Here is a 66,537-nt window from a genome sequence, read left to right as displayed (position 1 = left end):
AAAAAAAAAACGCAGTCAAATAGACAGGAGATACCATGCGTACAATAACAAAAACTGTCTCGAAGAATACAGACTGGAACCATAGCAAAAGAAAAAAAAACACGAATATACGAACAACAATCCACTTCATAGAAAAGTCAAGACGAGGTAAAACGAACCCCACTTAAAAACTTGGGGGGGGGGGGTTTACTAAGTCGTGAGTGTTTTGAATATGGTTGTTTGTCTTTTCGTTATAATTTGAACAATGGCATTATAAAGGAGGGACGAAAGATACCAGAGGGACAGTCAAACTCATTATATGTTGGTTTTTACTTGAGAATCTTGCAGATCGTTTTTTTAAAAAAAACTATTGCATGAGGTCATGGACTTAAACTGTATGTACACTAAAATATCTTTGAACTTTGTAATACAGACAACAGATTGGCAATTCTCCTAGAAAGAGTAAGTGGTTCCGGAGACCTGTTTTCATTGCTTATATAAACTGATAAAATATATAAGGCATATGATTTAGTACGTCAAACGCGCTTAAATCTAAACAATAGGAAAAACAAATGTATAACGAAAGTAAAGACATTACAAACCAAACTTTCTATAAGTTTGAATGTTCCCTTTGGTATCCTTCGCCTCTCTTTTTCTAAATAATTGTACCAAATCTTGCTATGGGTAATCATGTGATCCCCTCAGTTTTGAACATCGATAAACAACTGTTACCTATTTTAAATTCATGCCTGGGGAGATAGAAACTTAAGTGAGTCAAATGAATTTAACTATATGGAAGGTCTACCTCATTATCTTTTCCTTGATATTGACAAAGATTAAAGATCTCAAACTAGAACTCATGACAAATAAGAGGCAATTTCAGTAGTCTGTCTACTATAATCTCATAAACCCATTTAGAATAAAAACTGCACTGTCTCGCTCCTTTTGCATAGCTTATGATTCTTTTGTTTTTATTACCCTGAATTGCAGAGGTAAATTAGTGTTGCCTCTAAATAATATTTTTATAAACCGAAAATTTAAAATAAATGATCGCATCGATCATATTAAATGTGAACAAAGGTGTGCTGACTGCTGGAATTGTGAATAAACCGGGGACGAAACATCAAAACAACAATGAAAAGCCGGGGACGAAACATCAAAACAGCAATGAAAAGGAAACAGGCTTATAATTTAGTACGCTTGACGGGCGCTGTCTACATTAGTCACATCTGTAGCGATCGATTCAAAACATTTAAATAACCGAAGAATTAAAAACCTAAAACATCGAATACCAAAAACTGCAAAAGATGTGTCAATTTTGGATGAGGTTATCTATGCCTGGCAGAAATAATAGTGGGTTTAATGATTGTAACATAAAACGAACAAAAGATTTACAAACAAATTACAGAATCAATGATTGATGTCAGTTGTTTAAAAATAATTTTGCTAAAAACCATTTGAAAGGTCTAGCAATTTAAAGTTATTTGTAACATGTGCTAATTCAGGAAATGAGGTTAGGACGGCGCGATCATAAACATTATTACATGTTTCTTGTCATCAAACTATATATTTGATTTTTTACCGATACAATAGAGGGTTGGCACAAACCAAGGAAGTTCCCTGATACCACCCTGGTTGTTAATCTATTGGGAATTTACAGAATAAGAATAATAAAAAAAAATACGTCTGGAGCGAAACCGGGTGCATGGACATGGCAAGTATTTCCAGGAATGATTGCATCAGTGAAAATGTCACCATATGAAAAAAGTAAACAAATGTAGAGATCAGACGATTTCACTGTTAACTAAACATCTAAGACTGAAACGTTTATCTTTTGAGTTTAGACACAGGTTTCCTCCGAACCGGTTAACGTGAGGTGACCGTAACTTTTGTATAGTGTTGATTTCAGTATGTCTGTAATTTGGTGAAACACTTACTCTTCAAATGATAACGATGACAAAATCAATAGTTGGTATACGTCGGTGATCATACTGATTTAAAAGTATTACTAATAGACCTTTTCAACAATTGTCTACATCTACAGTTGAGAACGACTACGACAGGTGAGATATGAGGGGTCGTCTCAAAAATAAAATTGAAAAAAATATTATTGATCGCATATGATTATTTTGATTGCTAATGAGACCACTATCCAACATGACGTGTATATAAGCAATTGTTGTGTACCGTACCTTATTTTGTTTATTAGGTATTTGTTTATCAAAACTAAATTTATTTGTGAATTGACTATGAAGAAAAGGAAGGACTTCAATGTTTCATTTCTTTTAGACGTCGTGTTGAAAAATGAAAAAAAAAAACAAAAAAAAAACATACCTGTATTTTTGTAGTAGATGTTTAATTAATCAATGTTTTATATCTGTTGACTAGGGCAGTACATGTTTCTACAATGTCTGTTAATTTTGGCTTCCAATGTCTCAATGGTACTCATAACAAAATAGATATCAAGACTTTTAAAGGCCCTTGTTGTCTCTTCTGATTCAGATTCAGATTCAAATCGTAAGCCTTTTTTTTTTCGTTCTCTTGCTATTTTTATGACTTCTGCAGTAGGGAAAAAACTTACACAATGCAACATATAAAACAGACATTCAGTTGCCGCATAGTCTGCATTTTGGTTAAAGACCCCAATCTCCACCCCCCCCCCCCCCCCCCCCCCCCCAAAAAGGAAACAAAGTTACTATCTTTGATCGAATAAAAAGGAAATAAATATGAGAGCGAAACATGATGTCAAAATATCAAATTGTTAACTAAATATTCTATTGTGACAAAAACTTACCAATTGCAATGACCAACTTGTTTAGGAATTGTTTCAGGCGCATAAAACATGCGGCGGGGTTTCACTAGTATAATTGGGATCTTAAATCTCCCCTATGTATGGTCAGAGATGAAATTTAAAAACCTTTATGCATGGAAAAAATAGAAAAGAGTAGAAAACCAAAGCTATGTCCTGAAAAGGGGAAGGGTAAGCAGTTCTCGCTTCTTGCAAGACACACGAAGGTCATTTTTCAGGAACAGGGGAAGGAAAGGAAAAGAATCTACGACAGGGGAAAATGTATGTTCACGTCTTTCGGGACACGGACAACATATAACGGTCAATCAGTTCGTTGCTGTCAAAAAGACACTGCAATGACAACAAGCTCTGTTGGGATATAAATACCATACGCATCACTGAAGAGAAATTTATTGTAAAAATGCGCATGTGGCGCAGAAAAAAATGGTGCCGTTAATGTTTCCAGTTCATTAAGGAAACATCTCAATTTTAATATGGTATCTTAAAGCTGAGTAGTCTTTCGTAACTAAATTATCGATGTGGCCTTTTCCTTTGACCTTTAAACAAATAGGCTTTTACCCTCCCAAAATTGAATGTGTTCAACAAGTGACGTGAAGATCGGTTGAGAAACACAACTCTAGCGGACGGACGGTAGTCCTGTTACAATGTTCCTTCAGCAAATTTCATAAATAGCATTACAAAAGCGAATTAATCGCAATTGACATGTGGAAATATCTGCGTTGACAGACTCGCTTATCTAAATACTCACACAATCATGAAATTTAAGAAGAAAAAAAGGCAGATTATGTGAATTGATTGCAGTAATTATTTACTTGAAGGTTTAATAAATTCAACGTAAAATGTCGTATAACTACATGTAATAAGAATGCTATACAAAAGAGAGAGATATAGTTCATATTTATTTGAAATATGTTCTTTCGTCAAAATAGTGTAAAACGATAAATCGAAGGTGTAAAAATAATACTTTTCATGAATGATTTTTAGTTTTGAGACGACCCCTTCATTTTACCTGTAAACTGTAGGTGTCATTAGTCGGTGTCGAGAGTTATTGAAAAGGTCTAATAACAATCGTACATTTTGTTAAAGTCATATATAACGAGTTTCTTGAAATTATAATTTCAAGTAAGTTATTGAACCAAATCACTTACTATTTAAGCATATATATACTAAACTATGTCCTATATGCACGATGTTTTACAATTATTACGAATCCATAACATGAAATCCGACAAAAAAAAAGTTATTCAGTAAAACATATCCCTGCTAATTAACTTTTTTTTTTTTTGTCGAAGTTTACTGAACGTAACAAACAATCAACCCAAAATCAAAAATAAGTGAATGATTGACATGCAATATATAGCGATGTTACTTTTTTATATTTTCCATGCGTTTCTATTTGTTAATTAAACTTTGTCATAACAGTTATTAAATGATTTGGTGTATAAAAAATTTCTTTCAGAATCATATGACAACATCCAACTTCCACATTAGTTTACTTTTTCTGTCAGCATGGTTTTTCCCTCGCACTTGCGCTGTGCGGTTGCCGAACTATTAACGAGAGGTCTCGTGGTTAAGGTTACTGCATACGAAAAGCTATTGGCTTATTAAAATACGATAAAACAAAATTCAAAAGCAGTACATTTCAGAAGATTTAGATGACAAAAAGAATTTTCTTTTAAAAGTTCATGTACACACATTTTATAGCAAAACTTAGCCATTCAAATATGTAAAACATATTCAACTTTATTAATTTTAAGTACCATATGACTATAATAATATCTGTTAAATAATATAACTTGAAATATACACGAGAGTACATATTCTCTTGTTTTCATAATTTTTCGAGAGAATTGCAATAAAAGCTTGTCGCGCAGATTTAAAAAAAAATATCCTTGCTGCTTCCTGATAAAAACATTTGTAACATACAAAATCTAAAGCTCTTTCAATACACCAATTTTCATATCGTTTCAATAATCCATAGAATGATACAATATCCCGGATTCAATCAATTATCCACAACTTCGTTTCAATCACAGAGATTTGGTCATTGTTACGGGAACTTTCAATATAAATTAAAAACATTGTTTTTGTTTGACTATATATATTTGAAAGATATTTCTGTGTAGTTAAAAAATAGTAAGAGTAAAATATTTTTACAGAGAAAATAATCCGTTGATGGATTCTATAATTTTTTTCAACAATATTAAGAATAGATTCGTCTCGATTTTTGTACATACATGTGCGGACTTCTCGCTGTTGTGCATCCAAGTGCATTTCTTTTTTCATAAGAAACAAACCTGTCGATAAAGCACGTATAATGTGAACATGCACAACTGCAATGTTTTATTTGAGATATGTAACTGCTACACGATGGGGCAGAGGATATTTTACTGCTGAGGAATTGAATTGTGACAATAGTAAGGGTGAAACCGTCAAGTTCGTTATTTATTGTAGTTTAAAGTCGTCCAATTGTGAAAATAACAAGAAAAAGATCCAAATATGAAACATATCTCTAATACTTGTAGAATTCTTAATATCACCTTCACTTAGAAATATGAGATTCAAGCAATAGCTGAAATGTGGGTTATTTATTAATGTATCTGAATGTTTACTCCAAAAACTTGGCAATATGTTTTTTCCTATTGTCTTTGAGAAGGTTTTATATGAATTCAACTTCATATGAGTAAAAAATAACATAAACGGTACTAAAATTACTGCAGCAGATGCGCATGTCGACAACAAAAGTCTCGTCAGTACGGATCGAGTCCAAAATATTTGGAAGTCCAATACCTCATATAAATATATACTTGTTTTGGCTTTCAATCTTTTTTCATCTGAGCGTCACTGGATGGTCTTGTGTGGACGAGACGCACGTCTGGCGTATTGAATTTTAAGCCTAGTACTTTTTGTTAGCTATTATTCGTGTGTTTCTTTGTCCTATATGTTCTCCCATTTATTTGTATTATGGTCCTGTCATGTGATGTTGTCGTTTTGGTGTTGTGTTTGACGTTGCCATTAAAGCGGGAGGTTTGGCATGCCACAAAACCAGGTTCAACCCACCACTTTTTTCTTAAAATGTCCTGTACCAAGTCAGGAAAATGGCCATTGTTATATTATAGTTCGTTTCTGTGTGTGTTACATTTTAATGTTGTGTTTTTGTTGTGTCGTTGTTCTCCTCTTATATTTGATGCGTTTCCCTCAGTTTTAGTTTGCAACCCGGATTTGTTTTTATCTCTATCGATTTATGAGTTTTGAACAGCGGTATACTACTGTTGCCTTTATTCATACACAGATTGAAAAACTAACTAACAAGACCAAATGTAAAGCCAAACTTAAAAAATTAAACAATAGATATAGGAAGATGTGGTATGAGTGCCAATGAGACAACTCTCCATCCAAGTTACAATTTATAAAAGTAAACCATTATAGGTCAAGGTACAGCCTTCAACACGGAGCACTGGCTCACACCGAACAGCAAGCTATAAAGGGCCCCAAAAGTCGGCAAATGAGTGCACAACTTAATGTTTACATCATTACACTAAACTCAACAATATTTCGTCGATCAAAATGTCTGATAATATCGTTTTCAGTGTATTTGTTGTTGGAATCAGTGTTGCTCTTCAAAAGTAAAATTTTTCGTTCCCTCAAGGTTGCATTTCTGTAAATATTAACAATGCAATTTCCCATAGGAACTCCTTTTACGGCTAAAACTGTACCACTTTTACCATGAAGTTTGAAAAAAATCATATCCTAGAATGGAAAGTTCATATGCACTACAATTTTTTTCAAAGGTCAAAATATAGGGCTGTGCGGCATATTTTCAACGTTTATATGCCCCGAACTTCTAAGAGTTTAAACTAACACTAAATTTCTTAACTATCCCTACCTATGGGATTACCATAGATTTCTATATAGACAATATGCATATGTATATTTACTGGTAACATTCCCAAGTTATGTCTCTATGAGATGAAACCTAGAGATCATAACTGGGAACCAGTATGTAAACAAAATTAATTATCTATGAATATTCTATATCTCCCCAAAAGAGGCGTGGTTTGAGAAACAGCTGTATTTACAAAGTGCAACCTCAAACAAGAAAGATATATCTACGATTCCTATTTTCATAGAAAAAAATTTTTTATGAGAAGATGTAATCAATTAAAAGTCATATCATTGTAAGTGTCATTGGAGAAGATGCTGATTTCCAATTAATTTTCAAATGTTTTTTTTTATCAAACAATTGATATTATGTGATTTAAACAATTTATACCATGTGATTTATACATTTATGCCACGTGATTTATCAGTTGTTCAAAATTTGCACAATGTTTTGCGTTTCCCAATATTTTGGCCTCGAGCATCACCGAATAGACAGGCGAAAGATACAAAAGACATATGCAAACTCATATGTCGAAGAAAAAACCTGACAATGCCAGGGAAAAAAATCCGAAAAACGACAAAAAGACAAAGAAGAATACACAAAACACGATTGTCAAAATCCGCATCTGGTGCTATACAATAGTTACCGTGTCTATCATTACACATAAACTGACATTTTTAGCGGCTGTCTGCGGCATATTTGTCGCCAATGTAAAAACTCACCAAAGATAACAGGCGTATAACTGGGCACGCCAAACGCACCTTTCGTTTACATAAAACAGGTATTTAATAAAAGCAACAGAAGTATACCGCTGTTTAATAGTCATAACTCGATTAAGCAAAAACAAATCCGGGTTACAAACCAAAACCGAGGGAAACACATCACCTATAAGAGGAAAACAACGGAACAACAGAAACACTAAACTACAACAAAAGCAAACGCCAACATGCATAGAAACGGACTGTCTGATAACAACTGCCATATTCCTGACTTGGTACAGAACATTTTTAGACAAAATTGTTGGTTGAACCTGATTTTATGGCTAGCCAAGCCTCCCACTTACATGGCAATGTTAAAAATACCGCAAAAATGACAACACTACTTGAGAGGAATAGAGTACAAACAAACGCAAGAACACTCAGCACAGAAAAATACATAAATAAATAATATAATAGTACATTACAACATGTAAACCGCAGAATAACAATGGACACCTCCCATGAATTTGCGACAGCACACCAGGACACCAGAAACGAAATATAAGCTGCGCGTCACATGAATGGATCAACGTCACAAAAAGTGACGTATTTTTTGTGACGTTTATATAATCATAGGTAAATTTCAAAAAATAAAATAGATTTGTTTTATTTATAGACACGTACAAGAATATTAAATTGGCATTGAGTTTGTAATGGTGTTATTTTATGTATTTTTTAACCATGACAAGAATATTAAAATGGAATTGTGTTTGTAATGGTGTTATTATTTGTATTTTCTAACCATGTCGGTTTTTCTTCTTAAGCAACATTAAGATCATTAACATAGAAGATATGGAATAAGCTCTCGTAATCTTATGTTGTGTTCATTGTTGATTTTTACCAACGACCCAATATCTGCTACTTATCATTAATATACTTCTATATGAATATACGAAGATCCATTTGTTTTGGTTCGATTCGAACTCAAGCCCTCGAGAATGATGGTACAAACAGTGCCCATGTGTTGACACGAAACATCATTGATATAGTAAATTTATTATTAACAAAACATTAAAATAATTCAAAACACTGATATGTTTTCTACCCATAGGCATATATGTCCTTGGCCTGATTTGGTAGAACTATTCGGACTTTTATTTTTGTTGTTGATTTGAATGAAAAGTAAGTATAAAAAAATTAAACATTTAATGATCTATTTATGTGTCCTTGTTATTGTGGGGTATATCCAGGAGGATACTGAATCTGTACGGTTGGGGGACAATTGGGAGTTTGACAACACATTCCTGCTGCTGGTTGTTTCATTGTACATACACTAGGCAAGTTAAACTGTACACACCTACAATGAGAATAAAAAGCAGCTTTCAAATTTGAAGAAAATATAAACAATAGTCATAATGGAGATTACAAAAGACTATGCCAGTTACTTGTTTTAATAATGGTGTTACTTGATATATTTTAGTTGAATAAGTCTGAAGGTTGTAAGAAAGCGATGCCTTAAACTTTAACCTTTTGAAGCAGATCATAATGCTTGGTTCATAATTAAAAATCAGATACCTTTTGCAGAACCAATGTTCCAGATTAGGGAATAATAATCATACGAATACGAATACACTTTTCAAGTGTTTACTTGTCACGGAGAATTATGCGCATGAGTCCAACAGTTTTACACCCTATTTTCAAAATCAAAATCATCAAAAATAAAGGAACGAGTATTGAACAATGACTAGTTCCAACAAAATCCATATGCTATATGTAATGCTTTAAAAGGCCTATAATATCCTCTGGAACAAAACATTGGAATATGATCTGACAAGTATATTTTTTGTAATCTAAGAATTTTAGCATCCATTTTAGAGAAAACATCAGGTTAAATAAATGCTTCCACAACTATCACTGTATGGAAAAAAAATTGTTTATAGCAAACAAATGTTTTTTCTCAGCTCCAGTCATTAACTCAGAAATGTCGACTCCATGTGTAGAGCTGGTACTAATACGAGAAAGAGGCCTCCCATATATGATCTATAATTCGCACTTTAAATATTAAATTTGATGTCCAGTATGCAATTGTGTTTTCTGTTTATCTTTGACTTAGAACTTTCAAAGGCACCCATAGTCTCTTCGGCCCTTTTTATTTCATACCGACGACTATAACAACTACAATGAATAACAGTGATTGTCAGTCATGTAGTCCCACTTATTGTTACAATGAATAACAGTGATTGTCAGTCATGTTGTCCCGCTTATTGTTACAATGAATAACAGTGATTGTCAGTCATGTTGTCCCGCTTATTGTTACAATGAATAATAGTGATTGTCAGTCATGCTGTCCCGTTTATTGTTACAATGAATAACAGTGATTGTCAGTCATGCTGTCCCGTTTATTGTTACAATGAATAACAGTGATTGTCAGTCATGTTGTCCCATTTATTGTTACAATGAATAACAGTGATTGTCAGTCATGCTGTCCCGTTTATTGTTACAATGAATAACAGTGATTGTCAGTCATGTTGTCCCGTTTATTGTTACAATGAATAACAGTGATTGCCAGTCATGCTGTCCCGTTTATTGTTACAATGAATAACAGTGATTGCCAGTCATGCTGTCCCGTTTATTGTTACAATAAATAACAGTGATTGTCAGTCATGCTGTCCCGCTTATCATTACAATGAATAACAGTATTTGTCAGTCATGCTGTCCCGTTTATTGTTACAATGAATAACAGTGATTGTCAGTCATGCTGTCCCGTTTATTGTTACAATGAATAATAGTGATTGTCAGTCATGCTGTCCCGCTTATTGTTACATTGAATAACAGTAATTGTCAGTCATGCTGTCCCGTTTATTGTTACAAGTAATAACAGTGATTGTCAGTCATGTTGTCCCATTTATTGTTACAATGAATAACAGTGATTGTCAGTCATGCTGTCCCGTTTATTGTTACAATGAATAACAGTGATTGTCAGTCATGTTGTCCCGTTTTTTGTTACAATGAATAACAGTGATTGCCAGTCATGCTGTCCCGTTTATTGTTACAATGAATAACAGTGATTGTCAGTCACGCTGTCCCGTTTATTGTTACAATGAATAACAGTATTTGTAAGTCATGCTGTCCCGTTTATTGTTACAATGAATAACAGTGATTGTCAGTCATGCTGTCCCGTTTAGCCATTGGTAGATGAACATTCATATTTACAAAGAAGTGTTATCAAATATCAGCAAAAAATTCAGGTTTTGGCAATCAAACCAGAAAAGACAAGATATTACATCGAAATATATTGCCATACAACAGCGGAGATAAGGTATCAATGTGATGACAGAAAATAGACGCAATTAAGATGTCATTCCAAATCCATAACTATAAAACAGCTTCTGAAAGTGTGACTGCATCTGGAAAATTTGAGATAATGACACTATTCCTGTTTTATCAAAACTAATTGCTCTTTAAAAACAAGAGAACAGATGAAATATTTATTTATTACTTCTATGTAAATCAGATTTAGTCTTTCCATAAATTCTGGGCTGACGCCCCTCAGATATGAGAAGCCTACATCTACTATATAAACCAATAAATTACAACGACTTGCATTTATATAGTCCTTTTTGGTATTAGAACAAGTCGAATAACTTACAAAGATTGACAGTTGTACATTCCTGTTGATGCGTTGGTACATGTACACTTGTATTTACATCCATCTTTCCATGTCTGACCTTGCTGATAAACTTGATTATTATATACACAACCTAAAATAAATAACTGATAGATTGGTTATCCAGATTATCAAAACCAAACAAAACACTAACTAGATTTTCAATTGCAATTAAGAGCGGATGGCAACCTCGTCCCCTATTGCCAGGGTAACAGCAGCCATTTTGAAAATTCCAAATTCAAACAGCGCATCTGTACATGCCACTTAACATTTTTGAAAAGTTTCCTTAAGTTTGAAGCATTTTGTCATTTTTGAGATTTTTGCTGTTTCCATGGTAACTGTGACCATTTCCAAAATTCCAAAGGCGGATGCCATGTTACATATCCATAAAGTTTTATTGGGTTTGATCTAATATTTTTTAGGAAAATGCAGCATTAATGTGTTTTCCAATAGGGTCTATATGTTAAACTTTCCCCCTGTTTCCATGACAATGACGGCCATTTTGGATTTTCTAAGTACTGTCTGCACATCTAGACATACCAGGTAACATTTCCATAAAGTTTCATCCAGTTGGTCTTATAATAAAAGATTTAGAATTTTAACATTTGGTTGAGGCAAACTTAAATTAGAGAACAGAATTCAGCAATTTTTCCATTTGTAAAGGGGCATAACTCTAGAAAAGTATTAGTGACGTCACCCAATTTCAAACTTGATCTGTGTTTTGTGGTAATAAGCATTGTGTATAAGTTTCATAACATTTGGTTGAGGCAAACTAAAATTAGAGAACGGAAACCAATTTCGGGACATACAGACGTAGAGACGGACAAGGGTAAAACTTAATACCCCTCCGCTACGGCGGGGTCATAATAAGAAACGTAGAATAACAATATGTCACCCCAACTCTGTTCAAAGTGCCATAATTAAGTACAACTTGGTAAACGATATTAATAAAAACAAACTTGAGCCACATTATAAACAGCTTGGTAAACCATTTTATTCAGAAACAAACTAAAAAACAAATTTTTAACATCTTGATATTCTAACTAACTTATAATGTACCAAAGTGAGTTTCAAATGTCTGTACCATGTCTACTATAAGTGAGATGTCGCGGTCTAAAAGTACCTATAATGTTAGATTATTACCATACCTGTAGATCGACTAACATGACCAGCTCCAGTGTCTGTGTTTACGAGTACCTATAATGTTTGACTATTATCATACCTGTAGATTGACCAACATGACCAGCTCCAGTTCCTGTGTTTACGAGTACCTATAATGTTGGACTATTATCATACCTGTAGATTGACCAACATGACCAGCTCCAGTGTCTGTGTTTACGAGTAACTATAATGTTTGACTATTATCATACCTGTAGATTGACCAACATGACCAGCTCCAGTTCCTGTGTTTACGAGTACCTATAATGTTGGACTATTATCATACCTGTATATTGACCAACATGACCAGCTCCAGTTCCTGTTTACGAGTACCTATAATGTTTGACTATCATCATACCTGTAGATTGACCAACATGACCAGCTCCAGTGTCTGTGTTTACGAGTAACTATAATGTTTGACTATTATCATACCTGTAGATTGACCAACATGACCAGCTCCAGTTCCTGTGTTTACGAGTACCTATAATGTTGGACTATTATCATACCTGTATATTGACCAACATGACCAGCTCCAGTTCCTGTTTACGAGTACCTATAATGTTTGACTATCATCATACCTGTAGATTGACTAACATGACTAGCTTCAGTTCCTGTATTTACGAGTTACTATAATGTTTGACTATCATCATACCTGTAGATTGACCAACATGACCCGCTCCAGTTCCTGTTTACGAGTACCTATAATGTTTGACTATCATCATACCTGTAGATTGACCAACATGACCAGCCCCAGTTCCTGTTTACGAGTACCTATAATGTTTGACTATTATCATACCTGTAGATTGACCAACATGACCCGCTCCAGTTCCAGTTCCAGTTCCAGTTCCAGTGTTTACCATAGTACCACCACCTGTCATTCCACTGGTTGCTAAAATAATTACATCAAGTACTTCAATGGAATATAATAATTTACATCAAGTACTTCAATGGAATATAATAAATTACATCAAGTTCTTCAATGGAATATAATAAATTACATCAAGTTCTTCAATGGATTATAATAAATTACATCAAGTACTTCAATGGAATATAATAAATTACACCAAGTACTTCAATGTAATATAACAAATTACATCAAGTACTTCAATGTAATATAACAAATTACATCAAGTACTTCAATTGAATATAATAAATTACATCAAGTACTTCAATGGAATATAATAAATTACATCAAGTTCTTCAATGGATTATAATAAATTACATCAAGTACTTCAATGGAATATAATAAATTACACCAAGTACTTCAATGTAATATTATAAATTACATCAAGTACTTCAATGGAATAAAATAATTTACATCAAAGCTTCAATGGAATATAATAAATTACATCAAATCTTCAAAGGAATATAATGAATTACATCTAGTCTTCAATGGAATAGTGTATCAGTAACTTAAGTCTAGTTAGAATGGCCATGTTAAATCAACTGTCCCATGAAGGAATATCACCGCATACTTTTCAAGATGGTCACATTTTTCTTTCTCTACCCAAATGAAATCTTTTTTTCTGTCAATCTACGTTTTCCAACCTTCATTCCGATCGACTTACTGAGTTAAGTTTGTGTTGCTCAGTCTTTAGTTTTCTATGTAGTGTTAGGATCACTATTATTTGTCTTTCAGTCGTTTTTCGTGGTTTTTTTTTTTGCCATGGTGTTGTTAGTTCGTCATGAACTTATGAGTTTGAATATCAACTTGATATCTTCTACCTCACTTTTATCAGAACCCGTATTACTGAGGTATTGTTTTTTGTTCTCGATGATTATTAATGTAAAATACGGTGGTGTGGTATGATTGCCAATAAGACAACCATCCACCAGAGTTAAAGTGATGTAAGCACACGAAGGTACCCTTACGGCGTTCAACAATGAGCCAAAACATAGCATATAGTCAGCTATAAAAGATCCCGACATGTCTGCCATCTTATCGAGTGAACAACGAGAAGATAACAGGTATGGAAGGGAATATCCGCCATAATTATACATTTCTTAATTTGTAACATGCAATTTCTTAATTTACAAAATGTAATTTCTTAATTTGTAACATGTATTTTACCTTCCGTTACATGCATTTCTACATTTCTTGATTTGTGAAATGTAGCCTCTTAATGTGTAAACGCAATTTCTTAATTTGTTAACTTATTTTCTACGTTCGTTATATGAAATTCTACATTTCTTAATTTATGAAATGTAATTCTTTGTTTGAGTCACGTTTTGGGAAATTGTGTCAGTGTAATTGTTGCTGCTGCCAGCCAATGAGAAGTTCCGTTTCTTAAGAAAAACAACAAGTTACAAATCAAGAAGTTCTACAAATCAAGAACTTTTTACAAATCAAGAATGAAATAGTTCCACAATATTCCACACGAGGTCGCTGTGGATTCATATCAACTCGTACCTAAGCCAACATGCACTCAATATTTACCAACTCGTACTTCTACCAACTCGTACTTTTTATACACATTAAAATGTTATGTTCTTTTATAGAATATACAAAATACAATACGGTACAACTTTATTGATTGGTTATCTGATGCAATTTGTTTTTAAATCACAAATATCTAAAGTTAATCATTCGTCTTTAGAAGTAAGTGATTAATATATGAAATTGTTTGAACGATGATTTATTTCATATACATGTTGAATAGTTATAATCATACAATATTCTAATCATTGACCATTAGTCAGTGGCGGGTTGGGATGGGGAGTCCGGGGGTTGATACCCCCTATATGTTTGACAACTAATGCTTTTATATGGGGACATATGGTATGAAATCCCCTTTTTATAATGACGTGTATGTATTGGAACACCCTTTTAAAAATTGCTGGATCCGCGCCTGATTAGTGGATAATAGGCTCGGACCTACAAAATAAAATGCGGTTGTTTAAATGAAAAATAAACATAGAAGGGTTTATGAAAACACATATTTAGGAATAAATGCTGCACTTTTAACACAAAAGTCTGCTGAGTTTGACTTATTACCTTTGTAAAAACCAAGTCTGAGTGAAAATAAGGGCAAAATGTATGATCCTACATTTGTAATCATGGTTCGTATCTGTTATAGTATCTAAATAACTGTATGTTTAAAAACGTTTGGACTATGTTTAAGTCCTGTATTGGCTTTATCGCTTCAAAAAGATTAGAAAGGCCTTCATATTCTATGGTGCTTTTTTTACTGATTTTTGCGTTGAACCTGTGTTCAAGAAGATTTTTCTGATTAGTTCATATATGAATGCCTTTCGAATCTTTTTGAGGCGATAAAGTCAGCACAGAAATTAAACATAGTCCAAAAATATAGATGTAATTGTCTGGTAGGTTTAAATTATCTAAGTCAGTTAACATCGTTTCAACAAAAATACAGATATCATGTCCAAGCAAAATGTCATTGGAATCCGGAGACAGCAGTCTTTTCTTCAGCCCACAAACATTTAAGAAACAAAACTTTAAGCTATCTGCCAGAAGTCGGTGGAGCATTTGCGTTCGATGGACGAGGGGACGGCCCAAGTTGCTGTCTTTTGCTAGGTGGGGTATCACTAGAGTAAGACCCTTTTGGGGTCGTGGTATGATTTGTTGACGAAGAGCTGGTACGCTCTGTTCTAGATTCGTCTAATACAATGCCAGGAATATAGAGCTGATTGTCTAAGGCGAATGATTAACTTTAGATACTTCTGATTTGAAAACAAATCGCATCAGATTACCAATTAATAAAGTTGTACTTTATTGTATTTAATATAAAAATAAGGAGATTGCATTTACACATTAAGAAGTTACATGTCACAAATGAAGAAATGTAGAAATTCATGTAACGGATGAAAAAAATATATGTTACAAATTAAGAAATTACATTTTACAAATTAAGAAAGTGCATGTTACAAATTAAGAAATTGTATTTTACAAATTAAGAAATGTATAAATATGGCGGATATTTCCTTCCATAACCAGGCAGTACTGTAAATTCAGAAATTATTGAGTGCATTCATTATTGCGATTTTAGGAAAAGCAATATACAGATGTATGTAATTGATATCAAAATGCGAGTTCTTATTATTGCGATATTCAAGTAGTCGCATTATTTGCATTAATAAAAACCTCGCAATAATTTCTGAATTTACAGTAACTAGTGTATACTTCGTCTACATATTTGCCTATGACCAAAACATTGAATGCAACAAATATAAAGAGTTTGACAGCATAAAACGCCAAAAAAGTGTGGGTTAATACATACCACAATATGCACAACAATTGTCTTGCACCCATCCGGTGTATTTACTATCAGTACATACGGTCTTTCCATAGGAAGCACAGTTCACACCTTGTTTGTCTACACACGATCCTAATAATAAACACTAAATTATATAGATATTGTAACGTTGCATCCATTGGAAGGCACATAGAAATCACAAATGCCATTTATTATATAGACAGTTTCGTATCGTATGATAATAGTTTCACACATCATTTATTAAATAGTGATAGTTTCGTATAAATTGATAATCATACATATTGTTTATTATTATCAATTTGAACGCTATGAAATATTACTAAGTTTACAATAAATATAAATGAGACAGCCACACAACTCAAAGAAAACCAACAATAAAGATGAAACAGTTAAAAAAACACCGTCAGCTTTGCAACAAGTAATATCAACATTTCATATACGAACTTGTTTTAGGTTTCTTCATGAATATCATTTTTAATTTACAAAACGCATTCACACGAGGCAAAGGTTAAAAGCTCACCTACAATATGTTGACTGCTGTACCCCAATGTTTTTACATGTTTACTTATTTTGTCTGTTTGTTTCGCTCACACGTTGTTGTCAATATAATGGAATTCTATGGGACTGTCATACAAGTGAGAGGTTTCGCTAGCTATAAAACCAGGTTTAATCCACCATTTTCTACATAAGGAAATGCCTGTACCAAGTCAGGAATATGACAGTTGTTTTCCATTCGTTAGATGTGTTTGAGCTTTTGATTTTGCCATTTTATAAAGGACTTTCCGTTTTGAATTTTCCTTTGAGTTCGGTATTTTTGTATGATTTTACTTTTTACAACTTCTTTTAGAATGATCACAAACAATAACATTACTGTATTTCTGATAGTAAATAACTATTGAGAACAAATTTCTTGCTAAATTGTTGTAATTGTTGATTGGTAAACGTTTTATTTTTTAGAACTTTAGAGCATTCAAAACGAATTACTGTTAAGAGTTAGACATAGCCTCACTTTAGATTAATCGTACATATTTACCCATTCCTGTTCCCGTTCCTGTGAAGGAACCACCAGAACCTGTTCCCATTCCAGTACCTGTTCCCATTCCTGTACCTGTTCCCCCTGTACCTGTTCCTGTGAAGGTACCACCAGTACCTGTTCCCGTTCCGGTACCCGTTCCAGTACCCGTTCCTGTGCCTATTCAAATAAAATTGAGAATGGAAACGGGGAATGCGTCAAAGAGACAACAACCCGACCAAAGAGCAGAAAACAGCCCAAGGCCACCAATGGGTCTTCAACACAGCGAGAAAATCCCGCAAAAAAAAAGATCAAAAGAAAAATACACAAAATAGCGATAACATGATTTATAACATACTTTTTCAATTAAATTATCCGCTTATAAATTGTGAAAACACTGAAAAACCAACTCCCTCAGGGAAAGTTGACTATAGATGGATTTAATCATTATTTTATACCCCTTTTGATCATATAGCTCTTTACGTGTTTAGGGAATTATACATCCCTGGCTATGAATTTGTTTTGGGTATGACATTTCCTGATGAAAGTAAATTAAAAAAGTGCATCGGATACTTTCGTATAAAGTTTTATTTTCATTATTTTTCAAAATTTATTCAACATGACATTTTCTTCAAACATTAATGTTAAAAAGTTGGTATTAAGTGTAAGACAAGATTCAAGATTTCGCGAAAATATGTTACTTATATTTGTAAGCGAATACTAACAATGTAATGGCAACAACATCTAACACAATACTACGACACAGAGAGACGAAAACATAATGGAAACCAAGGCAAGGACACATTGAGACAGGAGCAAGGCTGAAAACAACAAAAGGACACATAGATGCAGGAGCAAGGTTGAAAAACAAACGCAAGGAGGCATACAGACTGGAGCAAGGTTTGACACGAGACGACGACACACAGACATGAGCAAAATGGAAAACAACATGAGTACACATACAGACAGGAGCAATATGGAAAACAACACGAATAACATACGGACAGGAGCAATATGGAAAAACAACACGAATAACATACGGACAGGAGCAATATGGAAAACAACACGAATAACATGCGGACAGGAGCAATATGGAAAACAACACGAATAACATACGGACAGGAGCAAGGTGGAAAACAACACGAATAACATACGGACAGGAGCAAGGTGGAAAACAACACGAATAACATACGGAAAGGAGCAATATGGAAAACAACACGAATAACAAACGGACAGGAGCAATATGGAAAACAACACGAATAACATACGGACAGGAGCATTATGGAAAACAACACGAATAACATACGGACAGGAGCAATATGGAAAATAACACGAATAGCATACGGACAGGAGCAAGGTGGAAAACAACACGAATAACATACGGACAGGAGCAAGGTGGAAAACAACACGAATAACATACGGACAGGAGCAAGGTGGAAAACAACACGAATAACATACGGACAGGAGCAATATGGAAAACAACACGAATAACATACGGACAGGAGCAAGGTGGAAAACAACACGAGGACACATACAGACAGGAGCAATATGGAAAACAACACGAATAACATACGGACTGGAGCAAGGTGGAAAACAACACGAATAACATACGGACAGGAGCAATATGGAAAACAACAAGAGGACGCACACACACATGAGCAAAGTCGAATACAACACGAGGACACATACAGACAACAGCAAGGTGGAAACAACATGAGGACACATACAGACGGGAGCAAGGTCAAACACGAGTAAAGGACACAACGATACTAAAACAAGGTGTTAAACAAGATAATAATACAAAAAGGCAGTGGCTGTACCCACAACACGAAGACACAAGAGCAGTGATAGTCAAGACGAGAACAGAGTTAAGAGTAGTTGAACACAACACAAAGATAAATAGATACAGGCCCAAATATTGAAACTAAAGATAATGATGATTGAAAGGACGACGAAACGATAAGTAAGCAAGCCTGATGACAGACTTGTATACTCTCACAAAAGGTGATACGAACTCATTAAAAAAGTAAATGGCGGCTGATAAAAGGAGATCTATAGATGTGCCATCAAAGTCAATGAGATTTAAACCCTAAACTGATATACACGTGTGATGCCAATTTTAGAGTTAATAGACTAGAAAAGACAGATACATGGGCAATAAAGTTCATAGCTTTGCTTCTAATATAATTTCTTTGGATAAAAATGAACTTATGAACTTATTCATTTTTAAGATGATTACTCAAAAATTTGCCAAAACCTACCACATTGCAATCTTGAGTCCTCTTTTGGATTTCATAATTTAATTTCATGAAGCTGACATACTTGGAATTTAGGCAAAGATTGAAAGATTTTTTTGAAAAGGACACATGATTTATAACAAACCTTTTTAAATTCTAAGTTTATAAATCTATAAGTTATCAAGAAACTAAGGTTTAAAATTAACTACCTCAGGCAAAGTTGACCTAAGATAGATTTGGCTATTATTTCTAGGTCCTTGTTGGTCATATAGCTCTTCAACTGTTTCAGTTCTTATACATCATTGGCTTTCAAATATTCGGCTTTGAGCGTTCCTCATGAAGGTTAATCCAGAAAAGCACTTCTGGCGCATGAAATTTACAAAGTGTTTTTTTTTTTTCTTTTTTACAGAAAGAAAATAATGATATTAACAAGGACCACGGCAAGATTTTTGGCATTAAACAACATATTAATATCTGTAGTTGTTAGCTTTTGTGAGTATTTCAGCCATCTCCCTTTTTATCTCAATGAATGTAACTAATGAAGGTACACAGAAACAAAAGTACATCAGAAAACAATGGAAAAAAAGCTTATCTAAATAATATCTAAACTACAAGCTACAAACACCAAGGTTGAGGCTAAACAAAAGAAATCAGTAAATATTTAGCTAAGTTAAGTAAAAATTAGTATATCAAATTCAGTGGAAAACCCCTAATTGGTACAGGGGGAAATACACGTATAGGACGAAAAGTGTCGTTATTAAGCAGGGACAGTCTATACTACTAAGTTAGTATAGACTGTCCCTGTATTAAGTGACCCTCAAGCTGATTTCGAATAAATATATCTATATATAGACATACCTGTAAATGTTCCTGTCCCTGATCCTCCAGTACCTAACAATAAATACAGAAAAAAATACTAGATATAAGGGATTGCATTACTTATTAAACTGATAAAAAAAAATCACGGTCGCTAGCTGTGAATTACCTGTAGCCTTAATCATCATAAATAAATTATAAAGACGACCTAACGAAGTTCCTATAATACAATCATATTGCAAAGAAAAACACATCGACAATAAACAAGATTATGACTTCGGACAGGAAGATAAACATAATGCTGAGTGTCCCCTCAATCCACATAATCTCAATTTGCAAGAAGGAGATAATGAAAGGGAAATTCGTCAATAAAGGGCAATTAAGAAAACATACACAAACTTCAATTTAACACTAAGGCAGATTAAAAGAATAATACTTTATAATTACCTGTCATGGTTCCACCTAAAATATAAATGTATTTTAGCATATCATTACTGTATCGTTATAACTATTCGATTTAATTATGTTGAAAGAAATCAACATTTATTTTTTGTTATATGGCACTGAGCAAATGATAAACTGTAAAGTGCAAGTGTCCATTATATAATGTTAGTGAAGAATTATGGTGTAATAATTTTTCAGTAATACATAAATTTCTCTCGCTAAAATCTAATACGTTGTTACATAGACGAGCAAATCGTACAAGTTGAGATATATAAACACCATAAGATGGTGACAAGGGAACGTCACCATCTAAAAATGGATAATTAACGATAGGAAATGAAAAATCATCTCTTTTATCACAAATTTTTGTATTAAGCTTCCCGTTAATGATATAGATATCAAGATCGAGGAAAGAACAGTGGTCATTGTTAGTATTAGCTTTATTTAAAGTAAGTTCAACAGGATAAATTTCTTTAGTATACATACTGAAGTCGTCATTATTGAGAGCCAATATATCATCCAAATATCTAAAAGTATTGTTAAATTTTTGTATCAGATGTTGTTTCGATGGGTCTTTGCTGATTTTAGTCATAAATTGTAACTCATAACAATACAAAAACAGGTCCGCAATAAGTGGTGCACAGTTAGTCCCCATTGGAATTCCGATAACTTGACGATATACGGAATCTCCAAAGCGAACAAAAATGTTATCAAGTAAAAATTCAAGGGCAGATATAGTATCAAAGCATGTCCAATTGACATAGCTCTTTTGTTTTTTGCTACTAAAAAATGACCTAAAAGAGTTTGAACATATGTATTCGCATTCCGACTCTTTAAATGCCCATTTAATTAGGTGTGTGAATTTTTTCTTAATAAGAATATGAGGCAAAGTGGTATATAGGGTAGAAAAATCAAAACTTTGAACAGATTCAAAATCACCAATATATGCATGCAATTTATCAAGTACTTCCAACGAGTTTTTGACACTCCAAAAGTAGTTAATTCCACTATTTTCAAAGGCCTTATTTGAATAATTTATTATCAGGTTTTTGATTGTACCAAGTGTACTAGTAAGTAGAATAGACAATTTAGTAGTGGAAAAATGACTTGAAGACGAAATAAATCGATATTTGTAAGGTGATTTGTGTAGCTTCGGAAGCCATCCTTGGCTTTCAACATATTTGGTTTTGAACGTTCCTGATAAAGATAAATCCAGAAAAACGCTTCGGACTCATAAAATTTCATTTTTATCACAGGATTCACATCCTTCAATATGATATACTTCATGAATATTACTGAAACAATTTAACTGCATTACTGTATCCAATGTCAAAATTCAAACATGTATTGCTATTGCTGAAAACATCTTTTTCAGGTACGCTCCACACCAAACGAACGCCAAATATAAGGTGGAAATTACATTTTCAAAACCAACAAGGTCAAAAAGAGAACAGCCCCATCATCTAAGATCAACATCATCGGAGAAGGCTGAACCTTATTCTAAATTCATTCATAACCTTTAACTGTTAGAATATAATATACTACTAATTAAGTGGCTCTGCTATTACCTGGATAGTGGGTTCCAGCGTTTGTGTATTTGCTACCAGTGTATACTACAAAAGTGATAAAAGTTAATTTAATATCATCGTCGCCATAAAAGGGGTATGTATATATACAGCAGATACAAATTTTTCATGAAATTTCTAAAATCAAATAACGGAACAAACAGCTTCATTCCAAAATATTCATGATTTTTTTACTCATGATCTTCCCATTTTAAATTTCAAAAAAAATCTAATGGATATAAATATTCTGTATTAAAACACCAAATTCTTGTTCTTTTTATTTGCGCCAAAGTTTGCTAAGAATTTGATTTATCAAAATTATCTAACATTAATAATCATATTTTAACATAATTACATTCCATGAATGTTTCATAAAAACTGTACGTTTGACTGGCCGAAATAATCGGAGGCATTCAGAATTTATATAATTTATTTCTCAATAAAATGCAACATTCAGACTGCACGTGCCTCCCATAATGACGTCACAACAATGCATAGGAAAACAAAGGAACAGGTTATTTTAAGGTTGAAGCATACATATGTGTTTAACTGTGGTGGCTAGTTGTTTATTTGACAATCATACCAAATCTCCTCATGTTTATATTATTAGAATTTAGTACTTCTTTTTATTTAAATTTATGGAGTTATAAAAGCGTTGATCGTGCGCACATTTTTAGTATGAATCACTTCCGCGCTTCATACAAAATACGCTTTGATAAACGCTTTTAAACCCCAATAAAAATTCACAAAGAAGCATTCAATTCTTAGATAATGCTTATCTTCGACATGCTTTCTTTGAAGATGAGCGGTTAAAGCTAAAGCATAATTTTCCTCGGCAAAGGCTAACGCGTGTAGCATATGCGTTTTTAATGTTTAATTAAGAATTCTATTCTAAAATAATTGAATTATACCAATCGTAGTCAACACAGCCCTTCTGTAGAATTTAAAAGATGTCGCGTTCTACATTTATCCCGCTGTTGCCTTTAAAGCTGTAAAGCACCTTTCATGAAAGCATAAAGCGAAGCAAAAAAATAACTTGCAAAACCAACCGTGTCCGTCTGGAGTATACACTGGAATAAATCCGGTGCCACCGTTACTTGTTCCTGTTAAATCTATTAAAGCGTACTAATTATTAATAAGTGTCATTTTTCAATGCAGTTTAAGAATGTTTATTTCATTTTTTTTTTATTTAAGCATATCTCAATGACATTTGTTCTTCATGTATTAACTTCCACATGTCCGTCTGTAATATATAACAAAACAAATTGTAATTGACTGCTACCATTACCTTAAATGATTTAAATGTAACCAGACCATATTATACAGCTGAGAGTGAGATTCATTAATGTTGCATACTATCATAACATGTAAATATTGGTCATTGCTCACATTGCGAGGCAATATTCTTAATTATCAGATATTTGTTACGGAAACATTGGATTTTGCGTCTTCAATAACCGCAGATTTGTCCTATTCACATTCCTGCCGGGAGGCAAATGACCAGTGATTGTGCCCTTTTAAGACGTTATTGTTGTTAGGAACAACAAGGCACAATAACCGGTTATTTGCCCCGGGCAGGAATATGACTAGAATGTTACAAATATGTGATAACGTTCCTCCTATAACAACAATGACAGACGAGAAACGTCGATAAACATGACAGCGGAATTTGTTAAAGAAAATAAAGGACCGACATACTAAAAGAAAATCTGACATTGACATAATAATATTCAAGGACTATAGTTTTGAACATTTGGAAGCTTCTTAATAATGATGTTATTTCAGTGGCGGACAAACATTGTATGATCTTGCCAGACAGAACGATAAAATGTGTTCTACTTTTTTAAGCATTTGTATAATATGTGATAAATAGATTTATAACATGTCCTTTTCTATATGGGCCCTGGTACATCCCTCGACCAATACGAACCCTGGGCTAGCGCCTTGGGCTGATATTGGAATCTCGGGATAATACCATGTCGATATGGAAAAGGCCGTGTTATAATCTATAAATAATGCAGTGTTCTGACTTAATCCACTATGTACAGATATCATGAAGAGTCTTTTTTACTTTCTTTTTGCTCAGTTTACCGATGCCATAACGAGACTACGTTATTTTCATTCTGATCGGTTAAGCGATCAAATTGTCTATGATGTTACGAACCCCATAAAATCATTGATGTTCTTAACGTGTATAATTCCACACTGTTACAAAGGAAATATGTAAGTGTATTTGAAGGTATGATTTTTTGGGTAAGAAAATACTTACATGCACATTTGTTGCATGTTTTAGCACAGTTGTCTTTTACCCAACCAGCGTATTTTGGATCATTACAGGTTTGTTGACCATAATCTGCACAGTTCCTCACGTGATCAACACACAGCACTGTAATTGGATAATAATGTGAATGAAGCATATGACGCACCACATTACAATTAGATAATATTGTGAAAGACGCATATTACGCACCACATTACAATTAAACAATTTCCTGATAAATATATACCACTGTACAAAAGTATTAGTTAATATAAAATGATTGAATTTCCAATAAAAGTAATTTACATAAATAAAGTCTCATATAATCTACATTTGACAAAGACATTTAGATATTTGAGGTCGACTAATATTCGGGACTGTGATATTAGGTCTTTAACTTTCCATTGTTTTATCTTGTTTTTCACTATAAATTCCGGCGTGTTTATTTGTTTCATAAATTAAAAGATCAGCATGCATTTGGTAAAAGTAAACGTACAAAAAGGATTTTCTTGTTTTGTTCCATTTGTTTTTATATTTAGGGGTTAGCTTGAGGTTCCTGATTTGTCGATATATTCAGTTGCAATTCATGGCTGGGTTTCATAGTTGACAAACCGGTGTTGACAATGTACATCTTTTCCGTTTTACAGTAAGATGCAAACAAATTGCCGTAAAGCTAGAGAGACCGCATTTTCAAAACGTTCGAAATATAAAACAATTTTATATTACAATTAGATGACTATTGTACAAAACAGGCATCCAAATAGTTTTTGCTGTATCTGTACAGTATACAAAGATCCCCCCAGTTATCCTACTTCTACTTTGACCAAACGGTAATTGTAAAACTACTGTTCACATCAAGAGTTCATTCTGTTGTTTTTTTTAGATCCTTATCTAAGAATGAAAAAACAAAGACAAGAAGTTTGAAACTACAAAAGTAATCTTATAAACACGCCATTGTAAAATTGAAGGATAAAAAAACGAAATATACTGGCATTGTCGGAAAACATAAAGTTTATTTGTACTCGCTTCATTTATATTTTCCTGCAATATACTTATATTGGGTTTTTTATAGACAAATATTATGTGTGTGACTTTATATTTGTTTTTCCTCTGAAATAACTTATAAAACCTTCCAGTTAAATAAACATATGATACGCTTTGCAAAGCCAAAGCTAACATTCGATAACCCTGTATTTTATATCAAGGTAAAATTGCAGATGCAAAGCGAACTTTTAATAAAACATCATACCAGCAGATTACTTTTAAGAATAAGCAATAAAGAAGCTCCATTGCATTGGTCAACAGAATTGTCCAGCTTTCTTTACCTTTTTATTATTTGAAAAATGTAATTTATAGCACATACTTCGCAAATCAGTAAAAAAGCAAACGTTAGAACTTGTTTGCAAGCTACATGTTGCGAAATTTCCCGCGTTTTGAACGGACTATATATTTTGAAGAACATAATGATTTGAACAAAAGAAATCTCAATAATAGAACTTTGAAATAAGATACAAAACAAATATCTTGAGAAAAACAAAAGAAAGGGAGGGGTCTTATTATTCTTTTAATTTCACAAAAAAGACAAATTTATAGTAGAATCAATTATAAAAGCATCTAAAATGTTTTCACTCATGAATCAAATTTTTTTTCAATATGTTAACAGATCAAAAGTTCTTGTATATTTCTAAGAACGTATTTACTATACAATGAAATAAGATACTTAACAAAATTCATGCAAATAAGTTGCATCGCTGCTTATATATCAAAATGTGCTAATTTCTATAAACATTTATACTGTTGAGTAAATACCCTAAAATGTAGATGGTGGCAATATTCTTAAAATACAATAGTTCTTTAGCAGATTTACATCAATCAGTTATTATTGCATAATAGAACGTATAAAAGAAAGGGAACAAAACTCATCAAAGATGAATATATGAAACATAAAAGACGACATTTGTCACTTTTTATAATACAAATTACCGAAATGTATTGGATGTGCCATAAATACTGGAAACAAGACATTTCAGTGGTTGATATCCTTTTATATACTGTTATATATATGAGACATGATATTTAACCTGAAAAATGATGCCATAAGCCATGTCGAACAACATGAAGCTTTACTTACTGTACCCAGAAGCAAAAGGGAATAATTGTGTGTACTTACCTGTGTACGATCCAGAAATAATGGTGCCTCCTGTTAATATGCACAATTATGTCAGCCAAAAGAATTACCTTATATTCAAATGATGATAAATTCTACTGATCCATTGCATCAAGTTTATACGGCTTTTTGCTAAACAAAATAGTTTTCATTAGTTTTTACTAAACTAAATCGTCATCAACGATACCAGGATTATAAATTAGAATGACAGAATGTAAATGTTTTGTTTTTTTTAATAAATGGAGATGTGGGGTACACGTTAATGAGACACCAACCCAGCGAATAAAATAACAAATAGGCATATGATAATCTAAAGGTTATAAACTAAATAATCGGAGATTTCCAAGGTGAACTTGAAATTATGTAAAAGTAAAATTCCTATCAATTTCAGATTTTTTTTCTTTTGTTTGCTTAACTTTTCTGATAACTTTCAATGATATTTATTTTTTCAACTTTCTTCAAATTGAATTAGATTTTGTTTATTCAAAGATCATCTCAATCATGTAATTATAGAAGGATATGACACCGGGCATATATAAACAGTAAATTTGTTCCTGTACCTGTTCCTGTACCAGTTCCGGTACCTGTTCCTGTCATTCCAGTACCTGTACCTGTTCCGGTACCTGTTCCTGTCATTCCAGGACCTAGCCCTCCTGTTCCTGTCATTCCAGGACCTAGCCCTCCTGTTCCCGTACCTGGCCCTCCTGTTCCCGTACCTGGCCCTCCTGTTCCCGTACCTGGCCCTCCTGTTCCGGTTCCTGTCATTCCTGTTCCGGTTCCTGTCATTCCTGTGCCTGTTCCGGTTCCTGTTCCTATCATAGGCCTTCCTGTATAAACTGTTCCTCCTGCTAAATTAGTCAGAAATATCTAGTAAGTTTTGTACGGTCAGTCCAGATTATGCGGTTTTTTTTTTCATAATTAATCTTACTTTTCCACTCATGGAATTTTAAATCAGAAAAGGTTTAAATGTTAAGAGCTTGTTTAACACTGGCATACCGTCATTTGCCTTTTCCTAGCAAGTCCTTGTTAGTATTAGTCTATTGTTACACCCTGTAAAGAACCAGTACTAATTCACTGGAAGTGTGATAACTCGCTTCTATAACAATTTCAGAGGTAAAAACAAATCAAAAGATACCAGTCATATGATTTGGTACGCCAGACGCATGTTTTGTCTACCTCGGAACATGTGATTAACTTTTCATTAAAGGGTTAAAGTTTCAGATTGTGAAGCTTCCAACAAATTGCCTTCAACGAATACACTTGTTGTCGAGCCTTCGACTTTTGTCGAAAAAGCGAGACATAGCGATCCTACATTCCGTCGTCCGTGTCGTCGTCGTCGTCGTCGTCGTTGTTGTTGTCGTCGGCGGCGTCCACAATTAAGGTAGATAGGGTGTCTTCCTCCATCTTGGATTTTGTAATACATGAAAACAATCGGTCTAGATCTTTAATAGAATGTGCAAATTTTTAGAGTAGTAGGTAATTCATGTGTAAGAATTTTCATTTCAATATAAAAAATGACATGTTTTATCATATTTATGGTTGTATTTTACAAAAAACAGAAAACTTTTGTTTGATTCAATTTTTTCCAACTTTGCCACATAAGGGGAGGCAACTCAAATGTAAGGGCAGATAATTCAGATAAGGGTACTTTTACAATAGAATGTGTTAGGAATTTACCTATTTTATTATGTAGCAAGAAAACGGGTCCGGTGACCCCATTTTTTCTTTTTCTTATCTGAAAGCATACTATTCAAGATATCTTCTCATATTTTATCTCAAAATTCTATGGTGTAGTTTTCGTTTTATGGCAGAAAATTGGGTTTTCCATGCATAATCTATACAAAATCTGTTAATTTTGAACAACTTGTAGCGTGAAAATAAGCCCCGTGACCCATTCTTTTTATCATTTTTTTTTAAAAAGCTTGATATAAACTACATTTTGGCAAATTATTAAAAAATTCTATGGATTATAATTTAGACACCCCATCTACCTTAATCACTCTGAGGTTAAGTTTTTGAAATTTTAATAACTTTCTTAAACTATCCTGGATTTCTTCCAAACTTGGACAGAAGCTTGTTTATGATCATAAGATAATATTCAAAAGTAAATTTTATAAAAAAAATTCCATTTTTCCGTATTTTACTTATAAATGGACTTAGTTTTTCTGCCAGGAAACATTACATTCACTCTGTGGTTAAAGTTTTTGAAATTTTAATAACTTTCTTAAACTATCCTGGATTTCTACCAAACTTGGAAAGAAGCTTGTTTATGATCATAAGATAGTATCCAGAAGTAAATTTTGTAAAAAAAAATATTCCATTTTTTCCGTATTTTACCTATAAATGGACTTAGTTTTTTTGCCAGTTAACATTACATTCACTCTGTGGTTAAAGTTTTTCAAATTTTAATAACTTTCTTAAACTATCCTGGATTTGTTCCAAACTTGGACAGAAGCTTGTTTATGATTAAAAGCTAGTATCTAGAAGAAAATTTTGTTAAAATTTTGTTCCATTTTTTCCGTATTTTACTTATAAATGGACTTAGTTTTTCTTCCAGTTAACATTACATACAGTCTGCAGTTTAAGTTTTTAAAACATTTATTAGATTCATAAACTATCCTGGATTTTTACCAAACTTGATTAACAGCAAAAGTAGGCGAGACACTGGGTTCAACAAAATATGATTTTCACCCACAAAATTTCAAAAACAATGATATTCAAAAGAATACAAAAAATATAAAGCTTTACACTAAAAATTACATATTATTTCCAGATAAATATGACTTGAAGAGTTTTTTTTCTATTTCTTTGAAAAATTTCATTAATTTTTCGAAAATTTGAATCGGGTTACTTAAATCCAGTTTTGTTGAAAACAAAATATCACTAAAATAAAAGGAGCAGAGAATATGGTTAACTAGACTAAGATGCTCAAATATCAAAATACCAATAGAAACTGGTCGATGGTACAATATTCCAAAAGAACAACTATTTTGTACCTTATGTAATGATAATTGTATTGGTATTCAGTTATTATCAATTGATATGTCATAATGACGATGTTACAAGATTAAGACACAAATTTATATACCAAATTACTATATTGTAAACCCTAGAGAAGATAAGATTAATTGTCTGCTGTCTTAATGTAATTTAAAAGTCTTGAATTATTTGGCAATTTTCACAAAAAAAAACTTATGAAATACCTGTGAACTTACCTCGTTCAACCCGCGTTTATAAATCACACTATTAGTTTACATAATAACAGAACTCCAATAAAATGTGAATTACTTGCATGTGTTATTGAAGTGTATATATGATGAGGTCAAATGTTTTTTTACATTACAAGAGAGGCGAAGGATACAAAAGGGACATTCAAACTCACAATTCTAAACAAATGATAACGCCATGGCTATAAAGCAAAAGACAAACAAACAACAGTACACAAAACACAACATAGAAAAATAAAGACTAAGCAAAACGAACCCCACCAAACACTGGAGGTGATTTCAGGTTCTCCGGAAGGGTAAGCAGATGCTGCTCCACATGTGACACCCGTCGTGTTGCTCATGTTAGTACAAACCCGGTGATAAGTCTAATTCGGTAGGTCACATTTGGGGAAAAGGAAATGACTGGAAATGACTGGTTGCGCTATTTTTTTTAGATCATGCATCTAAAAATAGCTGCTATACTTTGGTGTAAATTTAACACAGCAACGCAATGAACAGCTCATAAAGACAGTCACAGACTGTAATGGTCTTACGGACAAATGAAGACTATTACGATATCCTCATATTAAATTGTCGCCGGTGGACAATTAAAAGTTTATGATAACATATGGTACCTATCGTGATATCATCGCAGTCGTTTTCGCTTCTGAATTAGAAGGAACTTTACTGTTCTTTTTTTTCAATTATTTTTTAGATAGGCAGTTTTATTAAAAAAAATGCGGATGAATCTCTTAATTTCCCGTGTTTCACTTGAAAATAAGGAAAATGATGAATATAATGGAAATTAACGAGAAAAAAAAGAAGACGGCCGAAGGAGGCAATCCAAATCTTTATTCAAAGAACGGAAAACAAATACATAACCAGAAGAGGACAGACAATCAACGTTCCAGGAAATATTCAATATAAAATCAAAGATTGAGCAACACGAACTCCACTAAAACCAGTGTAAACTCATGTATACCCGGGGAGCATAAACATTAAATTGTTCTTACACAATATATTACCCAGTCAGAAAAATAGTTATCCTGTCAACAAAAAATACTTAATATCCTTTCGATGCATCTGATTTCAATCTGTTTCCTTTTTGAGTGGTTCCTTTTATCGTCATTCCCTTGTTCGTCTGTTTTATATCTGCTATATTAAATATTCAAATATCTTTATATTACTATTTCACATACTTACAACAAAGACATGTTCTTGCACAATTGTCCTTGACCCATCCTGAATATTTAGGATCTGTACATGTTCCACCTTGGGCATAAGCGGCACAGTTTGACTGTGTGTCAACACAAGTTACTGAAATATAATAGAATATAATAGAATCAACAGTTAAAACTAACCTTTAAGTTACTGTGATGAAAAAGAAAATGAATGTGTTTATTTTCAATTCATAACATGAAATCATCTTGAATGCATTAAATGGTAAAGAGGGAAAGTAATTTATAGATTAGCTTTTCTGTGGTCTGTTGTGTTTAATTGGGTATTATAACTGTTATTCCATTAGAATGATCTGTAACAAAAAATAGTATATCATTGTTGCGTTTTAAGCACGGGGGGGGGGGGGGGGGGGGGCTCTTCTTATATGAAGGTATATACATATGTGCCGCTGGAATGGGTCCCTTTTTTGATACGTCAAATATATCAATGGGGTGCAATTTTACCGAGGAAATATATCAATAGGTAGTAATTGACCAATTGTGATATATCAATGGGTCATAATTTTTCAATTTGTTGTGCAATGATCTTCACTGAATTTCCAAAACTCTTTGTCATCATAGGCGGATCCAGGGGGGGGGGGGGGGGGGGGGGGGGGGCTCAACATGGGATTTTCGGTACAGTTGTGCAGCTTGGATTTAAAAAACACCCCCATTGAATAATTGTGAAATCCCTACCTATTCATATCAGTGAGACATCTGTCCATCAGAGTCAAAATGACATGGATGTAAATAACTATATGTAACTTTGTGGCCTTTAATAATGGACAAGACCCATACCATAAAATCAGCTATAAATAGCCCCGTCATGACAAGATGTAAAACAAACAAGAAAAAAACCAAGGTATGATATATATATATTCATTTCAGGTCACTTCATGAAATTACATGATCGTATGCCATATTCTATTTTTGAACTACATTAATACACAGCTTAATTGATGATTTAGCAGTTTCCAAATCTGGTCCAATCAATTTATTGGCTTACATGTTTATTCAAAAGTATAAACTGCTTCACCAAAAAGGGAATACAAAAGCAACTTTCCGTACCGGTTCCAGTCATTGTTCCAGTTCCAGTCCCAGTTCCAGTTCCAGTTCCAGTTCCTCCGGTTCCAGTTCCCATTCCAGTACCTGTTCCTCCGGTTCCAGTTCCCATTCCAGTACCTGTTCCTCCGGTTCCAGTTCCCATTCCAGTACCTGTTCCTCCGGTTCCAGTTCCCATTCCAGTACCTGTTCCTCCGGTTCCAGTTCCCATTCCAGTACCTGTTCCTCCAGTTCCACTCTGTCCAACATACCTTCCGGTGTAATACGATCCGCCAGCTTAAATGTATAAATAGTAATTTTCTATAAATGCAATGTGATCAGTTTTCCTGTTATATTTAAACGATTCTTCAATAATACTTACAACATCCATTTAAGTAAGAATAAACAAAAACAACATCCATGGAAGTAGGAATAACAAAAACAACATCCATGGAAGTAGGAATAACAAAAACAACATCCATGGAAGTAGGAATAACAAAAACAACATCCATGGAAGTAGGAATAACAAAAACAACATCCATGGAAGTAAGAATAACAAAAACAACATACGTGTAAGTAAGGATAACAAAAAAAATCCATATAAGACATGTAAAAAGCGGGTACAGACAAGAATACTGTTTGTTTAATCTACATTGGCTAGAGGTATAGAGGGAGGGTTGAGATCTCACAAAACATGTTTAACCCCGCCGCATTTTTGCGCCTGTCCCAAGTCAAGAGCCTCTGGCCTTTTTTAGTCTTGTATGTTTTTTAATTTTAGTTCATTTATATGTTTTGGAGTTTAGTGTGACGTCCATTTTCATTGAACTAGTACACATTTTTGTTTAGGGGCCAGCTGAAGCCAGCCTCCAGGTGAGGGATTTTCTCGCTGTGTTGAAGACCCATTGGTGGCATTCGGATTTTTTTTTGCTCTTTGGTCGGGTTGTTGTCTCTTTGACACATTTCCCATTTCCATTCTGAATTCTATTTACAGAAAAGGGAGACAATTATTTCATCAGACTTAAGTAAATCATATGTTTTCGAAATGGAATAAGAAGATTTTGGCAGTAATTGTAAACTTCTATTTTATTTAATGCTCGAACTTGTTTAAATATTTGAATTTCACAATGTTAGTCGCTGAAAGTTATTCTAAAAGCATGTTTGGTGCGAATTGAAATCAGTATAATGTGTTTATATTTCAACAGGAAATAACAGTGTCAAATCTAAATAATTTTATTTGCCATTTATTTATTATAGCCGATACTAAAAAGTGTTTCATACACAAAAAGAAATTAAAAATATCAAATATGATTTATGTTTTTATGCATTAACCTCTAATGAACGGATGAAAATCTTTAGGAAAACAAAATATCGGCTAAAACACATGCATGATAAATGTTGTCACTTTGAATATTAAGCTAAAGTAAACGTAATAATCATTCACAATTTACAAAAACATTTATTCCTGAAAGCAAACAAAGACTATCATATATTTCTTTTCAAATTTTATAAAGATTTTCATATTTTCCAGGCCACAACTCTAAAACGGTAGGTTTATTGTGTTGAAAGTCTTACTTCATATTATAGTATGGTTTATTTTTATATTTCCAGATATCGAGATTTAAAAAAAACCCTCTAGATTTCATTCCTGATATGTTATTCATTGACGAGTTATCATTTTGAAGATGAATAACTCATCACCATTATTAGCTAGAATGTGACATGTTGGCTATAAATGAATATACAGATAATTGTGTATTGTTTTGTTGGGGTTTCTTTGTCTCATTATTGTGTGCTTTTTTAAATTTGATGAACTGAAGATTGCATTAAAATATTTCGGTATCATGTAATGGAAATCACTGCTTCTTGTATTTTTAGAATTGATATCGAGTCATTATTATACCTTTATAAAGATAAGGAGATGTGGTATAATTGCCTATGAGACAAAAATCCACCAAAGTTCAAATGAAATGGATGTACAACTATAGGCAACCATACGGCCTGCAACAAGGAGAAAAACCCATACAGTAGTCGGCTATAAAAGGCCCCGACATGAAAAATATAAAACCATTGAATCGAGAAAACTAACGGCCTAATTTATTAAAAAAAAACAAATATGACAGACAGGAACCAACGACAATCACTGAACCAAAGGCTCCTGACTTGGGACAAGCACATAAAGAATGTGGCGGGGTTAAACATGTTTGTGATTGCTGAACCCTCCCCTAACCTGGGACAGTGGTGTTTCAGCACAACATAAGAATAAACTATACAAATCAGTTGAAAAGAGCTTAACTCGTCAGATCGATACAAAGCAGAAAAATATCTAACAAAAACACAGACCCGACGTGGCAGGATATGTTTACATCCCTAACAACAAAAAAAGACACAAAGTACAGATCTGAGAGTACTCGCAGTTACTGACAGCTAGTTCAAAGCCAATAACAACTAATAATGAAAATCATGTATCTAAAACTAAAATATCAATCAGTACACATCCAACTTTAATATTTATTTAATTTTGTCCTTTGTTTTCTCATGCTTACACATTAAATAAAATCTAAAATAATCTGATTCAGAATCAAACATGACTTAAATACTTACAGATAAGATATGTTATTTTCAAACTTGAACCCATTTCCTATCATTTCAGATAGTAATCTATTTTTAACTTTTGTGATTCTTCATACTTACAACATAGACAGGTTCTTGCACAATTGTCCTTGACCCATCCTGAATATTTAGGATCTGTACATGTTCCACCTTGTGCATAAGCGGCACAGTTTGACTGTTTGTCAACACATGTTACTGAAAAAATGTCATGAAAGATAACAAAAATCTAATAATCATAAAAAAATCTTTGTCAGATAGTAAGACAACGACATGAATAATTTTATAATAGCAACAGTAGTCTCCCAATGTTCAAGGCATCTATCTGAGATATACCAACTAAGATAAACTTATCATAGGAATCATATTTAACTCTGAAATTCCTCGAGATTTGGAACGTCGACAGGTCAAGCGCCCCAACCAATGTAGATCGAGACTCTATATAAATAACACATACCTGGGTAGGTAATAGAGCATGTTGCAACCTCGCAAAAACATTGTCAAACGAATCAAAGCCAAGGTTGTCAACGTTTTCGAGGGGTACCAATCTGCTCTTTCACCCTTTAAGCTATGTGTTATTTAATTTATTATATTTATTGTCTTTTAAATTCTTAATTGAAAGTACTTAACTATGACGACATGTTCTTAACAACGTTTCAGTTATTAGAAAAACAACAAAAGTGAAGCAAGATATTTTGTCTTTATTTTGACAGTCCATGAAAAAGTTCTATGATTTTGTTAATCAAAGTATAGGGGAACTTTCACGTACTATTAATATATTCCACTGATATTGCTTAAAGAATTGAATACTTCAATTTAATTGAACTTTGGAAAGATGAATGCATCGGTTAATGGAGATGCTTACCTTTCGACACACCCGGTCTCGCTTCATTTGGAGTTCATGCGACACACCCGGTCTCGCTTCATTTGGAGTTCATGCGACGCACCCGGTCTCGCTTCATTTGGAGATCATGTGATTCTCTCAGTTTCTGTTTAATACCTTGATTTGTCTCTTTCTAATCCATTTAGTAACACGAAATTAACATCGATAAAATACTGACGCCTTAATTTATCACATTATGCAAGAACAGTCATGAATTTCTACTTTAATGGTGAGTTTGTTGTGTCTGATGTATTTCTCAAAAAACATTTGTAAAAGGACTATATGAAGAACAATTATGTTGACTTAATTTTAACGCTAACCACCACTTCCTCCAGAAACCATACCACCTCCTGACACCATACCACCTCCTGAAACTCCACCACCTCCTGACACCATACCACCTCCTGAAACTCCACCACCTCCTGAAACTCCACCACCTCCTGAGGTCATACCACCTATTGTAAAAAATATAGAGGAAAGTATTTTAAAGTATTGGTTGATTGAACTTATGTTTTCAGATATATGACATTCAATTTTAATTCATTTGAAGTTCTTCTTCTAACATATCAGGGTTTTTTTTTCGTAATCGTATAGAAGAGTGCATTAATGCTACAAAAAAGTAACTGTGTATTACGAAATTGACATGCAAGTATGTACCTCAAAGACAAAAAATATTAATTTGTTTTCTTTGTTCAGGAATATAATAGTAGAGATGGTAAGTAGGTCAAATAATTTTGTTTTGAAAAATATTTAACATAGACTATAAAGGGAAATGTCTGATTAACAAGTAATGTATGGACTTGAACTGTACTTTGTCGAAAAAGTTTATGAAATGTTTTAAAGTACAGAAGGTATTAAATTATAGGTTAGCTAGAGAGGCAGGAAACACACTATCTATGGATGTTGATTGGATAACAAAAGAGATAAAGGGAAATGACTGGGAATTTTACATCTTAACATACTATCTAATGGATGTTGTTTGGACGGCCAAGGAGATAAAGGGAACTGACTAGGAATTTTACAACTAATCCACTGTGAAGATTCCATCAGGAAACACATTATTTATGGACGTTGATTGGACGGCCAAGGAGACAAAGGGAACTGACAGAGAATTTGACTTTTTATCCACTGTGATGATTCTGACAGGAACACATTATCTATGGATGTTGATTGGACGGCCAAGGAGATAAAGGTTACTGACTGGGAATTTGACCTCTAATCCACTGTGAAGATTCTAACAGGAAACACATTATCTATGGATGTTGATTGGACGGTCAAGAAGACAAAGGGAACTGACAGGGAATTTGACTTTTATCCACTGTGATGATTCTGACAGGAACACATTATCTATGGATGTTGATTGGACGGCCAAGGAGATAAAGGATACTGACTGGGAATTTGACCTCTAATCCACTGTGAAGATTCTAACAGGAAACACATTATCTATGGATGTTGATTGGACGGCCAAGGAGCCTAAAGGGAACTGACTGGGAATTTGAACTCTAATCCACTGTGAAGATTCTTAACAACAATTATATTTTTCTGGAGTATTATGAATTTAACATTAACAACCATTCTGGTTCTCGTTTTCATTACCCGAGCATATATATACACGATCATATCCCCTGTCAAGGTAACCAATGAAATTGCTTGATTAGTCGGGATATTTCACTTCAGAACAATATAAAAGTATGTTATTAATGCCCACGTGATTGACTTCTCCGAACGACCTTTTTCTAGAAACAACGTTTTCTAGATTTCACATACAACATTTTCTAGATAAAACATACTATATTTTCTAGATATAACATACCACATTTTCCACAGAACAATGCACAGTTATCAGTTACCCACGAGGTGTATGTAGGGTCTGTACACACAGCATCACCATAGTCCTTACAAGTCTTTAATTTGTCCACACATCCTGTGTAATACATTTGTTCTTTTAGAAGTTTTGTGATAATTTGAAAACGAGATGAAAATGGATAAAAACAAATTAAAATGTTTCATTAATACGAAAATTCTACTAAGCATTCAAAATGTCACTCCAAGAACACCAACGGTTGCAATCTTTCTATACTTCGAAGTAACTTCTACATAAGGAAATACATGTACCGAGTCAGGAATATGACAATTGTTTCCCATTCGTTTGATGTGTTTGAGCTTTTGATTTTACGATTTGTTAATGGACCTTCCGTTTTGTATTTTCCTTGGAGTTCGGTATTTTTATTATTTTACATTTCAATTATGTTCTTTTTAACCCTCTCAACTGTGTAGAATAAAAGGAAAGTACGAAAGTACACAAATAAAAGAAAATTCTGAATTTGAAAGGCAAATTTTCCTAACATTAAAGTATAATTCCTTTATATCATATTTAGAAAGAAAAAAAAAACAAACAAACAAAAGAACACTGAAAATAAATCGTAGCACACGTTTTGTTCATGTTATATACGGATACATGTCTTATTCATTTGTTAGATCATATTAAAAATGAATCTGCTAAGGGACTCTATACTGGAATGATAATGTTAGATTTGCAAAAAGCCTTTGACACGGTCGATCATCATATATTGTGTAACAAACTACAAATAATGGGTGTCAAATGTACTAAATGGTTTGAATCATATTTATGTAATAGACAACAAAAAGTTAGTATTAATGGTACTGAATCTGATTTAAGATATATTACATGTGGGGTACCACAAGGGAGTATTTTAGGACCACTATTATTCTTATATTATGTTAATGACATGTCTATAAATATAAGCAAAGACTGCAAAATTTTATTATATGCTGACGATAGTACCATACTATATTCTCATAAGAACCCAGAAGCTATATCTGAAAAACTTGGTAAGGAACTTGAATCTTGCAGCAAATGGTTTATCGATAATAAATTATCATTTCATTTGGGGAAAACAGAAACTATTCTGTTTGGGTCAAAAACGTAAATTGTCGAAAATTCGTAACTTTGATGTTACTTGTAATAATCACACAATTTCATCTCAAAATTGTGTGAAATATTTAGGCCTGAATATTGATTATTCTCTTTCTGGAGAAAATTTTTTAAATAATATTATTCAAAAGATAAATTCAAGATTGAAGTTCCTATACAGACAGGCCAAATGTTTATCAGAACAATCTAGAAAGACTTTAGTTACAGCTCTAATTCAATGTCATTTTGACTATGCCTGTTCTGCATGGTATGCTGGTGTCAGTAAAAAGTATAAAGATAAGTTACAAGTATTACAAAACAAATGTGTTAGATTTATAAAAAATACTGGATATAGATCAAAAGTTGACCATAATGTATTGAATAGTATTGGTTATGTTAATATTGAAAAGCGTGTTAAACAATTGAGATTAAACCATGTTCATAATATCTATTACCATCATTGTCCTAATTATATGCATACAAATTTTACAAAGGTGAGACATCTTCATCATCATTTCACACGAAATAGTGAATAAAACTTCTGGGTTCCACCAGTAAAGAGTCAACAAAAAGATACATTTTATTTTAATGGCATACAAGATTGGAATATGTTGCCAAATAATGTTAAAAAAATAAAGAAAATAAAGGATTTCAAAATTAGTGTTAAAGAGTACTTGACCAAAAGTTATAGTGCGGCCTTATCAGACTTCTTTTTATATTATTAAACTCATTTTTTATCCAAATTATTCTTATATGAATTTTTTATGTCATATTAATTTGTGTGATATCTTTTTTGTATGTCGAAACTATAAGCCGTTTACATGAAGGGACCCCATTGGAAACAAGCTTTAAAGCTTTCATGGGTTATCCCTGATAAAATATTAGCAAATTTTTTCCATGCAGTTAAAGATTATCTACACTCATAAAATGCCATTATATTTTACAAAGTATGTGTTAGTTATGTCTTTATGTATCGTATATATTGAGTATTGTATTACTAGTAACTCATATGCTTGATATTTTATTGAATAAAATATTATTATTATGATACATTTTACATCATTCTGTTTAGTTAGGTTTCTATTGGCCTTTATCATAGTCTCATTTCTACTGGGATTTTTGTATAATATCATTCAATCTTTTATGGTAATATTCTTTACAAAGCACAAAAATGTCAGTATTCACCTCAAAAGCTAACAAAACCTTTAAACAGACTTATTAAGAAGGGATATAGTTACGATACTGTTGTCAGGTCATTAAAGATTGCATATTTTGGCTTTAATATTAATTCACTTATAGGGTCTTAGGGTCCGCATTTTTGCGCCTGTCCCAAGTCAGGAGCCTCTGGCCTTTGTTAGTCTTTTATCATTTTTAATTTTAGTTTCTTGTGTATAATTTGGAGTTTAGTATGACGTCCATTATCACTGAACTAGTATACATATTTGTTTAGGGGCCAGCTGAAGGACGCCTCCGGATGCGGGAGTTTCTCGCTGCATTGAAGACCCATTGGTGGCATTCGGCTGTTGTCTGCTCTATGGTCGGGTTGTTGTCTTTTTGACACGTTCCCCATTTCCATTCTCAATTTTATTTGCATTGGAATTAAACACATTTATTCTAAAACCAGTTGTTGGCATAACACGGGTTATGTTCTTCTCATATATTTTATGACGGTATAATACTAAACCCCTAACAGGAGGGATTGTGCCTGATATTCATATGATGAAGACATAATCTTTTAATCAGTATAATTGAGGTCTGGAGCTGGCATGTCAGTAACTGCTAGTATTCTGTTGTTATTTATGTATTATTGTCATTTTGTTTATTTTCTTTTGTTTCCTATTCTGACATCGGACTCGGACTTCTCTTATACTGAGTTTTACTGTACGTACTGTTGTGCGTTTGTTTTTTCTACATTGGCTAGAGGTATAGGGGGAGGGTTGAGATCTCAAAAAACATGTTTAACCCCGCCGCATCTTTGCGCCTGTAACAAGTCAGGAGCCTCTGGCCTTTTTTAGTCTTGTATCATTTTTAATTTTAGTTTCCCTTGTATAATTCGGAGTTTAGTATGACGTCCATTATCACTGAACTAGTATACATATTTGTTTAGGGGCCAGCTGAAGGACGCCTTCGGGTGCGGGAGTTTCTCCTCGCTGCATTGAAGACCCATTGGTGGCCTTCGGCTGTTGTCTGCTCTATGGTCGGGTTGTTGTCTCTTTGACACATTCCCCATTTCCATTCTCAATTTTAATGAGACATTTATCTATTGGGCTTACCTCCTGAACCACCGGACATGACTGGAGTTTGACTGCCAGTGCCAAATCCCAGATGGAAACCTGTAATGATTGAGTGAGTGAGTAAATAACATTGTGATCTGGTATGTCAAGTTCATGCATTGATTTTTTTTCTTATTTTCTGCACGTTTAAGTCATTTTGACCTGTGTTCAAACGTAAATGGTATTACTCTTAAAAAATAAAACAATTCAGAGGTTTTTTTATTTTGACACTTAATATTTGTTGTAATGACAGTAGACATACATTACAAATAGTGACGTTTATTGATAACAGAAATGTTACTCAAAAGGACGTTTGTTACCCATCGTTTAATATTTGATGTTGGTTTCTGTACATACGAATGAACTACAAGAAGGGAATTGTATATAAAAAGGACGCAAATGCTGGTTTTTGTACATAACAATGAACAATCAGAAGGGAACTGTATATAAAAAGGACGCTTGTTTCCCCATCTTTTAATATTTGATGCTGGTATTTGTACATACCAATGAACTAACAGAAGGGAACTGTATAGAAAAAGGACGCTTGTTTCCCATCTTTTAATACTTGATGCTGTATTTTTGTATTTACCATTGAAGTACCAGAAGAAAGTTATCCGTGATACTATTTGTGATTTATCTTAATCCATAAATCTTCGAATGAAGTTTTGTTTAAATGTAGCTTTCAGTAGTTGAAAACGGTAAATTACGAAAGAAAACAAGCTAGGAAGATAAATTTGTATAAATTCAAATTAATATATTATACTTACCGCCATCGCCACTGCCACTGCCACTGCCACTGCCACCGGTTGCTACAAAGCAATATCGTTTTAAATTACCAGAAATTTCGTAAATACTATTTTAACTATTAACAAAGTGACTTTTTAACTATTGAGATATTTACACTTTTTATTCATAGCATTAATTTTATGTCAATTTTTTTTACCTAGTAAACTTATAACCACATATATAAGCTGGATTACTCGTATAATTCAGATTGTAGAGCTAGGGCTTACCGTGGCTATAACTTGGATGGAGAGTTGTCTCATTTGCACTCATACCACATCTTCTTGTATCTATGTAATGTTAACTGTTTATCAGATGACCTTGTTGGATCTTTACGTTATTACTTTTTGCAAATTGATAATAAACAACTAGTTTGACCAAACCACAAGTTTAGGTACAATGTACCTATCTCAAACCAGGAACCACTATTTTTTAACTAAAACGTTCTTTGTGCTGTCCTCTCGATTTGACGACAATCTTTGATAAGTCACGTATTTTCTTGATTCGGGTTGATTTAGAGCTTGTCATAGTGTAGAGACAATTGTACACTGCTGAAGACTACAGTGTACAAACAGTTGTACACTGCTAAAGACTCTATTGTACAGACATGTGCATACTATTGAAGACTATATTGTGCAGGCATTTGTACACTGTTGGAAAACTATAGTGTACAGACATTTGTACACAGTTGAAGACTGTACATTTAGCTATAGATGTCTCTTAATTATTTCAATCAGTAATGTGTGTGTTGTTTGGTTGCTGTCTTATCAAGTAATAACTAACACCTCATTTTATTCAGACAGACCGAAGGACGAATAGGCAATCTCAAATATCAGAGAAGCACTTCATGATAGAAACATAATACTTGAAATGAACAACACGTAGGACGTAACTAGTAGAGCAGGACTGCGTAGCCTTCGAAACATCTAACTTCATCCTCGTGTTTTTGTTGGATTCGATTTACCCATTTTTAAATTTTTTTCTATGTAGTGTTATGTGGACTGCCTGTGAAGTGTTATGTGGACTGCCTGTGTAGTGTTATGTGGACTGTGTAGTGTTATGTGGACTGTCTGTGTAGTGTTATGTGGACTGTCTGTGTAGTGTTATGTGTACTGCCCGTGTAGTGTTATGTGGACTGCCTGTGTAATGTTATGTGGACTGCCTGTGTAGTGTTATGTGGACTGTCTGTGAAGTGTTATGTGGACTGCCTATGTAGTGTTATGTGGACTGCCTATGTAGTATTATGTGGACAGTGTAGTGTTATGTGGACTGCCTATGTAGTGTTATGTGGACTGCCTATGTAGTATTATGTGGACAGTGTAGTGTTATGTGGACTGCCTGTGAAGTGTTATGTGGACTGCCTGTGTAGTGTTATGTGGACTGCCTGTGTAGTGTTATGTGGACTGCTTGTATTGTTATGTGGACTGCCTGTGTAGTGTTGTGTGGACTGCCTGTGTAGTGTTGTGTCGACTGTCTGTGTAGTGATATGTGTTATGTGGACTGCCTGTGCGTCTATTTTTTTTTAGGGCCATTGAGTTGTCTGTCTTGTTTTACTATGTTTTTATGGCCATGGAGTTGTCTGTCTTGTTTTACTATGTTTTTATGGCCATGGAGTTGTCTGTCTTGTTTTACTATGTTTTTATGGGCATGGAGTTGTCTGCCTTGTTTTACTATGTTTTTATGGGCATGTAGTTGTCTATCTTGTTTAACTATGTTTTTATGGGCATGGAGTTGTCTGTCTTGTTTTACTCTCTTTTCATGGGCATGGAGTTGTCTATCTTGTTTTACTATGTTTTTATGGGCATGGAGTTGTCTATTTTTTTTTTACTATGTTTTTATTGGCATGGAGTTGTCTGTCTTGTTTTACTATGTTTTTATGGGCATGGAGTTGTCGGTCCTGTTTTACTATGTTTGTATGTGCCTCCTTGATATTTTCTCTCTTTGTAAAGAGGTTTTATTTTAATTATTAAATCAGTAAACCTTATCAACGGATACTGCCATCGATAATATTTTTACACATGATTTACGAGAAACTATTTATAAATTGTATACAAGTATCTCGGAAATCTGTATTACACTTAATAGAGAAAATGTATTCATTTGGGAAAAATTGGAAGTGTACCTACCTCCACCAGAGGGCGTAAAAGAACATTGTGGTTTACTACAACATCCGTTTGCTTCTTTCACTAATTGACAACCTTGTGGTAAGGTTCCGTATGAAGGGCACCTAAAGACAAATTATACACATCATAAAATAAAGTCTGTATTACTGATCGGAGGAGACCAAAAGATAGCCTATCTTGGTACCTCTTCCTTTGTATTTCTAGAAAAACATGTCATAAAAGTAAATCAATCATTTATTTTTGTGAGAGGCATGCAACTACGTTTTTAAAAGTTGTTTACCATCGATGTGTTTAAATGATACTAACACATTTTACCTAGATATATATATTTTATATAAATTGCCATTGCCGTAGTTGGCACAACTTTTCGGAATTTTCTGTATTCGAAGCTCTACAAATTGTATTTGATTTGGCCTACTGACTGTTTTTAAAATCACTCGCCACTGACGAGTCTTATGTAGACAAAACGCGCGTCTGGCGTACACAATTATAAATCTTATATAATTGATGAATTTTTACACAGCTTTGCCAACATATGGTTTATGTTAATAAAAAAAGTGATACACTTACACATCTTTGCAAGTGTAGTGACCTGTTGATCCATCGGTACATTGACAGTTGTATTTGCAAGGAACAGTCCATGATTGTCCCTGTTGATATGTCTGCCCTTCATAAAGACATCCTCCTAAAATGAAACAGGGATACAGAATTTATAGAATGAATGAACAGTCCATGACTATGTCTTTTGATATGCCTTTCCTTCATAAAGCCTTCCTTTCGATATGAATCAGGGATACAGACATTATAAAAACAATAAACAATCAATAATTGTGCCTGTCGATCAGTGATTTGGTAAGTTTGACTTGTTAAAACCTCCTAGAAAGAAGAAAACCAGAGTGTGGATACTCATTATATACATCAAACGGAAAAGTACTTTGGTATTGCTTTCGAAAAAGTATCTTATAAAATAACAGAATGATGCAGATAAGTGTAAAGAAACTCAAATCAGGATACAAAGTAATAACTCATACGTATCCATTACTTATATCGTAGATACATACATCTATAGAATAGAGAATGGAAACGGGGAATATCTATGCTTATATTAACCGACTAACAACAGAGAGAACGCGATTATGATGAAGGTACTATGTAGAATTTCATGAGCGTTCTTCGATAAATGCCAACATTGCAAATACGTAGCATTACACATAAGGAGTATTTCTAACGGTAGTCTTAGCTTAGAACTACGTGATGCTACATGTGGCATTACATTATATCACATTTAATCAGAGTTTCAAAATTTTTAAAACCAGCAATAAGTAAAAGTTATTTTTATTATCAGATTACTGGGGTTGTGTTAAAATTTGTAACATTTTGTTTCATATACTGTTCTCCGTTTTTTCCCCAGGAAAGTCAAACGTGGATACCAAGATTTGATTCGGAAATTTTAGTTCTACATGTAGAAGACTTATAGCTATCGAGATATCACATTCTGATACGCTGATGTTGTTTATAGCGTGCGCAAATTTGGACACGTTCCATGCAAGATTATCGATCCTTTGAATAAACATACTCCAAAGGTTATCAACTTTAATTTGTAATTCAATCTTTGAATATTGTTTTCATCGGCAATAATATTTATTTTCTAATCAATCAATTAAAACAAAACTAACTATGTTTTGCTTTACAGTTATTAGCGATAACAGTTCTACATCCCATCAATACTTTGCCGTTGCACAATGTCATGTTTTTCTCTGATAGTTAATGACACTTTTTACACTAAATTCATTGGATGAGTGATGATTAAATTTTGTCTTGGATACATGATTTTTTATTAGATGTTATTGGCTTGGAACTAGCTTTCAGTAACTGCGAGTACTCTCATATCGGTAAGTTGTGTCTTTAGTGTTTTTGTATCGACCTGATGAGTAAAGACCTTTCAACTGATTTTTATAATTTGGTCATATATTGTGCTGTTACAGCACTGTCCAAGGTTCGGGGAGGATTGGACGCCATCTAAAACGTTTAACCTGCCATAATCGGTTACTGCCTGTCCCAAGTCAGTAGACTTTAATTCAGTGGTTGTTGTTTGTTACTGTTTAGGGACGACATCAAAAGTTCAATGTAGGATAAAAAACTTAATTCACATAGTTTTTTCACTGACCCACCCCCCTCTTAACTTAATTTGGGAAAAATTGATTGACCAATATGGATATATGTAAAATCGATTTTGGATAAACAAAACTTGCAGCAATTTTAACCCCCACCCCCAAACTATTTGATTTAAGTTTTTTTATCCTACATTGATCTTTTGATGTCATCCCTTATCATATTAATTTTCCGTTTTTTTTTGTACATAAAGCAGGCCGTTGTTTTTCTCATTTGAATTGATTAATATTTTGTTATGTTAGTGTCTTTTATAGCTTGCTATGCGGTATTGATTTTGCTTATTGTTGAAGGCTGTACGGCGACGTATAGTTACTAACACCTATGATATGTGGTCTCTGGTGTACCCTTTAACAATCATACCACATCTTCTTGTTTTATAAATACATGTGTATGTTCTTTAACATCCTAGACAAATGAACATTCACACATAATTTTACTCTATACTCTATTTTGTTCTTTTAATTTTGTAAAGACACTGAAATATAAATTACAGAAGTAGGATATTCGTCAATGAGATATAAGCCTTAGTCATAATAAAAAATCAAAAAATAGACATCTAGCGGTCAATATACGGATTCACGATATACATTATATCAATGCCTTATTTTCAAACTATAAATCGTCCCGAGACCAGACAAGATTAGGAATCTAACAAAGACGAGTCAAATATATGTCAATTACAACAACTTCGTCAATGGACATTAAACTTCAAGATGTTACTTCTGACGATGTCCCTGATTTCGGATAAGCAAATTTAAGGTAGATGTGGCGAGGTATTTTATTACATAGACATAACTTTTTTGAAAACTGATTTTATGGAATGTAGCACCGACTACAAGCACTTTAATAATTTAAAATAAAAGTTCAAACAGGGTCAAAGGTAATGACCATAGCAAGGTAGATAAGAACTTGTAACTTTGACATTTAGTTTCATGTATTCCAGGAGACATTTAGTTTTATGTATTCCAGGAGACATTTAGTTTCATGTATTCCAGGAGACATTTAGTTTCATGTATTCCAGGAGACATTTAGTTTCATGTATTCCAGGAGACATTTAGTTTCATGTCTTTCATGAGGAAGAAAAAGGATGTTGTAAACTTCGGGTTTTTTTTCTAGATATCTAAAGAAGAAAATGATAAATGCAATGTGTGATCCGTGCATTCAACACGTGTTAGAGATAACATTCATCAGGTACGCCTTTTTTGGAAAGCCAAATATAAAAGAGACTGTTAGCCTCCGAAGCTATCACTAGCCAAGGTGATATTTTCAGGTGCCAATACTGTCAGTACCTCGGTACCGGCATGAAAATATACTTAATCGCTTCTAGTGTTACTATCCTATTATTCTCGTATTGTATTATCAGATTATCCACTAATAAGTTAAAAATGTCTAATTTGATTTGTTTTCTGCTTACGTCTATTAGTATTATGGTAAAATATTTAGTATTGTTGCTATCGATGACATTTTCTGTGCGTATAATTGATCGTTCACCCAATTCAGCCATTTGGGGGAATTGCAACCCTTTTTCAGTGTGAACATTAATCTTTCTTTTATGATTGACATAAGTCTCAACAATGTCCGAAAAATACCAGGGAGCCATAAACCGTACAAAGAAACCGACAATACATTGACCCAAAGAAGAAGTACAAAAATTACAGATTTACCTAACATAAAATTTTAAAACAATCTTAAGTGTGAGCTACACGAACTCCAGTAATAAAAATGAATATGCATTTTGGTGCATTTTTTTGCTTCACTAGTAACATCTGTTATTGCAAATATTGAATGGAAAGAATGAGACCAGATATTCGATGGTGCCTCCTCAAAGCTTAAGCATTCTATGCTTAAAACGTTCTATATAATAAGCTTCTGAATTAATTTTCGAATACTATAACTGTTTCTTAACCTTTCCATTCGTAAAACACTTATTGTTTTAAAACAATGGAAAGTTGTGAATAGATGACTGACCTGCTTGACGTTTGTATATATGTCTTGTCTTCTTAACTCCTTTAAGATCAATAGCCGTAGCCAGTCCCACAGCCAATAAAAGCACTAAATATTTCATTATGATGTGCACACGTCGATGTCTTTATGAAGAAAGAGAATGTGCCAAGTGAGTGCATGATCACCAGACCTTTATATGGAACATTATCTACCGAGGTCAATATGATCAACACTCCATTGGTTTATAGTGCAACCCAAAAGTTAAATACAAACATATTACTTAAGGTGTTGTTTAGTCCACTGATAACTGGTTCAGTCATCAAATACATTAACAAACCTCTTATTATATACATTTGTATCACATATGTTTGTATGGTTCATGACATATGGATGCTTAAACTTATACAGGAAAGTGGGGCCAGAAATTTATCTTGGAGATGTTCGTTGATAATATACGGAATATTTCACAGCATACGCAAATGGTTCTAAAACAAGCATTTAATCTTCGGACTTTATAATTTGTTTTAAATATATCTTTTTTTTATTGAAAACTTTCGAAGGAGATATATTAAATATTTACCTCACCTGATTGTAATATTAGTAACAATTTACTGGAACCTTGTAAAAGTATTTGGAATTATTTAAATATAACCACAGTTATCGTATATAATTCTTATTTAAAGTTATGGAGATACGACTACCAGGGCTTTTCTTGTATGCCCGTAAGACCTTTTCTTGTATGCCCGTAAGACCTTCTCTTGTATGCCCGTAAGACCTTTTCTTGTATGCCCGTAAGACCTTCTCTTGTATGCCCGTAAGACCTTCTCTTGTATGCCCGTAAGACATTTTCTTGTATGCCCGTAAGACCTTTTCTTGGGGTGTTCATTTAACTGTGCAGGACGTATATATACGCAACCACGTCCAGTCGGAATGAGCTACATTCAATTTCTGTGCCACGATCTTTACACGATGAAGACCTTTTGTAACAAATCAAATTTAAATAAAAACATATTTGTGGTAATTAATATTCATAGCTATTATTTTCTACTGTATTATTCGTCAACTTGTTTTATGGAGAGGATGCAAGAGACATTATATTTCTTAGAATGTATCTGACCTGTACTTATAAATATTGTTTATTAAATGTAATGTTTAGTTAGTAACAATATTATCAATACTAAAGTATGTATAGTGGTCTGCCCACTTACTAAATGTCACGCTTTTGCCAATGGCATATATTGGCCTATTATTTATAATATATTATGCAAGTGTAATTAATGGGCGTGTTAAGTATTGAATGTTGATTTACAAAAGATGTTTCAGAATGGTTGAACGAAAACCATTTTGCATTTCTTTTTATTAATGGTCAATGGAAGCACATGAGGTCATCTCTGGTTTTTGGTCTTGTTTGAGAAACTCAATATTTAGTTGTATACTGTTGTTTATCTTTTAGACTAATTTCTTTTAGTTATGGCGTTGTTGTCTTTTTCGACTTGATGAACCCCATGGAATCTTCTCTTCGTTAACTTCAAACTTCGCAATTTTTAAAAATTCTATATGAATCTATTGTATTAATAACAATTTGTTTATTAATCTCTATTTCTCTCAAATATGAATAGACCTAGAATTCGACCACAACATGCTTTATAAGGCATGTCTATGTCTTAAAGATAGTGCTGGGTCTACCTGATATTTGGCTATTTAAATGTTTGTTTGAAGGAATGGCGATGTCTTATAAGAGTTTTATTATTTTATCCCACATCTATACTTCTAGCAGCTGTTGAAGTTCAAGACTTCATTGTCATTATCATTCGTATTTTTTTTTTTTAAATTTTCTTTAGCTTTTTCTCTTCTGCTGTGGCGTTTCGTTTTAAAGAAAAATAGCTGAGTAAGCAGTAATGACCTGACGGCATTATTTCATTTACTTTTATATTGGAGAGTGTTTTGAATTAAGGGGTTTAGGTATGAATATTGATACTAAGTATAGTAAATAATTTGAGAACGAATGCATATAATGTAATTTTATTATTTTATCGTGCATTCACAATAGATATTGTTGTTGGCTCTGAATTTGACCAAATCTAATATACTAAATATACATTTACATGTACACTGTGATGTTTATTGTTGTAATTATCAATTATATCAATCAATTGTAACTGATTTTATGCCCTTTATGGGTCCTGAAATTTGGGAAATAAAAATATTCTTTTCTATTCTATACGCTGATTCCATCAAATTCCAAAGTCATCACTGACTTAATTCTTAACAAATGGTAAAAACAGTACTACCAAAACACCAAGGTAGATTCTACAGTTACTGGCAAAAAACAAGGTACATACAAAATAGATACTGAAGGGACATTCTGGTGACAAATAATCTCAAATAACTTTTAATTATTGTTTGCAAGGCAAAATGATAGATTTGTTGAACGTTCTGATAAAATTTGTTTGACGTAATTTTGTTTCATGGATGGACAGCATGCGCGTTCGAAATACACAATCCATAATTTTTAAACAAAAGTATAAGCAATCAACTCAGTTTGCATAGATCTATTCCAGATAGATCCTAATGAATTTATACTAATGCAATAAGTTTTACGTATAGAATTGTTACTTCAGCAATGTTGATGATGAACGTGTAATATACTACAAGCTTCCTAAATGTCCATTTGAGGCAAAAGAGCTTCCGAATTGTTAACAAGAGGTAAAAGAGCTTCCGAAACGACCATTTGAGAATCTGTTTCTTGAAGAATGTCACGGTGATACTAATTTCCTGCTTGCTAATAAAGGTTACTCCAGAAATGCAACATCGAAAGCAATAAAATGTTAGATTTTACTTTTAGTCTACAAAGCGATAGATAAAGAAATGAAACGTGGTGTTTAATAAAATTAACGTGAAAATTATAAAGAAAATTAAATGAGTGCAGGTTATCTGCACAATAGTTTAGTTTCAAGTGTACCCAAAATATAGGATGCAAATTGCGGTTTAAATCGGGGAACATATACTATACAACCTAGGCTTTACTTTACAGGAAACTCATTTTGCTTCCGTGAGTCCACTGGCAGATATAGAGCCCATATAAATGACATAATGTCAGACAATCACCCTGTGATGCAATAGAAATCTGTTTTTCTGCACGATTTCTGCAAATCTTGTCTCGCCCACGTAGCGATAATAATCAGCTGTTAATATTACATAGAGGTAATAGATTTGTACACTCACTCCATGTTAATCTATATTTGTACAAAGATAAATATAACATTCACAAATATTTATAGGACGATTGAACCTATAATAATCAAAGATTGACGCAGTTTTATTTCATTATCAACGTTTAGTTCATTCGAGACTCGTTATCATTTATATATTTGGTTCGTAAAGGAAATAAAAATAACACCTTATAAATGTCGTCTGCCCGAAGAACTTTTCTGGATTTACCTTCTGCGGGAACGAACAAACCTAAATATTTGAAAGCCAGGGATGTATGAATACGTAGATATGTTAGGAGCTGTAAGTCCTAAAGGGAACTAAATAGAATTTTCAAATTCATTCAAGGTCAACTTTGCCTGAGGGAGTTGGAACCTTAGTTTCTTAAACATTTTCTTAATTTGTCAACGGGGCATCTCAGAAAAGAATCCTATAAAATATGTCAGGTTCATCTGGTTCACATTGAACGCCCAAAATCGGTTAACTCCGTGGATAGTCAATACTGGATCTCATGACACACCCAGAACCGGTCAAATCTGTGTGTAGTCAATACTGAGTCTCATGTCACACCCAGGACCGGTGAAATCCGTGTATAGTCAATAATGGGTCACAGGTCACATCCAGGACCGGTCAAATACGTGTATAGCCAATACTGGGTCACATATTACACCCAGAACCGGTCCAATCAGTGGAAAGTTAATACTGGGTAACATGTCACACCCAGGACCGGTCCAATCCGTGGTTAGTCATTACTAGATTACATATCACATCTGTAATCGGTCAAATACATGGATATTCCTCACTGGTTCACATATCATACACATCTAGGACCAGTCAAATCCTTGGATTGTCAATACTGGGTCACTTGTCACAAACACCCAGGACAAGTCTAATTCGTGGACGGACAATACTTGGTCATATGTCACACACGTCCGGTACCGGTCCAATTCGCGGATAATCAATATTGGGTCACTTGTCACATCCAGTACTGGTCCAATTCGGGGATAGTCAATACTGGGTCACTTGTCACATCCAGTACTGGTCCAATTCGGGGATAGTCAATACTGGGTCACTTGTCACATCCAGTACTGGTTCAATTCGGGAATAGTCAATACTGGGTCACATGTCACGAACATCCAGTAGAGATCAAATCGATGGATAGTACTCCAACAACAACAACAACACAAATAAAAAATTAGAAAATATATCTAGAGGTCAATGTATAGTCTTTAACAGTTAATAAATGTCCATATCGTATGTCAAACTCCACGACGTTTGGACAAGTCCCTTACAGAACTAATCACATATCACAAAGGACCCGCAACCAACACCCCTTTCTTTTAAAAAGGAAAATAACATCAATATATGAATGAAGTGAACCAATGATGATGCCTTCAGCCTTGACCAGGAACATTAAAACGAGGCAGGGACAAACTAGTCACTTATGTATCAACCGTCTTCAAATATGACGGAGCAAAAGGAAAAATAAAAGGCACAATAGAATAGACATCAAACAAATGGTATATAGAAAGCATTTTGATCTTTAACAAGTACACTTCAGACGATAAAAACCGCGGTCAAACAAAATATTAAAAGATACGGCACAGAAGAATGCCCACAGTCACAGCCACACAATATGCCGGCAAAGAAATCACACCACCCTACACTCTTATGTCGGCCTTTGCATCTCTGATCACAGCCCACATAGCAACGTCTCGAAAAGAGCAGAAAATACGATCCTGTGTAATATCAAATTTAAACTTTGGAATTGAATTCTTTGCAGAAAAGAGAACATTCGTGTTTGAAACTGTTAAAGCAAATCGATACTAATTCCAAATAATTCATGACATGAAACCAGTATAATTATAATTATAACCTTGATAAATATAAAAAGAAGATGTGGTATGATTGCCAATGAGACAACTCTCCACAATAGACCAAATGACACAGAAATTAATAACGATAGGTCACCGTACGGCCTTCAACAATGAGCAAAACCCATACCGCATAGTCAGCTATAAAAGTCCCCGAAATGTCAAATGTAAAACAATTCAAGCGAGAAAACTAACGGCCTAATTTTATATACAAAATAATGAACGAAAAACAAATATGAAACACAGCAACAAGACACATACAGAATGTGGCGGGATTAAACTAGTTTGAAGGCGCCAACCCTCCCCTAACCTGGGACAGTAGTGTAACAGTACAACATAATAAACAAACTATAAAAATCAGTTGAAAAAGGCTTAACTCATCAGACGAATACAAATATAACTACATCCAACAAAAACACAAAGTGGACGTGGACGGGTACTTGTACATCCCAACAACAAAAAGACACTTGGCACAGATCAGAGAGTACTCTCAGATACTGACAGCTAGTTCAAAGCCAATAACAACTAATAAAAAAAAAATCATGCATCTAAGACTAAATTATCAATCAGTAGACATCCAACATCCAATGGATTTAGTGTAAAGACGTCATAAACAGTCAGAGAAAAACATGACCTTGTGCAATGCCAAATACAGGTATCGACAGATTGTAGAGCCATGAATGTGCATATGTATATAACAATAATATTTAGTTTGATTTTAATTTACTGATAACAAAATCAATATTAATACCAATAAAATCAATATTCAAAGATCTAATTACAGTGTTGAATTGGTAACCTTTTCGAATAAGTTTATTTACAAGGTCGATAAGTTTACCGGGATCGTTTCTAAATTTCCGGGCTCGGAAAACAACATCTCTGTATAAATGAGGATGTGCTATCCCGTTTGAAATAAGTTTTCTACAGGTACAACCAAACTTCTAAACCAAATCTTTATATCTATGGAAGAATTTAGTAAAGGTTTTAAGTAATTTGTGGTAACGAAATCCCTGACTCAATAATTTACCAGTAATACATAGATTACGTTCATAAAAATCCAAAAAACGTCACAACGGACACGGGCATAGCGAACGAGTTGTGATATATAAACACCGTAAGACGGTGCCAAAGCAACATCACCATCAAAAAAGGAAAATTAACAATAGAGAACGAAAAATCGTCCCTTTTGTAATAAATTTTAGGGTAGAGTTTCCCATGTAAAACTGAAATATCTAAATCTAGGAAAGGACAGTTATTACCGTTTATATTTGATTTATTTAAAGTAAGTTCAAGATAACGGTAAGTGTTGTTGAATTTATCAATTAAATGCAATTAAGACGGGTCTTTACTGAGTTTGGTTAAGTCTACCGTGCCAAAAATATGTGGAAAACAATACTTATACTTGTTTGCTAAAATATAGATGTTCTTTTATGAACCGTTTGTTTGTCAGCGGAGAATGTGTCAAAGATACAACAACCCGACCAAAGAGTACCTTTCTATATTTACAGCATTGAACCAACTTGGGCGTAACATTAAAGGAGCTGTTCACCTATATACATTTACATTTAAAGCAGACATCGGTCCTACATGCTGTCGATACCTACTATCGACAGCATGTAGGACCGATGTCTGCTTTAAATGTAAATGTTGCAAATACGTAACCTCTTGTTGGCACATATAGTTTGACCAACTTACTATTTTTCGCATGGTACTACAAGTGCAGCTACATTTAAATATCTGGATACAACTAATTCTATCAGTGCTTTTGTATAATGCATAAAATACACATAGATATATGAGGGTCTGGATGGGGTTTACAGAATAGAGAATAATGGCCCAAAAAAAAAAGAATAAAGAAAAATGAGCAAAAAAAATAAAGAATAGAGAATAATGGGATGAAAGTATAAAGAATAACTAGAAATTATAGGATTTAATTAATACACTATGTATAAAAGAGATAAACGATGTACAGAATAAAGAAATCATATAACTACTGAAAAAATAGTAAAATCATTTTCATGAGAATTTTACAGAAAGGCGTAATTTTTTAAGATATAGTTAAATGCCGAAGAATTTAAAGGATACAGAAATTAAGAACCCTCCTAATCATGTTGTTATACCTCAGTATTCAAATCAAATGGTGCAATATAATTTTGTATGTCTTGATAAAGCACCAGTTTAAAGTACAAGTGAAAACAATTTTACTGTATGGTAGCAGAAGTATTTATTTTAAATTATTGACTCTTACCGCTGATCGAACTGCGAAATAACTATATTTGTTGCTGTTTACGTTTATATAAACTACATCAATAATAATGAAATAAGGAAATTCATTGTGACGAGGAATATGACATGCATGAGGTTGTTGTATGTATTTCTGTTCAATCTTAGGTTGGTTGACATGATTACAGGATAGACAAAGAATGTTTGATGACATATTTCATTACATAAAACAAATGTGTTTGTATTGAAACAAGTCAAAGTTGATATTTCAATAGACACATAGATTTAATTATAATCCTAACCCTCGTCACGATGGCAGATCCTCAAAGTCTGTTAAATTTATGTAGAGTTTGACATATTCTACAGAATATTGTTTATTGTTGAATGCAATGTTGAACTTACGATGTCGTATGGTTTTTATTAATAATACTTTATAAGTTTAGTGCGTTTGAAGCGCTTTTCTGGATTTACGTTCAGCATGTAAGCTCAGTACTAAATATTCGAGGCCAAGGATGTTTACATATTTGAGCAGTTATATAACCATAAAATCAAATCTATTTAAGGTCAACTTTGTCTACAAGGAATTGGAAGCTTTTTCGTTATAATTTTTTACATATATCGACGGAAACTTTACCATCGAATACCAATGACCGACCAGAGATTATTATCGAAAGTATTATCAATCATTTGAGCACTCCTGATGATGGTGAATCCAGGAAAGCGACTCGGACGCATGACATATATAAAGTGTTGTTTTCATATTCAAAATGTTACATAGCCAGAAGACACCTTATAGGAAGATCCCCATTTGTGAATGTGTTTAAGATATATACATATTGATTTTCACCATATACCATACTATTACTTACTTATATTGATTTCATCTAATTTGTTTAATCTCGAATTATTGATGTTAAATTCTAACTCCCTGACAATGATGGGGAAAATGAGTAGGACGGCACTTACTGAATCTGACGGTCTGAACAATCTAGTCTTTGAGTACTACAATTAAAAATAAAATACTCTTAGGTTGTAATGAATCAAATAAAGAGGCCTTCTTATATATATAGTGTTACATTGATACAGGCAGAATATTCTTACGAGGACTGAAAATGTGTTATTTGTTTATTTTATCTTAATCATGAATACAATTATACTTACTTATGCCATTTACATTCTGTTTCCATTTTCGCTTTGATTTTCATTGGATTTATTGAGTGCGATTGGAAAGTTGAAATATTGAATTAGCAAACCTAAACCATTCTTAATAATTAAAAATACTGGACAATGAAACTTAAAAAAAAATGTTTTAATCATACCAAGCTGCATTTGCGACAGTATTTCATAGAATGGGATTGACAATGAAATATTGTGCAGTCACGAGCTTATCGTATTCATTGAGATATGTAAACACCATACGATGGGACAGAGGGCTTGTTACTGCTGAGAAATTGAATTATGCCTTAAATAAAATTTGGTAAATAATACCTTTAAAATATCTTGTATTCGCCTATTTGATTGATTTGGTTTGTATCAGTCAGAAATGAGAAGGTCTACTGTTTTATATGATCAGCATAAATCCTTTCTTTATTCGTATTTTTTAGCACATGTGATCGTCTCCGGTATTTTTATGGTTGGTTCTAGGTGTTCAAGGTGTACCGAAAAAGTTATTATGTAACGAATCACATAATTTTCTATCTTGTTTTATTTATTGTTTACATTGAAATTAACAAAATTATCTACCTTGAGAAAATTTGAACTTTAAATCACATGACAGTATTGATTGAACTGTCGCATGACGAGAAGTTATTCATCCGAGTGCCATAGTGTATATACCTATGACAATATTTGTCAAGTTACAGGTATCTATTGCTGTTTTGAATTGGTCTAACTGAATTTAATGATTCGTTTTAATTTACATAACGGTGTACTAATTCAAAAAAAATATGCCAATAATTTCACTCTAACAACGGTTTCTACTTACTATAATGATTGTACTTCCTTGTTTTAAAAGGGATCGAACATTATTTGTACGTATGAAATTTTCTTAAAATTAAAAAAATAAGAGAGTAAGAAATTGTAAGCCAGTTTTCATTCCGCTATTTTGGATTCTCAATCTTTTAATTAGTTTGGTCTTTTATTCTGAATCGAAAGTTCTGTCACAGCCATCGATTAGAAGGATGCCCAATACTATATATACGCATTATTGTGTTATTATTCAAAACAAAATACCAATAATTTTACCCTAACAACGGTTTCTATTTAATTTTGACTGTTTGTAAAGTTAATTAACAAAAAAACAACAAAAACAAAAGGCGGAAGATACCAAAGGGACAATCAATATTTATAAATCGAAGAGAAATCGACATCACCCTGGCAAAAACGATAAATGACAAAATACCAATGTACATAGAAAATGTAACACTCAGCAACACGAATCTCATTGCAACTGAGGATGATCTCAGATGCTCCGAAACCTTCAATTTTTCAATACTTGATGCAAATATGATTTACACTATTTCAATCTAGAATTTTATTGGCAATTAAGGACAATTCTGAAGAAAAAATATTATTCTATGTGGTCATTTATCATGTTACTCAAGGCGTCATAAAAAAGATGTCACTTCCTCGTCAGTAATAGAGCTAGACAAACAAAGACACAAAAAGCTATAAGACATACAAAGATCATCATATGGTATTCTAAGTAAGACAATTATCTACAATATATCAGCACTTGACACTTTTGTGTTGAGGTAAGTTTAACCGTTCTGTTAAGGTTAGGATAAAATCCTTGTAATCATTTTCGCCCTTATGGAATTTCAAACTTGAACCTGTATAATTACAAATACGTTGTTTTAGGTAGTAAAGTATGTCATCCAACATTCTTTGTGGACCCTGTAGCTATGTCAACACAAATAAAAATGCACAGAAATGGTGTACCAATTGCGAGGAAGGTTTTTGTGCTGACTGTGAACAGGTTCACAGATCCATGAAGGTTACAGGAGACCACACACTGATGTCAACCGACGACTATCGTAAAATTGAAAATGTTCCCGTCAACTTGAAATGTGATACCCATGGCAAGAAGTTTGATCTATATGCAAAACACACGATGTAGCCATTTGCGTAGCCTGCTTTCCATTACTACACAAACATTGTTCTGATGTCATTTCCATCGACGATGTAGCAAAAAATTCAAAGAGATCGACAGCGCTGGATGATTTGGTGGATTCAATCAAAGTCGCATTAGAAAACATGAAACATTTCATCAACAATCGCAACGTTGCTATGAAAAATCTTGAAATAGAAGAACAAAGCGTCAGGAAATCAATCAGTGAAATTCGAGCAAACGTTAACAAACATTTGGATGAACTTGAAAACAAAATGTTAAATGTGTTGTCCCAACGGTACGAAAACTGTAAATCAAAATATGGAAAAGTACAGAAGTATCTGAATAAAATAGAAAAAGAAATCAAGTTACTACAAGAACAAACATCACAACTGAAACGTGTCGGATCCGACTTACAAGTTTTCCTTGGAACTCGTCAGATCAACAAATTAATCCATAACGAGGTACAAAGCGTCAAATCAATGACGAGCTCATTACAAGATTACAAGATTGGGGTTGAGATTCATCAAGAAATCATTTCATTACTAGAGAATGTCGATACTTTCGGAAAGGTTAAAGTTGAAGAAAACACTATCAGTTTACCATTCAAAGATCCAAAGGTCGATCAAGCTCAAATAGTACATAAACCTTCCGGTCAATCTTTTGATCGAACTAGGCTACAATTGCGACAAAAGTTCAAAATAAAAAGGAAAACGGCTGAAGTAAAAGTCACTGGATGCGCAATTTTACCAAACAGTCATATATTGATAGCCAATTACAGTGAAGACAAAGTATTAATTGAGTATGGTGAAGCAGGAAGACATATTCGTGACATACCAGTTTCTGGCCAACCGTTTGATTTGGCGGTTATAGACAGTGATCGCATGGCAGTTTCATATGGTGGAAATAGTATTATGGAAATATTGAACATTAATGACAAAATGGTTCACGCGAAAGTAACTTTCGATTGGAGTTGTTGGGGAATTTCATACCAGAACGAAAACATTTATATATTAATAACTAATGAAGGTATAGTAGAGATGGATATGTCAGCGAAACGATTACGTACGATAGGTGGGCAATATAGTGATGAATGTGGTATTTTTTATATAAGTGTAATGAAAGACAGAATCTGTTATAGCAGTTGGTTAACAAACGTGCTATATTGCTGTAGTATGACAGGTGACGATATCTGGACATTCACTGACCAATCTCTTGTCGCTCCTTGTGGAATATCAGTTGACGACGATCAGAACGTGTTTGTTGTGGGAAAGGATTCTAACAACCTGACGATGATACAGCATGATGGGAAAGTCAGTAAGACGTTACTTACTGAATTCGACGGACTGAACACACCAAATGCCATAGTGTACAACAGTGCTAAGAAATTACTGTTGATTTTTAAACAAAATGGAGATGCCTTTCTATATAGTGTCATATAGATACAAGCAGAATAACTATATACGGACGGAAAATATACCCTTTAATGATTGTATCTGGTTCATAATAAAATATATATTGACTTATATTGGATTTATGGAATGCCCGTTGCAATCTTTTAACATTTTAAAGTAATAATATGACGAAACTAGTTTATGCTCGATAGGATTTAACCAAATGTAAGATATGTAGAATGTAAAAATCTAAAAAAAAAATCCAAATACAATTATATGTATTAGACTCATCACGTCTTTTTTTTATCAGAGCACTGTGCACTCAAACTTAAAAATAACAGTTTTGATATTACGAAGCTGCACATACTACAGCCTTTATGTGAGGGGATAGACTAGCACATAATCGCTCTGCACTACTAGGGATAAATATTCTGTATCAAAAAATTAAGAGGTCTAGTTTAAGTTGGTTATGGAGGAATTCTGAAGTTTGGAATACCAAAGAAAAACAAATGTAGATTTTGATATACTTTATAAACGACTTTCTCACTGTCACATGGAAAATCTTTGATATCTTCCTTATTTAGTTGTGGTCTCAGTATTAAATGTGTAGGTTATATGTGGCACTGAAACAAAAACGGTTCAATCGAAAATCGTTACAGAAAATTTCCTTGTCAAAAGTAAAAAGACGAAGAGAAAATCAATAATCCACAAAACTTCATTAACAATTATAATATTTTTTGTATACAACAATGATAGAAAATTAACATTCTTGAACTTAACCAGTTTAAAATTTATTAAGACATTTTTTAAAAGTGGATGTTTGTCTATGCCAATCAGACAGCAACTCTGCGATAAAAAAAACATATTCCGAAGATATTATAAAATACAATAACTTGCCAGGTTCCTGAATTCGGAGAGTCCCAATAAAATGCAATGGGATTAAACTAGTTCTATGCACTGTACTTAAAATTTTGACAGTGATTTTAAAAGCTTAAAAGTCATATGATCAATTTACCTCCTTGGAAAACAGCTATCGGGTATAACATCGGCATAATACTCAACCTAAAGTATAACAATGAAAATAATATCATAACTTCAAGAAGGTTTTCAGTTATTGGAAAAAGGTCATTAAAGATTCCAATCTGGTAATTTGGTAAACCAGACGTGCGTGTCATCTACATAAGACATATCGTTGTCGTACGATTCAAAATAGTTGGAAGACGAAATTTACACAGGAAATTTACACTAAACAACCGAAAAATCTAAGAAGTTGTGCCAATTACATCGAAGGCAATCTATGCCTGGGTGTTGAGCAAAAGTAAAATTAAAGACTTGTCTTGTTGATACGGAAATCGTGCCGTTCTATCAATCTATGTAGGCAACATATACCTACCGTGAAACTGTGACATCACTGAAAGTATCAGTCGTTTCCTTATAAAGGCTATTATCATTTTGACTAATTTATACAAAACTTTATCGAAATGATGTTCAGTGTATATGAAATAATGAGCCAATGAGACAATATACATAGTTCAAACGAATCGAATATAAACAACTATACGTCACCGTACGGCCTTTAACAACGAAGCGAATTGGTACCGTTTTGTCGGCTATAATAGGCCCCAACATAAAAAAATATGAAACAATTCAAACGAAAAAAAGCATTGGCCTGATTTATGACAAAACAATAAACGAAAAACAAATTTGACAGACAGCAATGAATAACAAGCTGATGTCTTGGGACATGCATAATATAGAATAGTGTAGTTTAACCTATTTGTAAGCGTTCAACCCTCCCCCTCACATGTGACAGTGGTGTAACAGCAGAACTTAAGAATAACTGCAATAATCAGTTGGAAATTGCATGACATATCAGATCGGCATGATGCAAGAAAAACAAGGAACATAAAGACAAAAGACACAACGTACCGTTCTTGGCGTACTCGCAGCTATTACATCTAGTTCAAAACCAATACTGACTAGTCAAGAAGTCGTGTTTTCCCTAATTAAAGTATCTAGATTTTACTTGATGAATCATAGTGGCTTTTTTTAATCCTTTATTTGGTTTTTCTTTACCATATACGATAATCATATGCTTTCAAAAGTATAGATTATCGGGTTTTCTATACCTTGGCATCGAAAATATGACCCGCGAGCTACAATGTGTACCTTTTTGGCGAGTGAGCGCAGATTACAAACAAAAACGCTTTACATTTGGTCGAGCGACTGATATTTTATAATATCAATACGCAGGAAAGCTAATAATCTGTTTATCGTGCTATTTCAGGTGCTTTCCCCCTCCCTTCGACAGTTTTACGCTTATCGAAAGTATGCTTTATAACATCTCATTGTGAGGTCGCTGATAACTTGTCCTCAGACGTTGTGATGTCGATAAATGTTCTGCATGTGTCTCAAAGCCGTTATACGAGAATTACGGAGCGTCTGAACAGAGCGATATAGACAAAGGACGAAAACCATCTCTAGTGTCAGTGTTAATGGTATAAAAAGAATTATATCATATATTATCAGCAGATATTAATAGATTATATTAGTTATCATTAGCACAAACTACTTGCACTGATGAATTTGGACATTATCTTGAAAACATGAATGGAGAAACAAAAAACACATGTCTACAAATCATTTCATTGGTCGTTCATATTGTGTATACTAAGGAGAGAGCAATGCTATTTTGGATGAGGAGTGCTTGGATAATTTTGTATATAATTTTATCCCCGTTTGAGAAAAATACATATTGTGATCCTTGCTCTGTAGGAAAAAATGTAATGGCCTGATATCACTTTAAACAATCAAGGCTTTATTTGTGATAAAAAAAATTGCCAATGCATGATATATGTGCCCATGTTTTAAGTTGGTAGTAATGATAATATTACATTCATTGTAATCTGACACGCCAATGCAAACAGATGTATATTGAACCATATATAACTGCATCAGAACAAATTTTGCTGCAATGGTCATGATGAAATCCAAAGTGTTGGGTTTTTTTTCAAAATTTCAGCTATTTTGAAACTTTTCTCCTAGATTTCATATTGTTTCCTTTGCTATGAAATCTCTAATCTTCCAACACCCAAATTGCAGATTCTTTGTAAGACTGGGTCGTTAATATTGAACGGCGTAGAAAATAGTGATACATAAGATAACGCGATTTACTATAAGGCGGATTAAAATGTTCAATACTCAACAGTCGTTATTTTTCATCTTAACAGTTGAATATCGGTCTATAAAGCATCACAATTAACTAGGAGTTTTTGCTGTGAACATTTATCTATAACATAATACCTTCATTTATAGTAAATATTTCTGACTGTTTCTTTTATGCAATAAGCTCAGGAATATTTTCTAATCTTTACATCGGTTTTCTTTATTCTAAAAAGATATACAAATAACATGTGTATCGGACCATAATGAATTTGTAAAAGGTGATGGAACTTAGTTCTCATTGGTAAAAGGTGACGGAACTTGGTTCTCATTGGTAAAAGGTGACGGAACTTGGTTCTCATTGGTAAAAGGTGACGGATTTGAATTGTCTCCTATTTGTAAAAGGTGATGAAATTGGTTCTCATTTGAATTATCTCCCATTTGCCACAAAGAATTTCTAAATCTAAACCTTATATTCACGCAAGTAAAATTTACTCGAATATAAAGACTTTACGAAAGACATTATGACTGTAAAACTATTGAAACTTGAACAAACAATAGCGTTTACAGTTAATAGTGATCTTATTTTCTATCATCGTTAAGCTGATCGTCGTAGTTTTGTTAAATTTAAATATACAGGAAAAAAACAGGAAATATCACAAAATTGTATTCATGGAAAGGGAATGGAAATAACACTTTCTCAATTTCGTGTTTGCGAAGCACTTAACTGGATTGACCTTCACAAGGAACCCTCATACCCGAATATTTGAAAGCCATATGGCCAGATGGCCAGAAAGAATAGCTAAATTTATCAAAGATCAACTCTGCCTGAGGGAGTTGCAACCTTATTTTCTTCATAATTTCTTTATTTCTGAACTGGGAATGTTAGAAAAATATGTTATATATCATATCAGTAAATAAGCACTGAATGTCGAGCTGGTGTTACCCTCGGGGACTAACAGTCCATCAGAAGTGATGTCGATCCACTACTAGTAAATGAAAATAACACTTACATATTTGGTGTGTCCGAAGTGTTTTCTGGATTTACCTTCATAAGGAATACTCAAATCCAAATATTTAAAAACCAGTAAAAGATAAAATAACAAAAATACCAAACTCCAAGGAAAATTCAAAACAGAACGTCCCTTATCAAATGGCAAAATCAAAAGCTCTAACATATCAAACGAATGAATGTAAGACATAATAGGTAAAAATGTCAAAAAAAGGGTACAGCAGTCAACATTGTGTTATAATCTTAATCAGTATAAAACAAATAAATATGTCAACAAAGAAAAACAAAAAGGCATATAGACAAAGCACATAAGCATATATGAAAGACAAGAATACGAAAATTGGCCATAGCACAATAATACAATGGCGGAATGTATAAGTACCGAGCCACGTCAAAAGGATATAACAAAAAATGGACTAAATAATAGGTTAATAATTTACAAAGACAATCAAAAGAACACAATAACACGTAACTGATGATAAACAACGTCAGTACCTAGAATCTATACATCAAGACCATCATGTTTTATTTGTCAAGTTGATACGGAATATTTATCAATAAGGTCTTGGTATCTATCGATGTACTTAATGTACAAATACGTAGCAACGTTAGGAGTTTGAAACCGACATGACAAGAATAGCCAAATTCTTCAAAGTTGAACTGTGCTTAAAGGAGTTTGAACATCAATCTTTTCATAATTTCTTAACGGTGAATTATAGAAGAACATGTTATAAATAGTACTGAAAAAATGACTTATGAGCTGAGAATGAACAGTTTTAGTACAATGAACGTATAATATCGATTGAAATCTATACAAGATGAAAGCAAGTGATCGACTAGCATATTATGTATAAATTTTCAAGAAAACAGCATCCAATTCTTATATTAACAGATTTTCGAAATAACAAAATATATGTTATCGACATTTTGAAACTGATAGCAAAATGTTATAAACAAAACATAGGAAGATGTCGATTTCAAAGTAAATGTAGATAGCCCGTAAAATATTTATAAAATTGCATTCAATATTGTACATGTTTATCGAAGGATAATAACTTATTGTTATATTTTTATATCAATTATTCAGATTTCAAGATATACTATCAATTACATTTTTTAATGAATAAAGTTCTCGATTTTTTTAAAAGCATAATTGTTTGCACGAAGCACACGAAAAATGCGAAAAAAACCCAGTGTTGAACAACGATGTAGGCGGAGCTAGTAATTCTATAATATTGGGTTGCTTTCATACAAAATGAAAACAAATGACGGAATCAAATGGTTCGACTTTTCAGCCAATTAAAGATCAGCATTTGTATAATTGAACATATATTTGCAAAGACATTAGTATTTGGAACTATAATTCTGTATAGAATAGATAATGGAAGAGGGGAATGTGTCAGAGAGACAACAAACCGACCAAAAAGCAGTAACAGCACAAGGCCATAAATAGCGTAAGATACCAATTTAGCTCACCCGACCCATTTGAGTTATGTAGCTATTGCCATATTTTGCTTCTGCTATCATCGTCGCCTTCCTCGTAAACTTATATGTTTGTTTGTATGTCCGTTTTTCGGAGGAGTACTGTGTTGGTGGTTAATGTCGTCTGTTGTATTGCGCGGTATTTTTGGCGATTTCTATTATCCTTTTTATAGATAAGACAGGAATCGTAAACAGCAAAAATGATTAACAATACAAATTGATGTTAAAATCTTTAAAATGGCACATCGTTGAAAGTGTCAATCGTTTCCTTATAAGAGTTATTATTATTTTGACTAATTTATACCAAAACTTTATCGAAATGATGTTCAGTGTTTATGAAATAAGGAGATGTGGTATGACTGTCATTGAGACAATATATATATATATAGTTCAAACTAATCGGATATAAACAACTATACGTCACCGTACGGCCTTTAACAACGACCGAACCGATACCGTTTGGTCAGCTATGAAAGGCCCAGGCATGAAAAAATGTGAAAAAATTCAAACAAAAAAAAACAAAAAATATTGGCCTGATATCACTTTTAAAAAATCCCTTTATTTGATAAAATTGAGTTATAACAAATTGACAATGCATGATACATGTACCCATATTTTAAGTTGGTAGAAATGATAACATTGCATTCATTGTAATCTGACACATCATTGCAAACACATATTTATTGAATCATATCTAACCACATTAGAACAAATTTTACTACACGGGTCATGATGAAATTCAAAGTGATGCTTTTTACAAAATTTCACATCCTTTGAAACTATTCACCAAGAATTCAAAGCTAGCAAAAAAAAAAACAGATTTAACCCATCATTTTCTTCGGAAAATTCTTGTACCAAGTCAGGAATATGGCAGTCATTACTCGTTCCGTTGGTTAATAACATTTGATTTTGTCGGCTTTTATGGACTTCTCCTTTTGAATTTACCTTAGAGTTCTA

The 66,537-nt window shown here is 33.3% G+C and overlaps 2 protein-coding genes across 3 annotated transcripts; one reads left to right on the top strand and one right to left on the bottom strand.

Annotated features, from left to right (window-relative positions):
- Nucleotides 1-8,404: 8,404 nt before the first annotated feature.
- LOC127702034 (putative per-hexamer repeat protein 5) lies at nucleotides 8,405-48,265 on the bottom strand. The gene is made up of 20 exons (XM_052206027.1): nucleotides 48,139-48,265; nucleotides 44,569-44,683; nucleotides 44,002-44,102; nucleotides 41,860-41,901; nucleotides 41,093-41,152; nucleotides 37,698-37,808; nucleotides 36,205-36,339; nucleotides 35,086-35,199; nucleotides 27,491-27,778; nucleotides 26,934-26,963; nucleotides 24,773-24,889; nucleotides 23,553-23,615; nucleotides 22,507-22,551; nucleotides 20,942-20,956; nucleotides 20,537-20,569; nucleotides 17,463-17,621; nucleotides 16,433-16,540; nucleotides 12,991-13,083; nucleotides 11,019-11,130; nucleotides 8,405-8,726 (listed from the first exon to the last, which is right to left on the bottom strand). Exons 1-20 carry the CDS (start codon nucleotides 48,233-48,235, stop codon nucleotides 8,600-8,602), a joined length of 1,965 nt encoding a protein of 654 aa, XP_052061987.1. The 5' UTR covers nucleotides 48,236-48,265; the 3' UTR covers nucleotides 8,405-8,599.
- An 8,933-nt stretch (nucleotides 48,266-57,198) lies between these two features.
- LOC127702036 (uncharacterized) lies at nucleotides 57,199-60,210 on the top strand. 2 transcript variants are annotated; one of them, XM_052206031.1, is made up of 2 exons: nucleotides 57,199-57,283; nucleotides 58,281-60,210. In XM_052206031.1, exon 2 carries the CDS (start codon nucleotides 58,677-58,679, stop codon nucleotides 59,970-59,972), a length of 1,296 nt encoding a protein of 431 aa, XP_052061991.1. In that variant the 5' UTR covers nucleotides 57,199-57,283; nucleotides 58,281-58,676; the 3' UTR covers nucleotides 59,973-60,210. The 2 variants fall into 2 exon arrangements, with proteins under 2 accessions (XP_052061991.1, XP_052061992.1); XM_052206032.1 differs by lacking the exon at nucleotides 57,199-57,283 and adding an exon at nucleotides 57,402-57,451.
- Nucleotides 60,211-66,537: the final 6,327 nt, after the last annotated feature.

The sequence above is a fragment of the Mytilus californianus genome, unplaced genomic scaffold (assembly GCF_021869535.1).
Source record: "Mytilus californianus isolate M0D057914Y unplaced genomic scaffold, xbMytCali1.0.p SCAF_5, whole genome shotgun sequence".
Lineage (NCBI taxonomy): Eukaryota > Metazoa > Mollusca > Bivalvia > Mytilida > Mytilidae > Mytilus > Mytilus californianus.
This window is presented reverse-complemented; position numbering and strand designations above follow the sequence as displayed.

Excerpts from the sequence above, each read along its gene's own strand:
- LOC127702034 (XM_052206027.1), bottom strand. The coding sequence starts at position 48,235 with ATGAAATATTTAGTGCTTTTATTGGCTGTGGGACTGGCTACGGCTATT. Across the intron at positions 17,622-20,536 it reads AGGGACAGGAACATTTACAG|GCACAGGAACGGGTACTGGA; the intron begins GTATGTCTATAT and ends TTATTTGAATAG. Across the intron at positions 8,727-11,018 it reads ATGTACAACTGTCAATCTTT|GTGTGTACAGTTTAACTTGC; the intron begins GTAAGTTATTCG and ends TTCTCATTGTAG.
- LOC127702036 (XM_052206031.1), top strand. The coding sequence starts at position 58,677 with ATGAAACATTTCATCAACAATCGCAACGTTGCTATGAAAAATCTTGAA.